Below are 72089 nucleotides of genomic sequence, written 5' to 3'. Positions count from 1 at the left end.
TAGGGACTGAATATCAACCTACTCACCAAGAAATTAAAAAAATTATCTCAGCCTTTCAAAGTTTGTTTTCTAATTATTAGTTTAAATGTAGTTCTCAATCAGAACCAAATGAAAAATGTAAGACCATTGTAGCCATGGACAGAAACGGATGATAAATTAAGGAGAATCATTGATATATTATATTATTATGACTCTCAATTATTATTATTATGTGGGCCATTTTTATTACTTTAAATTTGTAGGGTCAGGTAAAACAAATTGAAGTCTTCTCACTACTTACTTTCCACGCATCAACAAGGAGTAAAATCATCTTTTTCTTTGCACCTTTTGTGGGGCCCGGGGCATAGTCCTAGTATATTTGACTTACGCAACGCTGGTGGGGATTTAACATAATTAAAATAATTATTAGCTTCTCTCTCCTCATTCTCTCATCTCACCCTATCACCTCTTCTTTACTCTGCCTTCTTCATTTTAATGTAAATTTAGCACACTCTTATTTTTAATCTGCTCTTTTAAAAAAAATTATTTACTTTAAGTTTAATATTTTTTTAAAATATAAAATTAATCATAAATATATGTGTATATAAAAAAATTATGTACATTTTTATTATTATATATTTCAACTGCTTTTTGAATAAAATTTTTCAAGAAAATATTTTTTATTGTTTTCTAACCTTTAAAGATTTTAACAAGTATATGATGGGCAAAAAAGCGCCAAACTGAATGCAGAAGATTAGTTTAGTCTTTTTTCTTTTTTTAAAAAATAGCTTATATTTGGAAAATATCAAAAAAATTTGATGAAAATATAGACTCTTTTTTAACAAAATTATAAGTTAAAGTTCAATATTTTAAAAAAGATTAAATTTTAAAAATATTTATCAAAAAATTCAAACGCTTTTATACATTATACGTAAAAGTTTATTACTTTTCATAAAAGCATTAAATGATTAAAATATATATATATATATATATATCATAAAATTTATGTTTTTTAATCATTATACACCTAAATTGGCTTTTGAATTAAATTATATAAAAAAATTTCAATTATATTTGTATTATATTTGTAATCTACTTTTCAAAAATTGTAATTTTAAGATTACTATTTTTTAAAAAAATATAAAATTAATCACAAAAATATATAAAATAAATTTATATTTGTTTTTGTCATTATACATCTCAACAAGATTTTAAATCTAATCATTCAAATAAATTTTAGTTCATTTAAATAACTTCTGAAAAAAAATATTCAAATACATATTATGTTAAAGTTACAGATTTTTTTTCTAACTTTAGTTATAAATTTTTTTTATCTAAACACAAACTTAGTTGAGTTCAATATTTCTCATGAGTTTTATTTGTTCTTACCTCGTTGTCCTTTAGACTTTTTCCCTACCTAAGTATTGTAAACTCTTTTCTTAATGTTATTATTGATCTTTTTATATTAAAAAAACATGTTAGTTTTTTCCTTTTAAAATAAAAATAATTTAAATTTAAATTTTCCAAATTAGATAGAAAATTTTTCATTTTATCTAACATGAGATATCTTCACAAACATTTAAGATTTTAATTTTGGAAAAATAATAAAAAAAGTCCTCAAAATATGCAAATGATAATTAATGACAAAAAATATGATAAGTTGCCTGATGGTAATGACATATTTAACGTCAGTAACTATTATAAGTTGGAAAAGAAATATTTTGGTTGGACTATTCTGAAACAGAATTGAAAACAACTATTTCCTTTCCACAAATTTGTTTACAAGTAAGGAGAATTATTGACATGTAATATCACGTGGGCCACCTCGATTATTTTAAATCTGTAGGGTCAAGTAAAACAAATTAAAGTCGTCTCACTGCTTCCTTTCCACGGCGAATTTCCATTAACAAGGAGTAAAATTATTTCTTTCTATGCATCTGTTGTCAGGCCTGGGGCCTTGTCTAGTATGTTGTCCAATTATAATAAAATTTCAAAATTAGATATGAATTAACATGTTAGTTTTTACACCATCTACTTCTCATGTTTTAACAAAATACTTTTTCCTGGGTTATTATCACAACATTACTTGTTCCATCTTTTGGTGAAAGCTTAAAATCAACTCCATTCAAGTAGACATGTGTCTTTCATCTTTCTTCTTCTTTTTTTTTAGTTTCTTGCTTTTATATTCCTTTTTTTTTCTTTTAACTGTATTTAAATTATTTGTCATTATATATATATATATATATATATATAATTCTTTTGGTGCAAGACATCACCAATCTAGCTACTCTACTAGGCTTCATTGAGTTTAATATTTTTCATGACCTTTATCTTTTCTTACCTCCTTGTCCTATAGACTTTTTCCTAAACTCTTGTTTCTTAATGTTGTTGTTAATTTTTTATGCAAAAAACATGTTAGTTTTTTCCTTTTAAAAATATAAATAATTGAAATTTAAATTGTCCAATTTAGATATGAAATTTTCAATTTTATCTAACATGAGATATCTTCACTAGCATCTAAAATTTTAATTTTGGGAGAATAATAAAAAAATATCCTTGGAATATGAAAATGATAATTAATTACTGCAAATTATGATAATTAATATTTAGTTCCAGGGTTAATTTTTGATGACATGATATATTTGACCTCAGTGACCATTACACGTTGGGACATAAATACTTTGGTTGGCCTATAGACTAAAACATAATTTTACTTTGGGTTAAGTTTTGATGATGATATAGACTAGTCAACTATATTTATATCTAATTATTTTTTAAATATATAATAGTTAACTATAATTATTGAACAAATACTTTTTAACATGTTTTATCTATATTGTTCCATATTATATGTAATTTAAAAAATGATTTGTATACAGTAAAGTTATTTTATATTATTATATTTTTTTTATCTTAAAGTGATTTTATATCTAAAGGTATTCAAAGTATTATCTTTTATATATTAGATATAAAGCTTTTCTTATGCATAGTACCATAACTTTCATATCAACACTCATATATGTAATACACTGAATTAGGTTGGGCCTTAGATGAGATAGGTTTATGAGTTGGGCTAAAAAAAAATAAAAAATAAATAATTAAAGGAATTAAACTTATTAAATATGTGAAACTAACTTATGAAAAAAAAATAAAAATAATAATAAGAAATATGATTAAGTTTTAAAATATATTAAATCTTTTTAAGTTATCTTTAAACTTGTTTTATCTAAAAGAAATTTTAAATAATAAATGGAAAGAAAATTGAGTTAAAACTTTACAAATTCAACGAGCCCTACTGCCGCCAGTAAAGGAAAATTTTATCCAAAACCTAGTTTCCATCTCTTGCTTTCTCATGCAACGTTTGCTCTGCTGCTGCCGCCAGTAAGGTAAATTTAGCTCTCACATCATTGTTTTGTTTATCAGAAGTCTTGCCTTTCACGTCCTTCCCATCCTTTTTTAATTCCTTTCCCATCATTTGCTTTTTGGTTATCTTTCTCCTTCCTGTTCCTTTCATATTGTACGTTCACGACAGATAGAGGGTACTTGAATATATATATATATATATATATATATATATATATTCTAAACCATTTATAAATGACGTTCAAACTTTGGAAGACATGAATGGTGCTAGCAAAATAATTATGTTATGAAGAGGTATGAATTTAAAAGGAGATTTTAAGGGTTCCTAATGTAGCTTTAAAGTTTTAGAGTAATCTTGAGATAGTTTTAGGGTAATTTTAATACCTTTGAGTTTTATCTTAACATTTTTACATATATGTTATTTATGTAGACTCTCACTCAAAGCTTTTATTTCATGTGTGCAAGCTTTGTGTTATTGAGTGAAAGCTTAAGGAGAATAGATAACTCAGAATTTTTTCATGTGTGCAAGCTTTGTGTTGGATGACAAATGCAAATAAGTGTAAATTTAATTATGAAAAATTTATATGTTAATTAAATCTTGTCAAGCATGCTTGTATCTTGTCTATATATTATTGATAGAGTTTCTTTTCAAACATGCTTGTGAATATAGATTAATAATGTTTATTTTATAGAAATTGTATGTTATTGAGAGTAGTTTATTTCTTTCAAGCATGCTTGTAAATTGAGTTAATTGAATGAGATATTTTTATTTCTTTTCAAGCATGCTTGTATGTGATATAAATATCGTATATGTGCAGTATGTATTGGGGAATGGTTGATGAAGGGATGATGATGCTAATGTATATATGAGTCAATGACCACATGGTTTGCCTCCATTTTGTGCACAGTGGTTGGCTCTTTTTAAAGTCTCATTCCTCAATATTTACCTAGCTAAGTTTGTAAAGGGAAAACATGGGATAGTGATACCTTCTAGTTGGGTTCTTTGAGGAGGGGAGCCATAGTTTGGGCTTGAACTTTGTACTTTTGGTCAAGTACATCTTGAGCACCGAAGGAGCTTTGTTTAGTCTAGTGTGTGGGCCAGACCGTATATAAGCCTATGATTCTAGTTAACGGGATAAGGTTCGCCGAAGTGATAAGGGGGGACATTGGTATTGCGTATTAGCATGTTGTATTTAATGGTTATAAATTATGTCCTATGAAATTCTTATGCTCATGAATGAATGATTTTCATGGACTTACCTGCATATTTTTCGTATATTTGTATGGTTGTAGTTTGTATATGTATGGTTAAATTTTGAGTTACTAAAATATTAGTACTCACCTCTCTCTTTAACATTCTAGGTAAGCTTAGCAAATCAAAAGGGAAGTGTATGAAAGCTTGGGGCTTAGATTGAGTAAGCTTTAGGTCTCATTTTAGTTTGTAGAATAATCATTTTTCAGTATAGGATTCATTTGTCATTTGAGGGTTCAGTTTTAAAATTGTTTATTATTTATTGATGACTGAAAAGAGTATTGTTAGTTGAGGCCTAAGGCCAAAAAAGTTGCTTAATGGATATATTTAGAGCAAATATTTTAATATAAAATTCTAAGTATTGAGATATTTATAAAAATAAATATTTGAGTATTTATGGTGAGATGTGACACGAATGTTTGCAAGCTTTAATAAGCCTAGACTTTTGTCGAATAGAATATTTATTTATTCATTTTTTGTTCTTTTCTATCTACCATGGTATACTCTTTTCTACCATGGTAGGGTTGTATTTGTGATTTTAAATAGTAAGTGCAAACTTTTATAACCTTCGTAGCTTTTTTAACTAGTTTAATCATTTTTATCAAGGGTAGTTTTAAATAGCTTTTTAGTAGATGAAATTTTTGTAACCATGGTAGTTTTCTAAAATATAAATTAACTCTTTTCTATCATGATCATCTTTTCAAAATAAATTTAAGAATTGGCTTTAAATCTATATATCGTGGTAATTATTTTTATTAATTTAAATCTTTTTATTAGCATGGTATTTGGTTAAGTTTTTACTTTTTAGTTAGTAAAGTTGGGATGTTACAATATGCATATTAATACTTGGGTTAACTATTGTGTGCATATCATATCATTAAAGGTTGTCCAGAATAAAGATAAAAGTGAGCATGAAGAGGAAGAAAATTAAAATTATGATTAACATGTTATACCCAAGATTGAAGAATATAAAAATGAACAGAATGATAAACTAAAAAGAGCTTAAGAAGAATAAAGACATTCATACAAGTTTGAATGCACCTTGAAGCTTTGGACTTAAGAGGTTTAATATCCTAAGACTAGAAGTCTTTATATTATACTGATTGTTTTATATATTTAATATTAATTTAAGATATTCTAAATGAAAACATGCTTTTTAGTTCTTAAGAAAAATAGTAAGATATAATTTTTTATAATCATAATTTTTCATTTTTAATCATATATATCTCTCAAAATTTGAAAATGTTTTGACTATTAACTTCATAAAGTTTTCATATTTTTTCTATTTACTCAAATGGAGTTAAATTAAAAAAGTTATGAATATTTAAAATCTATACTTTGAAATGTGAATTTTTTTTAAAAAAATCATATTTGACCTTTGATCATAATTTTATTCATATCTCTACCTATACAAATCATTTTAATGTAAAACATATATTATTTGAAAATAGACTTCAATATATTTTCAATGCACCATAAAAAAAAAGTGAATTAGCAAGAAAATTTAGTAAGTAATTGTCTATTCCTCTCTAAACCAAATTAGTGAGAATGTTGATTTCATAACTAGATTTAAAATTAGAGAGAAAAATAGCGAGGAATGGTCAATCCCCTTCTAAAATAATATAATTAATTAGGAATATAATGAGGGATTGTCAATTACTCTCTAAAATAAAATAATTGATGAGAAAAATAACAACGGACGATCATCCTTATTTAAAATTAGATAATTAATAAGGGATTGTCAATTATTATTTTTACTTTGAAAAATAACTTTTAATTAATTAATTATTTATTTATTTTTATTTAAAAATAAAAATTAGTTTTACAAATTAATTAAAATATTCATAATAAAATCATTTAATATTTAATATTTGCTTTATTTTAAAGTTTATTTTCCTTAAAAATAATATTTTTATTAAAAATATAATACAAAAAGTCATATAAATATAAATATAAATATTTTTAATATATTAATAATTAAAAATATAATATAATATACATGTGTATTTTTATAATATGTTATTTAGTATATTTGTGTAGTTAAATAACGTATATTTAATTTTTTATATAATTAGGTGTATTTTAATTTAACTGACAAAAAATGAAAATATAAGATTTGAATAAGGTAAGAAATCAAAACTTTAAGTATTGATTTTAACATAAATATAATGGATATGTGATATGATAATGAATAAGTAATGTGACACAAAGATAACATGACATGAGCTGACTTATACGTGGCTGGTGGTGACGAGGCATTAGGTAAATATAAATATAAACATGTTTAGTGAGGAATTTAATGATGGATCAAATCTTAGATCAACATTGGTGGAAGTTGGGAGAAGGAGAGTTGGGAGTGCAAGCAAGGAAGGTGAAACCGAAGCTTACGGTTGAACAAGGGAGCCATGGACTCACGATCTTCATCTCCACGCAGTGGTTCTCAGCGGACGTCACAGCAGCGGCGAGCGGAGCTCCTACTCTTGTCGACGGCGAGTTAAATAGTGGAGGACAGAGGTGACTGGATTGAGAGTTTAAAGTCCCCGAATACCAATTTCTCTTATTCTCAAGTGGATCAAACACGAGCCAGAGCGGGAAGGAAGAAGAAGCAGCTTACGGTCGCTGGCATCAGTCTCAATGGAGGAGGAAGAAGGCAAAGAGGGTAGATCAAAGAAGCAGCTTACGGTCATTAGTTCAAGAGTTTTTGAAAATGAAAAAAGGAAAAGAGGAGAACTGTGCGTTTTGATCTCTTATCTGTCTGTCATTGTTTTTTAGTTACAGAGGGGTAAAATGGCAATTTCACATGGTGAAGCAAAATAAAAGCAAAAACAAAAAATATTTCTGTTACATCATAGGATCCGAACATAAAACCTGATTAATAAGGGCCAAGAAGGATTTCATTAAGCCATCAACACGTCTATAATTTTTTCCCCAATAACAATAAAATATAATAAATTTATTTTATTATTTATTCTAATCTTATAAATATAATCCAAGTTATTACAGGCGCATAATTGATAATTGAATAGATATTCTCCAAAAAAAGTCAAAGAGACCTTACATCAATCATAATTGAGCTTGCCTCGTCAAATAACGTGTATCGAGGCCACCTCATTTAGTGGCTTTATCCCTATGTTTTAGTCAAGTTTGATATTTCCATTCAAATAAATTTTTTTAAAAAAATTAACCATTCAATTTTTATAATTTTAAGTGAGCTTGTAATTTAATTTTTAAATTTTAATTCTTTATAATTCAATCTTTATAATTTTAATTTAATTATAATTTAATTTATAAATTTTGATTATTATAATTCTATCATTATAATTCAATCATTATAATTTTAATCATTTAAAAAGTTAGTTTATATATTGTAAAAATTAAAATTATAAATATTAACATTATGTTAAACAATTTAAGATTAATATTTTAAGTTACTAAACTCTTCGTCAATATTAAAATTTTAAAATATTTTTAATATTTTTAATTTTATTTTTTACAATATAAGGATTGATATTTTAAATAGTTAAAATTATAAGGATTGAATTGTAAAGGTTAACATTCATAGATTAAGTTATAATCAAGTGAAAATTATAAGAGGCAAGTTACGAGTCAAAGTTTAATGATTGAATTATAACTGAATTAAAATTGTAGAGGTTAAATGATTAATTTTTATTAAAAAATATTAGAATTGGATTAAAAAAAAAAAAGAAAACTTACTTATGTCATCCTTATATAGTAAAAAGTTTGTAATTCAATCCTATAATTTAACTTGTTGCCACCCTTTCCCTTGTGTTTACACTATTAGCTCCATCACTGTAGTTGCAAATAATAGCTAAACTCCTCCATAAAACAGTAGACGTTGCAGTGCATGGAATTAACGGCGTTAACTTTGCTCAGATTATATCCTAATCATCAAGCAAGTGGCTAATCCCATAGTTTTTAACCCATGAATCATTCCTAAAATTGATTGCCTAAACACTCACCTTAGAAAATGATCCGAGTCAATCAATGGGATTAAACAACATCTTCGATTTCTTCAGCTTCAGATCCTTCAAACCTACTTGCTTGATGATTAGGATGCCCTTTGATCAAAGTTAACGTTGTTAATCCCAACCACGTCTAATATTTTAGGAAGAATTACATATAAATCCCACATAACACATTTAATAATTATTTACTTAACTCAATAGTCAATAGATCTTATAATAATTGAATATATTGAGGAACATTTTAATGTAATTTTCCCAATATTTTACGGAGGAGTGAAGCTGTTTTTTTCTAACTACAGGGACGGAGATAGAGCAAACTGTGTAAAGCTTAGGGACTTTACTTAACAAGAAATTGAACAATTATTTCAGCCTTTCAAAACTCATTGTCTTTTGATTATTAGTTTAAATGTAATTGACAATATAAGACCAAAGCGTGTTGTGCCCACAATTTTTTTTTTTCTTTTTTCTTCTTCTTTTTTTTTTTGAAAAGTGCAATGGAACGATAGCGCAACTGTGCAAGTGCCCATCCGTGGTAGCCATGAAAAACACAGATATCGGATACGTTTGTCATGTTGATATTTTTATTTTTAAAAACATAAAATATGATACGATTTCCATTCGTGCATATATATATAGATATATATATATATATATATTTAAAAAAATTAAAAATATAATTTTAATTAAAAAATATCTAAATTGGTATATCTATATAATGCTTTATAGTAATATCAAGCAAAATCTAATTATTAATTATATTTTTATTCTATCTATACTTAATTGTCTACCTCTTAGTCAATAATAATAAGTTAAGTATCAATATATTCTTCTCCTTGACTATCACTGGAAAAAAAAAATAGCTTCTATATTTGATTTATTAAAAGTTAAGTTTGTCACCATCAAAATTCTAACATTATCAAAGTCATATCATTCATCTCACTAATGTTCCAAAAAGAAATATTAGTAATAAAAAGTTTAATATTAAAATCTTTAATAAAATTTAATTTCTTAAGAATTTCTTTGAAGTATTGACTTTAAAATATTAACTATTTAACTTGCAATTAAAAAATATAGAATACGTATCAAAAATTAAATTTTTTAAATTAAAAATAATATTTTGATATTTTATGGATATACATTAGAAAAGTATGGTGAGTATATCAAATATGATATCAATACAGATATATGAGGCAATTTAAAATGTCAACACTGCATATATGGACAGAAACGAATGATAAAGTGAGGAGAATTATTGGTATATTATATTATGACTCTCAATTATTATTATTATTATGGGGGCCATCTCTACGATTTTAATCTGCAAGGTCAAGTGAAACAAATTAAAGTCATCTCAGTACTTCCTTTCCACGTCGAATTTCCATCAACAAGCAGCAAAATTATTTCTTTATTTGCATCTTTTGTGGGGCATTTCTCGTGAGTTGTATCTCTTCTTCCCTCCTTGTCCTTTAGACTTTTTCCCTACCTTTGTATTGTAAACTCTTGTTTCTTAATCTTATTATTAATCTTTTTTTATAAAAAAATGTTAGTTTTTTCTTTTTAAATGCAAATAATTAAAATTTAAATTTTTCAAATTAGATATGAAATTTTCAATTTTATCCAACATGAGATATCTTCATGACATTTACAAGTTTTAATTTTGGGAGAATAATGAAAAAAATCCCTGAAATATGAAAATGATAATTAATTACCCCAAAATATGATAATTGTTATTTAGTTTCAAGGTTAATTGTTTTATAAAATGACATATTTGACTTAAGTGACTATTATACGTTGGGAAATAAATACTTTGGTTGGGCTATTGACTAAAACAGAACTCCAAATAAACTACTTTCCTCTTGCTAATTTGTTTGTCAATCAAGTATAAGTACTAAAATTTAGTGACTATTACAGGTGGAGAAATGACTATTTTGGTTATCATTTTCATATTTTAGGAGTATTTTTTTTATCATTTTCAATTAATTTTATCATAAGGTTTGGAAAAAAAATACAATTTATCATTATAAGGTTTAAATTCTTAATTTTGTTTAACAAAATTGCGAGTTGCAAAGTGTAAAAATGCCAGAAGGGTCCTTCTATTCCTTTTGGTTTATTCAAAATTTAAACTATAGCACTCTACTTTTTTGCCATAAGAATTATCATATATATGATCAAATTAACCCTGAAATTGTGTTATGAAAAAACCAAAAGATAATTGTGTACCAAGCTATGCCAATAAGTGTAGAGGATATCATACGGCTGAATTTTCTATATTTACCAAGTGAATACATATATTCAATAATACCTTATATTAAATAGCCTCTGATTTTGTTAATTTTATTAAGTTTCTAGCCTAATTTGATTTATGTGAATTATTTTTTCTTGTAAGATAAAATATTATTGGTTTACAGTTTCCTTTTTTTTCTTCATAAAACATTATATTTTAATTTATACATCAACTCTCAATAATATTGATAGAGTCAAGAAAAAGAAACAAGAAATGCAAATTTAACAAAAAGTAGACGACAAACAGGAACATTAACAGTAAAACGAACACAATAAATTAAAAACGCCTATTACAATTTTTTTTTTTGGAAGATTTCAATGCCGTTGATGATGTATTGGATGGAGAAATCTCGTTTATGTTTTTTTTTTCCTTTTCTTTTTTTTGGTTAATTTGCAGAAGGACAAAACATTCTAACAAGCCAAGCTAGCAACAATGGAGCATCTAAATGCGACAAATCAGGGCACACAGACTGCAAAATAAAAGGATAAACTAATTAGAAGCAAAAGTATAGGAGATTTATTTGCTAATTGATTTTGATTATAAAAGGATACTTATTACTTTTGTTTCTTTGATCAAACCTCACTTTTTCCTTTGAGAGGTGGCCGTTGATTAAAAAAGTCGATCCCTATACTGTTCTTGATAGGTTGTTACCTGTGCTTGTTTTAATTTCTGTTGAATAGCATAATTAGTTCCTCTTTAATTTTTATTAAAAAGATTGATTTTTTCCATTGAAAGCAAAATTTTATAGACAAATTAAAGTGAAAAAGATATAAGTGAGACAAAAATGAGTTTGATCGGATATTGCTCTCAAAATATTTGTCACATAATTTCATATCAATTGATTATTAACTAAGCATGCGGTTGGGAAACATAGATCTCAATACTTTCTCAATATATATGTGTGTATATATAAAAGAAAATAAAATAACTAGTCTTATACTCTTATTATTATTTTTATTTTCAAAATTTCAGGTTTTTTAAATAAATTCATAAATGAATATTCGAGACTGATAATATTAAATATCAGCTATAGTTTAGACTTTAAGTTACATATAACGAACAGAATCAACAGATTCAGCACTCATCAGATCAGTAGTACTCTAGGGACAAAATCCCTCTAGATATCAACACTGATATCCCCCACTATATTAAACAGCACTAATTGTTTAATAAACAAAACGATCTAGTATTATTATTTACAGTTCACAATAATCCAAAAATTTGAGTTTATATATATAAATAACAAGATAAGTATGAGATTTGAAGTCTCAGCTCTCTATTATTGAAGGTCATCAAGTAAATTTTCCAAGTCCTTTTCTTAATTATATTGTTTTTATCCATTGTCTAGTATATTGCATTCGTTTCACATTAGCGACAATCACTACTATTAAAATAGTCCCTCCTTCTCTTTTCTCTGTCCCCTTCTTTGAATATCTTCTTCAAAGAATCTTTTCCTCAACCAACTTGTCAAAAAAGCATTCTGCAGTATTCATAGAACAAATTATTTATATTATCTTTAATTGATTAGTTTACATGTAAATTTCAATCAAAGACACTTCTTTTCATGAAAAATTGAATGGAAACATGGCACACTCATGATAGCCATCAACAAGCGGACGCCAAGTTAGACTGGTGGTAAAGTTAGTAGAATTATTATTGGAGTATTACATTATAACTCTCAAAGTATTATGTTTGCCTTCTCTTTATTTTAAATCAGTATAATCAAATAAAACAAAAGTATAGTTAACAATCACTAAGTCTAATGGAATGGGCTAGCTTCTCATAATGTGATGAACTAAGATTTTAATCCCTATAGCTAGTGGTGCTCACATTTACGGATTGAACATAATTGTCTCTAATTAAAAGAGTAAAAGACACTTTGCACAATCATTTAAAAAAAATAAAACAAAATAAATTTTGTCCCATGAGGGGAAGTTACTACTTTCTTTTGAAACTAAAACCTCTCCCATCAGTATTGTCCTACATCTAGTTGAGAGACTCATCGGGATCTAAATTAATTAGAATTGAGCCACGTTGGGAACTTCACAAGCAGAAGTTTTACCACAAAGGTTATATTCTAAGACTCGAATTTGAGAAGCTGATACAACTCTCCTTTATGAATCAAGTTGTTTGTTGCTGGACTAGTAATTGGTTGGCTTTCTTTAATTTTTCACATTTCAAGGAAATATACGCACACACTCACTTCAAAGTAGCACCCAATTCTACATATACAACGCCTTAAAAATTGTTGTTGATGTTTGATACTGATCATTCATCAATCATATGTTCTGACTTCATGACTAAGGATGAGATTTCCTCCTGTGCTGCCAAGACACTTAGGATGGTGGAGAGAGGAAATAGCAATGTATAAAATTTCTTTGATAAAATAACTTCAATTCTTCTTTCCATCGGCATTTATATGTATAGATGTTCAAAAGAGTACTTTGAGAGAAGATACAAGTGTTTTTCTCCAAAAAAAAGAAAGAAAGAAAGAATGAATCATGAATTAACTGATTCTAGCTGTACCATGTTTCCCATTGTTAGGACGACTCTGTTTCCTTCCAACTAGATCAGCATCATTTAAATTGTTTAACTTTTGGTTAATTCTCATCAAGTTTATCCAATCGGCAAAAACATTAATCAGTTTTGTACTTACTTGCGCATGCTCAGATTGCTTTGATTATTATTTTGACTAATAAGCTTTTATTTCTACTTCTTGATTCATGTGGCTCTGCTTCAAAGTTTTATTGTTATTTTGTTCAGTGAGCTGCACATTTCTAAATGAGTGCACTCACAAACTTGTGCTTGTTAAATATTCAAGCTTGTCTTCCTTTGTAGAATATTAGAGTATAAAAGACAAGATTACCAATTTTAGACATGGATCATACAACAAACATAAGGCCACGTTTATCCATACATCAGAATCTAATAAACTCTATTGTGTTATTTGATTCAACATTATGCATGGTTCACTGTTTTTGGTCTTCTTGGAAACAGAAATGAAATGAACGATAATTTGAATATAATAAATATTACACATACATACATCAAACTTTGTGCAACAGAATGGAGTTCTCATCTCAATGAGCTAAAACTACCTGTCAGAGTCTACATTTTCTAATCTCAAAATTGATATATATATATATATATATATAGTTGAAGCAAAAAGTCTAGCCCGAATTGAATCAACCCATTCTAATCTATATAGTGTTCTTCAGTTATTGGTTTTGAATTAGACAACTTCAATTTCAATTTTCAAATATGTGAAGTTCAAAGTTTATGACATATATATGCCAACTTGTCATGAGAGATGAGATATATGATGTCCCCAACTTGTTGAATTTACTTGAATTGTTTACTGTGGCTTATGCCATTAGTTGAAGCTTTTCTTGAATTTTATCCTCATCTGTGCATGCTCTAATTGCTCTGCTTATTTTGATTATTCAGCTTCAGTGTCCTACTTCTACATCCACGTGCTTTGCTTCATACTTGTATGGCCTCTGGTTGTGTTGTATTCAATAAACTCTTCATATGACCAGATCATTGCATAACAGAATTGCAACGAATGTATGAAAGCAAGATGAAGAGGCTTAGCTATGCTCTCTCACACAAGACTTAGCCAAAGCAACAACTATTTCCTGTTGTTCATATGCATAATTGAAAATCATTGACAATAATAGATATGGCCATATGGATAATCTATCAAATATAAGGTCAAATAATTTATTAATACATCATAGTTTAACTTTATTGAATATAGGAAAAATATTGGTCTATATCATGCATATGCATTACTTTTAATCTTTCAAGACAAATGAAATAAAAAAGCACTCAAGCAAATACTCTTAAATGTCGAATGGTCTATCCTTGACACTTATTATTCCTCTAAACTCTGCTACCTTGGAAATCAATTTCTTGCGATCTTCCAAGAGACCTGACAATTGAGAATCAATTTCTACTCTTTGCTTTCGAACTTGTTCCAATGCAATGTTGCATGTCTCTAGCTCAATCTCAATCACTTGAATTTTCTCTTTTGCCGCCAAGACATCAGACTTGTCGACACCAAAAACTCTTGCCCGAACTGAATCAACCCATTCTTTGTTGAAGCCAAGAAAAGCTGCTTCCTGTAGGTTAGCCTCCAAGGTTGACTTTTCTAATTCTGTAATGCTATATGGAGTCTTGGTGGCTAGCATGATCAAAATGTCAACAAGCACTCTGTAGGAGAAAGCCATTACTCGATTGGTAAAATGTTCATGAGGTAGCATTAGTTGAGGATATTGCTTGAGTGCATGTGCAAGTAAAGCCACTTCATCATCTTTCAACTCCACATACTGGAAAATATCACAAATCCTTGATATTGGAGAAGAAGAGCCAACACCACCACTTTGTGTTTCTATTACAATTAAGGAAGTTAGCAGAGTAGTATTGAAGGAAAATGCATAAAATTATCAATGTAATCAAGAGAGACACTTATGATGATGGGGAGGAGTTATGACAGGAATGTATGTTTTTATGGGATTCTCTAATTTACGTTCCTTTTGAACGCTAGAATATCTTGCTTCTGTAGTATCCTACACAAAATAGGAAAAGAAAACAAATTATATAAACAAATCCCTTCATTTGGTTCTGTATTTCATGAATTCTAAGTTTCTAGTAGTAACATTGTCAACAATTTCTTTTACTTCTTCCTCAATTTGTACTATAAAAAACATCAATAATATGATATATCTCTTTTCAGAATACCTCAATTCTATAAATAAAAAAGGAAGATAAACTTACGTGTGCAGAATCTTTTCCTGAGAGATTGCTAATTGGTCCTGTAGATTGGTTCCTTGAATCGGAATTAGTTGAGTGAATTACTGTCATGACATCATCTTCTACATAATTCTCTTTAAGATCTTGTTCCACTCTATCTTTTGTGCTCTGAATAATTTAAAAGAAAAAACAAAAGAAAAGAAAAATGTTGGAGGTTCACTCGCCACATAAGTATGCAAGAGTACCCTTAACTATTGTAGCATTATGAAAAACACTAGAATCTTCTTGTTTAATCCATTGAATATTCATTAATCATAAAAAATCAAAAGTTGTTCTATAATGTTATAACAGATAGAGTTTGGAAAAGTTATTTTTATTACCTTTGGATTTGTTGAAGTAGCAGCTATCGGTTCCTGTGAAAAATGTACTCTAATAGCTCCTTTCCCTATTTCTAAGCTCTATATAATATCAAAAGATAAAATATGTTTAATGAACAATTTCATTGATTCATAAAATAAAGTAATTTGAGCAATTAAAAGATTAAGCCATCTAATATATTTTCTTTAGTGGGACTTCCATTAACAAATGATTTGTTACTACTAATGCATTAATTAATTTATTTGTTCAGTAATGGATGATAATCTAGTTTGCTTCCTTGACTCTGAATCAGTTGATTGAATTGCTATTACAGCTTCCTCTGGTTCGTCATTTTCTTGAGAGTCTTGTTCATATTTTTCTTTCATGCTAGAAACCTAGTAAACATGAAGAAGGTCTTTTTTTTTCACTACTTGTGCTCTTCCCAATTATACAAAAGGACATGAAAGTATTTGGTCATTAGTGCAATTGTTTTCACATCATTATCAAAATTATAATCATAAATGCCAAGTGTGAATATGTATTTACAATTGAACTAGTCTCAACCCTTCTAATCAATTTTCGCATCTTATTCAAAACCATCAAAAAAATCTGATCAAATCAACTCATTAAGTGACTGATAGATAAAAGAACTAGGAGATATCACAGAGATCACCTTCGAAGTTAATGAACCTGTTTTTAACGCTAAGGCTGTAGCTTTTCCTACAGTATTATTTCCTGTTTCTAAGCTCTGAATAACATCAAAACATAAAATTTGTTTAACAAAATAACTTCATCAATTGATTAAATTTATCTTTGCAATTATACTTTTTAAGTTATGCAACATTTTAAAATAACAAAAAAGGGTCCTTTCGTTTGATGAGGAGCTATGATATCACTTGTTGCTTCTACAGAATTGAGTACATCTACCAAATTTAGTTCTGCTCTTGACCGTCCAACAATCCATTGTCATATAAAAAGAGTTGGTTAGATACATAAACTGTTGGAATATTTATTTAATTATGGATTAACATTAATTAATAAGCCCAAACAGATTGGTCTTTATGATCTTGTGTAGACCGTGATAGGAGGACCACACAAGTGAGCCCAATGGGCAGAGGCCCAACCCACAACCCAGTAGCTGTCAGTTATTCCCTATCTCTTAACTGACTGAGTCAGAGATAATAAGATATATAATTATTTATTATTTAATAAGGCGGTTACCGATCTGATCTATATAAGACGATTAGTCGATAACCGTAAACACACAACTCATTTCTTCTACTTCCATTATCTCTGAACTCTCTGAAGGCTTTGAGGATCTGTGGGTTGTGTACCTGCCAATACTCGAGGTAATCGAGATTTTTCTAGCATTCATGGATTCTTCAGGTACGCATGAATTACTTTATTCTATCATATTTTATTATACATATGAATTGAGATATTCAGATTTATCATAAACAAGTTAGATTTTACATTTTAATTACCTCAAAATCAGATGCAGTTGTTGCTAGTAATTTTGACATAGGAACAATTACTTTGCCAACTTCCATCTTTGTTTCTTCATGACTCTGAATCACACCACAAGATATAAATAGTAGTTCACTAAGGTCACTTTATTAGTTCATAGATCTTTTCTGCAAACATTTAAATATATAAATAACAAAACTAAATTTGAGACTAGATATATGAGCTTACCAATGTAGATGGACCATATTGCGGGCCTCCTGGTTGCGAACAAACTAATACGGCAGCCATTCTAGTTTTCAAATCTGAAGTGTTTTCTGGAAAGCTTTCAGCAACATTCTATGAAAGTAACAAAAGATATGTAAGCATCAATTTGTTTAATTAGAATTTTTAGATCCTTTGATGTTTTGTGAAGAGTTCAAGTATACAACAATCATCTTTTCCCCAACTGTTTTTCTTCTTGATTCCAACAGCATCAAATAAATCTTAAAGGAAGCAATGGGTAGAGAAAAAGGTACATGTTTAGTTGAAGATGGGAACCCTTTTTGGAGAGAAGTGATTAATTCTGAAGATGAGTTTCTTGCTGCTAAATCAGCTGCCATAGTTGCTACCATAGTAATGAATAAGATATCATATTTTGTATTGATGAAACTTAAAAATAAATAGTCTTCTATTCTGTAACATACATCATCATCAAATGGTATACTAGTTTTATGAGAAGCTTTAATGGTGGATTTTGTTTCTGCAAGATCCTCATGTTGGAGCTGCGTAGTTGAATTGCTTGTTTCACGTTCATCATCAAACTCCTGTAGGAAATATTAAATAATTAGCAGAAAATCATTTTGACCAATTTGAGATGGAACTTTTTATCATGTTGAAATTACTTAAAATAATCCATAAACTTACATGTACAGATGTCCTTCTCAATTTTGATTCAGCTGCTAAAGTTTTTCATACATGTTTCTCTAAAGAAGGAGTAGGATCTTTAGCTTGAACTTCCATTAATGTTTCTTCCTTAATCTACAATATCAAAAAGATACATTTTATTCATGAAGTAATTTTGCTACATTTTTTATGTGCACATATGTCACACCCCAAAAATAGAGGGTGACCGGCACAGGTGCAAACTATATCTCGCATTTCCGTAAGCCCTAACATGAAAAATTCAATTCATTTTTTTAATAATCAGATTATATAAAATTTATAACACTGTTAATATTACTTATCATAAGAAGATTTCAACGTTTTTGTTCAAGTTTTGGCAGAACCTTCCCTATAACTAGGATCTCTCGAAAATTTTACAACAGAAAATTTTACAGATAACAGTATAAATCAGGAGCGTAGCTCCTTCCAGCCAGCAACCAATATACAAACCAAAATAAAGTTTATCAACAATCTATGTGGAGCATCTAATCTTTCTTTTAAATCAAAAAGACATACGAATTATATATTTACATTAAAAGTAATAGTGCCAATCAAAAATTTCCACTCACTGTAGCTATTTTGCCCTTTTGAGGTCGATAGTGGGATTAGCGTCAGCTAACAAATTTGAGGCCAAAATAAATTTTTCAGTGAATAGCATTCTCATGGTAAAATTCTTAAAATTTAAATCAACAAACTCTAATAATGGTGTCAACTAATTAAAAATAATTCCATTAAAAAATTTATAAGCCTATAAGTCATAACCATAATTGTAAAATAAGAGTAAATTGAAAACAATTTCTGTTATCATGCTTAAAGAAAACAATTTACTCACATATAACTCAAAGTGGTACAATTGCTAGTCAAAATCATGTAAATTTCAAAAAACACATATTAATCAACATTTAAAATTTTGAGAACTCAACAGAACAGGTTACAAACGTGGACACACAGTCCATGAGGGTAAATAACTAAATGCGGCTTATGCCATGAAAACAAACGTGGATACACCAGTCCACGAGGGTAAGTAATCAAACGCAGCCGAAGCTACGAAACAAACATAGACACACAGTCCACGAGAGTAAATAACCAAATACAGGTACAAAGCTCACGAATACCAGACGTGAGAATAAAACTCACAAAACAAACTAGCTAGCGTTTAACTACTGTTAGCAGCAGTGTTCTGTTTAAAGTTCTCTCAAAAATCACGTATCAGCCATGCGAGAAGAATAATTATTTCTGAAATACAATCTGTATTTTTAATATCAAACTCGCATGAATTATTTTAAATTTTAATTTAAGACTTGTTGAAAATAGCATTTCATAAATAATGTACAAGCTTGCGTTATTTGAATAACTAAGGCTTTCAAAAGTTTACTAAACCAAATAATTTTATAAATCTTTAAAATATATTCCTTGAGGAAATAAATGCATAAATCATCCTCCAACTATCTAGTATCGATATTTCAAAGTTTCAAAACTAATGTAATTCATAAGTGTAAAATATTTCAATGAAAGTCTATTAAAAATAAAAATACAAATAAAAATAAATTAAAGGGGATGCTATTCACTTACTTGTTGAAGTTTCAAATTCTCAAAATATTCCTTGCCTTTAATTCTGGCTAGGGTCCCGTTCTTCCTTGCACCCTATCAGGATATAAATAAATGAATTTTTTAACATAATTCCAAATCAACCACCATCATATTTAGAGTTGATCCAAGTGTTATCATTAGCATCACTAATCCCCACCAATTTGTGTTAGTCAAAACCATCCATTCATAATTCCATAGCTTCCATACTAACATACTTCTCCCACCAAACATTATCCTTCATACTTACAACCTTCCCCATTCTTGAGGTAAAAAATTTTTCATAGGTTTTGCACCAATTACTTTAGGTGCATAAATTCTAATTATTTAAGTTATATATCCAAACTACTCTCTTCCCATCCTTCCTTAATAGTTTCTTTAACCATATTCAATTCAAATTAGATTTATTTAGCTCCAAAGATTATGACCCACACACACACACACACACACACACACACACACACACATTTATCAAATTTTAGAATAAACTTCCAACTTAAATTTGAATCTTCTCCCTCCTATATCAGCACGGGACAACAGTAACAAAAGGCATGCATAATATATATATATATATATATTTTCTTTCTCAGCCACGTACAGTCATAGACAGCCATAGGGGAGCCAATTTTTTGCTACTGTCATCACTAGTTCACATGCATACAGAGCAAGAGAAGCCTAAACGTGAAGCTTTCTCACCTTGACTCACCACGACAGAAAACAAGGATGAAGAAATTGAAACAAACGGCTGAACAGGGGAGATATAATCTAAACGATGTCACCATGCACAGCAATGGAAGAAGCCTGACTCCACAGCACCGATACAAGCTTACAGCAACAACTCCACTATAGTTTTGATGCTTTGTGTTTTTCTCAGCCCAGAACAACACGGACAAAACAACACATAGAGAAGATGCAGAAATAAGGAGCACAGACCAGTAAAGCAGAGCACAAAGCTCACGATTGAGCTGGGAAAGGAAAGACTCGTGAGAAAAACCTTCTAGCCTCAATGAACTAGTCCTTTATTCCATCCACAACTCAAACGTGAATGATGTAGGAAAAGCAACAGATTGAGAAGGAGAGAAAAAAAAATAGAGTCCACACGCATGAAGGAGCGTTTGAACGTCACTGAGCAGTGGGAGCCTTCTCCGTCGCCAGTGATAGCCAGGAGTAAAGAGGGGACGGATGGTCGATTATGGTAGAAGGTTGGAGAGAAATATTGAACACACACACACACTCTCTCTCTCTCTGTGTGTGTGTGCGCGTGCACACGCGCACCAACTGGATGAGGAAGAAGTAATAGAGAATTTATCAAATGAAGAAGAGGGATTATAGTAATTTCATATAGGCTAAAACCAACAGAAATAAAATTCCTCCTTGTGCTCTAGAGATTTCAAACTTAAGACCTTTTATATATGGGCTTATATAATAACCACTACACCAAGTCGTCTTCTTGCTGCACATGTTCTCAAAAATAATATTATTACTATTAAAACACCAACTTATATATCCTTATTAGTATTATATTTATTTATTTATTTATCTATATATATATATATATATATGGGCTATAACAACATAAGTCTAGAACATTCAACTCAACAACATTCTTACATGTTACAAGTATTTTTTTTTTCAAATCTTCAATAATTAACTTTGGATCTCAATATCAGTTGATGTAAGTTATTATATCCCAGCTTCATCAAATATTGCAGCTTGTTCATTAAGCATTTTGGTTAAAACCTTTTATAGTACATATTAATGAAAAAAAAATTAGTCTAAGTCATGTGGCATATTCCTTTGTTCTGTTTGGTACCTTCAACAGAATGCCTCCGTTCTTTTATAGGTTCCATAATTAATAAGCACTACTAAAATCATTGTTCTATTCCACATCTTCTATTAAAATTGGCTTCCTTTTCTTGCTTCGAATAATATATATGAACTATTGGATTTGATCTCTATCTGCAAGTATGTATGTAATAGAAATGAAAGCTTTTTCAATAATTTTTTTTTCATTTCTTCCAAAGAAAGTTTACAACCATCACAAGAAATAAACAAATTAGATGTATAAAATATGTTTTTGAAAGAGTTTGATTCATTACTCTCTCCATCCCTATACATATGTCATGATATATTTGAGTAATTTGGATATAATTTTGCCCTAATTATTATTTTGAAGAGGAGAAGAGATATTAATTATGTGCTTTACTGCTACCATGATATTAATTGTAACATTATTAAGGGAAAAAATGAAAAATTGTTATGGTTTTGTATTTCCAATTAAATAACAAATTTTTATTTGTATGTAAGATTCATAAGTTAAAAAATACCTTTAATATACAAGAATGGAAAGAGTAGCAAAAGAGAAGACAAAAAATTGTTAGTCTATTAAAATTGGAATTTAAGCTCACTAATTCCAACACATTTTGATTCAAGCAATCAAAAGTAAAAATTTGCTTTGTTCATATAATTGTCTGTCTAATGTACCTCTGCTAAATTTGATGATGAACCACTTGTTTCTCCCATATGTGGCACAACCTGAGCATTATCTGAATTTACAAACAGTTGCTCCTCTGTTTTTGCTTTATTTTTTGAATCCAAATTTGAAGGTCCTTCTTGCAGTTGAGAAGTAATTTCTGCAATAGATTTTTTGATATTATATTAATTTTAATAGAATATTAATAGTCTTAAACTAACAATTATGAGAAGTGACATTTTTTTTTTTCAAATTCATACCTTGATATTTGGGACAATCAATTACTTCGAGAAATCACACAGTTTGGAAATTGATCCCACTGCAAATAGTAGCAAGCATTGGCAAACTTTTGAGTGTTATTGCCCATATATGTGGGAACACATCTTTCGGGACCATGTTTTCTGTATCATTCTGTTTGCACTTAAATATTTACTCCAACTTTGAGGCTTCTTTTATTTTCAATCTCCTTAACTTTGGAAACATGGAAGATGTTGAGATGGAGAAAAGGCATTTCAATCTATTGTAATGCTTGATGTTAACATTGGGAAGCAAAGTTGATGCAAATGATCCTCAGCACTCTCTTCAATGATGTCAACTAATTCATTACAATCACTTATCATTAAAAAGGACAATTGTGAGAGGCTTTTTGATATTGAGACAGAGAAGATTGCTCTTAGCTTCTCACATGCTTTGATACATAGTTGGCAAAGATTATGGAGGATCAAAATATATTTGGGACCCTTGCATATATGCCACAACTCACGTTGATTTTCGAAAATCATTTTGTCTAAGCTTAATGTCACCGGATTTCAATTTCCACTTCCAAATTAAGAACATCTTCTATGCTGGAATTGCTTACTCGAAGATATGTCAACTTCTGCATATCCTTTATAATTTTCATCACGTCCTAACAAAAATACATCAATTCAAAATTTCAGTATGAATTAAAATTATCGCATTCATAAATTATGCAAATTTTCAATATATACTATTATTAATGAATGTCTCAATAGGGATTATTAAAAGAGAGAGTTTATCTATTGACGCCTGGAACGCTGACGGAGACATTTTGACATGGATTATGCTTAATTATATCTACCTAATGTTATATAATGTCTATGTACTTTAGAAGTTGATCCGTGTTTACTTGCTCTTATTGGTAAACATATGGTGCATCTTTATTTTAAAGTATTTAGTGGAAATAATTAGATTCAATTTAAGGTTCTTAATTACTTTCTTAATTAACGACATCTACTTTAAGAATTTGACTAAAGGCATATATATATATATATACATACATACACGAATTTTAAATGAAAACTAAATTATAAATATCTATGCATGAAAATTTAGTAATTTCATGTCTTGACATGACAAATTTTTATGTAAGAACATATGTTCTTGATGTCCAAGTTTAAATGCTAAGCAATCCGTTGTAACAAAAGGAAAAATTCCAAGAAAAAGAATCAAATAAACATAGGAAATGCATATTATAATACATTTCCCAAAAATGTATTTAAACTCAGCAGCTTCCATGATGTCCAAATATTTTAATTTTTGAAAACCACCAACCAGAGAGAAAGGAAATATAGACTCCAGCTTGTTGCACAACCAGATTTCTAGATGCTCCAGTTTCGGGAAAATGGAGCTATATATAGTTCATTTGATGATGACCATTAAAATCTTCTTCAACAACATTAACTAATTCCTCACAGTGACTTATGTCCAACATAGACAACTGTGATAGGCTTCTACATGTAGAGAGAGAGAACATAGTTTTCAACTTTTTGTTTCCAGCAATTTTTATTTCTTTCACATTGCAGAAGTTGAGAAAATATTGGGTGCCCACACTTGGGTAGAGTGGTTTGTCAACATTAACAATCTCTTGTACTTCAGATTCCTTTGCTGCTTCACTTGTGACATCTTCCATATGCTCCTTAATTTCCTACAAGTTTTCCGATTGATAGAAATGTAAATTTAACATTCTACCTTAGTGAAATTCAATAACAATGCAAATTCAATATCATCATATTTTAACCCAAAAAAAAAGGATTAATATTCAAAATACACTCATTTACAAATATCAAGTATTATTAACATCAACAAAATTATCTAATGATATAACAATATCCAAATAAGTTTCCAATATTTAGTCAGATGAGTTTTTTGTCACGAAAAGCATTCTTAATTTAGCAATGAAAAATTGCATGATATTGTATCTGTTGATATTAATTAATAAACACACACACACACACACACAAACACACAGACACCATAGTCAAATAATTTTAAATTTAAATATCAAAATGATTTTTTGACATAAATTAATCTATTGACTTGTATATATACAAAGAAGTTTTTTTAACAAATTTTATATATTTAATGTTGTTATATTTTGTGAGTGTGCGATATACGCACTCACCCTGTCACATACAAAACTACAGAAAACAGGCTCTACTTTTGCGAAGTATTTTAAATTTGAAATCCATGTAAATATAAAGCTAGATCACTTTAACATAAATTTTTTGTTTTGAAAATGTTGAATAGTTTGTTAACAACCGTTCATTATATAACAATATTAGTGAAAATTCAACATCTCACCTTAGTGAAATTCAATAATAGTGCAAATTCAATAATGCCATATTTTAACAAAAAAGATAAATAAACACAATACGTTTACAAATATCAAAATAATATTAATATTGTTAAAATTATCTAATGATATAACAATATTCAAAAACTAACTTTTCAATATCTGGTGTAGAGATTTTGACCTGACGTATGATGGTTTGTCATGAAAGGTACATTCTCATATATATTATCTATGAAAAAAGAAAATCTCATGATGATATTGCATGTGTTGGCATGAGTTAATAATTATAGAGAACCCATATATATATATATATATATATATTATATCATATCATAGTCAAATAATTATAAAAAATTAAATCGAACCCATATATATATATATATATATTATATCATATCATAGTCACATAATTATAAAAAATTAAATCAATTTAAATATAAAAAATAATTATTTTGACATGAATTTATTCACATGCATATATAGGAAATTTTTTTTAACTAATTACATATATTTTGAGGCAAAAAATTTAGCATGTTGTTCTTTGCATCTCTATTTTTTTGTGCTTGAGAGATATACACTCACCCACTAAACACAAACACACACATACTACTTTTGTAAAATATTTTATTTAAATTTAAACTTGAAATCTGTATAAAGATAAAGCTGGATCGCTTAGAAAGCATTCACTATTTTGAGAATGTTTAAATATTTTGTTAACAATCATTCATTGTACAAAATCATCAGAATCATCTCCAACAACATTCAGCTGGTTGCAATTCCAGATTTTTATTTGATGTTTCAGTTTTTGGGAAATGGGGCTATTTGGTTCACTTGATGATGATCATTAGAATCATCTTCAACCACATTCACTATCTCCACAGTGATCTGCTGTATACTAGTAGAATAACTATGGTAGGTTTCTGCCTGTAGAGAAAAGAGAACACAGTTCTCAACTTTTTGTTTTCCTTTGCTCCTTTTTAGTTTTAAAAAAGGCCATTCAACATGACACTGTAGTGAAATCTTGTCCTCATATGTTCATATTTTAACCAAAAAAAAGGCACATCAACAAATATCCAAATTAACTTTTCAATATAATCTAGTGCAGGGATTTTAACCTGACAGATGATTTTTTGTCTGGAAAAATATATTCTCATATTTTTTATGAAAAAATAACTATGATATTGAATGTTTTGACATAGACTGCATTGTGCTTAACTCAAATCAATTATATGTAAAAGTTCAAAGATTGAAATTGTAAGAGAGAATAAATAGAATATACATTTTCGCAACAGAAAATAGAACAAGATTGACATGCTAAAATGACAAGTTAAAAAGTGTCATTACCTTTGGTGCTTCCATAATCTGTTGAGATGTGCGTTCCAGTTGATAATTCTTGACACAAATGCTCATCATATTTGGTACATCTACAAGGGATAGTGTTTCCAATGCAGGAAGATCAATGTGGAGCTCCTTGTTTTCATTCTCATTTGATAGACACTCGTCATGGCATTTTCCAATAACATATTTCAGTTCATGAGCTTTGTAGATACCTATAGATTTTAATTTTTGAAGACCTCCAAAAAAAAGTGCATCGAAATATAAATTCTAACTTACTGTACCTCCAAATTTTGGGCCTCTATAGTTTTGAGAAAATGGACGTGCAATTGAGACGGCCATCATCCTCTACTTCATTTGTTATTAGCTGCTTCAATTCTTCACAATCTTCAATGTCCAAGTCCTCCAATGTAATGACCCATATTATAATCATAAAGCTAGACCAAATAATAAGATAAATTTATTATATTTTTATTAATTGTTGGGAAAAGAATAATCACATGCATTGGTGGTTCAATGAAATTTCTATTAGTGTTCATTATAAGGTCTTGTGTTCGAGTCCTCATTATGTACTGATGGACAATTTTTTTCATTTTTGCCAGTGTTACGAAATTACCATTCTGTCCCTGAAAAAAATAATAATAAAATAAAATTAAAATACAGAAATGTAAAGAAAAGAGAGATCAGAAATGCCACACGTGTTCTGCAGATATTTCTCACCTTTTTCGGTCATTTTGAGCTCCAGATTGAGTTAGAGAGAGAGCACCGCCTAAAACTCTCACCCTCAATCCATTAATCTCTGCCTTCATCCTCCTTGGCGTCGCTGGTGACTGTGAGAATTTACTGTCGTTGTCTTCCTTATCTCCATCTTCTCCAACTTCTCCAGAAATTGTCAAGACAGAGAGGTTTAACTGATTCTTCAATCTACCTCCGTTTTTTCCCCCGTCTTGTCGCCATTTTCTTCTCCGTTCACAGAGATCACCAGCGCCAGTATCTGTAGCTATTTAGTCCACCACTACTCTGTCAAGTTGGTGCCTTCTTCGTCTTCCCTTCACGCTTGCCGAGGACTTGCTGCTGTTAGGTTCCAAGTCGTGAGTTTGTTTTCCATTTTTGCTATTGATTCTTTCCCGATTTGGCTTCAGATTAATGATGTTTCTTTTCCATTCTCTGTTTGTGTTACAGCGTTGGTGTTAGACATTTCTCTTCTTCTCCTTCTCTGCCCCTGTCGTTGCTGTTTGAGGTGTGAAGCTTTAAGCTCTTCTTCTTGATAATCCTGTGCGCATGAGTGTCTGATTTATGAGTTTAAGTTGTAAGTTTTTCTCTTCTACTGCTGCTGTCTGTAGCTGTGTAGGCAAGGAGAAGTTGAATTAAAGCTGAAAATTTGTATTGAAAACAGAATGATGTGAATGGGACTGAGTTTTTGACTTAAATTGTCTTCTTCTAAATTGGTTAATGTTAGAGAGAACGGCTGGAATGTTTGTTTTGTTTGTTTCTTTTTTATCAAAGAGAGAGAGAATGGCTGGAATGAGATTTGGATAAAAGAGACTAGACCTGATTTAAAGATTTGTGCCTGTAACATGTTTGAGGAAATGTTTGCAGAGGGAGTTGCTTGATTTTGAATTTTCATAAATTCAGTAAATATCTTGGGAGACATAATTGACTTTGATGCTGTTATTTTGTGAATTGAACTTGTCATTGTGTTGAAATTGGCTTGTGAAACTTGTGAACTATTTGAATTCTTGAAAATTGTATAATTATTGATAAATTGTTAGGTAGAGATGGAGGTTAGAAAATTCACATCGAATGGTTGGAAATAATGCACTTAAGGTGTTCGACTCAAAGCCCAAGAGGGAATTATATCTCAAGTGAATAGATTGGCATGTCTAAAGAAATATGGAGGAAATTAGTGATATAAATCATAATACTTGGACAAATTCTAAAGCATGAATTTTGGTCTTGGCATTTTAAATGATGGTGGTAGATTGGAATTGTGTTGGGAATGGAAAGAAATCTTCATAATTTATAGAAAATTTATTAAAATTTCATTTATTCATATCTTTATAGGATGTATGAAAGAAAAGAACCTTGACATGATTTGAAGGAATAAATATTTGAAAGCTTGGAATTTGACAGGTAAGTGAATAGCATTCCATTTAATTTATTTTAATAGTATTTTACTCATACATTTTACTCTTGTAAATTATATTAGTTTTGGAAATTATAGAATATTGATGTAGGACAATTAAATTATGATATGTGCATCTATTTTTCCTCAAGAAATATATTTCCAAGAATGACGAAATCATTTTTGTTTATTAAACTCTGGAATTCTTGGTTACTCAATTAATGCAAGCCTGTACATTAGCTATGAATTATTATTTTGGCAGATTTTGAGATTTGAAACAATGCATGCGAGTTTGGCATTAAGAATGGAAATTTTATTGCAAAAATAATTACTTTTCTCGCATGTTTGAAATGTGATTTTCAAGAGGACTCTAAACAAAACACTGCTGCTAACGGCAGTTTCGTTAGCTCGTAGCGCGCTGTGGTTAATAATTAGCTAGTTTGTTTCGTAGGCTTTGTTCTCACGTTTGTTATTTGTAGGTTTTGTACCCACGTTTGATTTCGTGGCTTCAAGCCTCGTTTGGTTAGCATCACTCTCGTGAACTGTGTGTCCACGTTTATTTTGTGGCTTCGGCTGCGTTTGGTTACTTACCCTCGTGGATTGTGTGTCCACGTTTGTTATCTGTTCTGTTAAGTCCTCAAAATTTTTAAATTTTGATAAACTCGTTCATTTGAAATTTCAATGGTTTCAATTATCAAATGTACTATTTTGATTTATGTGTGAGTAATTTAATTTTTTTAAGTATGATAGAATAAAATGCTTCCAAATTCACTTTCATTTCATGGTTATGACTATGATTTATAGATTTTTAAAGTTATTATGTTGAATTATCATCTTTTCAATTATTTTACATGATTATTTGAGTTTAGTATTTGAATTCTTTTAAATTCTATTTTGAGGATGCTATTCACTGGAAAATATTTTGGTCTTAGATTCATTAGCTTATGTTGAATCTCCTACGAATCATTGAAGAGTTTATCATTGACTGGGAAGTGGAGGAATTGTAGATTAAGCTACCTTTTAATGTAAATTTTGAATTGTAAAATTGTATTTTGTAAATTAAATTCTAAAAGCTCTACATTGGCTATAGCTAGGATCCTTATTTTGATATATATTCCGTTTGCTGGTTAGAATGAGCCAAGCTCTTGGTTGTTATGATATTTGTTTGAGAATTTGTGTTATAAAACTTCAAGAGATCTTATGTGTACGGGAGATTTTTCCAGAATTTTCATAAAAATATTAAGGTTTTATTTTAAATGGAAAAAAAATAATATTTAAAAAGAAGAAGAAGAAGAAGAAGAAAATTTCTTGAATTACACATAAGGGAGGTGTGTTTAGAGATATATCCCATGCCGGTCATCTTCATATTTTGAGGCGTGACATCCAACATGATGGTTGTGGCAATGGATATACTGAACAAGGACTTTAGTTTTGAACATCTTCAAAGTGTCATCTGCCTTATATTTTGTAAATTTAATGGTTGTCTAATAAGACACTCAACTGTATGAAATGTTTCGATCCTTTTGCTTGATGCACATGATTCATATACAACCAATCACTTGGTAAAAGCATGATTCTTATATTCAACTTATGTAATTATTTTCTTTCTATCATTAAGTCCTACATCTGAATAAAAAATTTGATTAAAAGCATCAATGAACCAAAAGATATATTGGATCGTAAAATACATGAAATACAAAATAAATGTGCCAAGAATAATGTATTATATATTTTCATTTATAAGATTGGGGGCAGTTATGATGTAATTTACAAGGTGTTAAATTAATGAGATACCTGTTGGACTTAAACATTTTCACCCATGCTTGTAGTCAAATAATAAAAAAAATGAAAAACGTCAGATATAATTAAGCAGTTATTAACTAAAATCCTTATCCAAGTTAATGATTCGCCCATTATTACTATATTTAAATTTGAAATTTTTTAAACTATCCAAACAAAAAAAATTTTAAATTTTTAAATTTTAAATGTGAAATTTGTCATATGAAATTTTAAATTTTAAATATAAATTTAAATTCACCAATCCCAACACTATCTATTTGTAGCATACTACTTCAGTCACTAGCAAACCTAGAGGTTAAAAAAAATTCCTGGATAGATGTTCAATTTCAACTAAAAAATAACGGTATCTAAATATGAGTAAACTTATTTAAATATTTAAAATAATTAATATAAAATTGAGATTTGAACCAATTACAGATCAAATTAAGGATTTTAATGTAAACGAGATGTTTTAGTTCAACTTTTGTAGGGTATCAATTAAAATAATTTAAAAGAAAACTAATATTCAAAAAGAGCATAATTTATGTTTTTTAACTTATTATATATATATATATATATATATATATAACAACTCAAGACGGAATAAAATGAGATGCAGGGTATCAACTAAAATATTTAACAGTAGAGTCAAAAAATTACATGGTGGGGCGAAATCTACACGTAAATACTAAATTTAAAAAACATATTATTTAAAATATTAATTAAATTACTATAAAGCAATAAATGTATTGAAACTAAATACACGGGAAACAATACATAAAATGTTAATAACAAAAAAAACAAGAATTAAGATCCATTTTTGCCTCTTAAATATTTTGATAGGAACACCCAATATTTTAAACCATTTATTGTAGCAATGTTGACCTTAAAATAATTAAATCATATAACAATGTTACCCCCAACGTTAAATAGGCAAGTGTCAATAGTTAACTTTGTTGACTCAGACTTAACATTGGGGCAACATTGTTGCACTTTAGAGCAATATTGTTATGAATTAAGTTAAATTTACCCTATTTTTGAGTTAGGAAAGTTAACCCTCAACGTTTGGCCATTTAACATCAAGATACAATTTAATAACTTCAAGGATGACATTACTACGATAAAGAATTTAGAACATTAGGTGCTCTTAGGAAAATAATTCATGGACAAAAATGGACCTTAATCCATGATAAACATTAAAGAATGTATCACTTAGGAAAAACTTTATAAACTTAAAGTGCTTATTTTCAATTAAGTCAAGACATGTGTAGCTTTTATAGATAAATTATTCAATAACAAATTATTATTATTAATATTATTAACACATTAAAGTTTACATGTCTTGATTTAATTAGATAAAAGTATATTATTATTGAATTATTTTTTTAAAATATCAATAATGAGTGTTATAAAAAAATTAAAATGTTTTCTTTAAATACCTTGATTATTTATTAAAAAAAAGTTTGCCCCCTACTGTTATGATTCTGGATCTGCCACTCCATGACACAATAGTCTCATGTAATTCGTGTAGTTTTCACCAACAGTTTGTGCTAGTTCACCAAGCTAAAATTTAATGACGCCAAAGACAGACAATGAATGATATTGATAACAACTTTTTCGATGAAAAGTGCACAAATCATTATTTTTATTTTAGTAATAATTTAAAATAAAATGAATGTCCATCTTAGGAATAACACAACGGAATTATTTTTTAGGTAAATGTGTATTTTTTTCTTAAAGTATTCTTCAAGGGGCACCCAATAATTTAAAATATTGGTTAAAATAATTTGGCCTTTAAATTAATTAAAACATAACATTTTTTTCCTTTTCATTCAATTTACTAACAAGGACAAAATGCTTCATTTGAATTACTTTAAGTGGTAAAATTATTCTAACCAATAGTTTAAGGTATTGGGTACTTATCAAAGAATACTTCAAGAGCAAAAATGCACATTTACCTTCCTTTTTTTTTTCCCCATTGAAAAGATGAAGGAATTCCACAACTTACGTATTCAACCATCAGAGTAGGTAGAGATCTAATGAATTTTCAATGACCCACTACTTAATATCGTTCATCCAAATGTTAAAGAGAATCAATTTTTATTTTAACTGTTATTTCATTTAGTATAATTAGCTAGTGCGTGTTTTTTATGTAATTAAGGAAAAACTAAATTCCTAAACAAAATGCATTCCAAAAGTTTTATTTCAACTAACAAATTAAACTAATTCCTTCTAAATTATGGTAGTAGTTTATTTAACAAGGGCAATAAAATTTTAACTAACTCATTCCTAACATTTTGCTTAACTATTAGCTACACAAATCTGACAATAAAAAAAGCGACTATAGATAAAAACAAATATGACCTATCATTCTTGTCTCCCCATTTCTCTAAAACCTTCTAAAACTTCTTTGTAACTTTAAAAATATTAATTCATTTCAATAAAATCAATCGATTGAGAATAGTTCTATCATTACATCTCCCCTCTAGATCTACATGCCTTAAAAGAGAAAAATATATCATTCAAGTAGGATAATCTAAAATGAAATTTTAATTAATCAAATATCACTTTTGCCAAAAAAAAAATTAAAATGATAAAGCATAAACATATAGTATGGGGGTCCTTAATTGTCATTTTCCCCCAATCAACGATTATAATATTATTTTTAGAAGATATTTGTTTTCAACACAATCTCATAGATAATAATTATCCCGCCTCATTGATAAACCTTGTGCCATGGTGTAGAAGATGTGATTATAAGGCCAAAAAAAAAAAAAGAAAAGAAAAAAAGAAAAGAAAACTCCTATTTCTTTATACCCCATATAACTAGTCCATAAACAACACTTGAAGTCATCGTTATCATATTATAGAATAATAATAAGCCTCTTTTAACAACTGGACATCAAGGCATTTCTACAATTAGCCAGATAACTAGCAATATTAATATCCAAAAGCGAGCTTAGCTCTCAAATCATATAAAATTGATATTTAACAATTTCAAATGTTCAAGTAATTTGAAGGATACCAAATTTAAATTTCATTAACTAGTATAGATGGCTTAAAAGAGCACTTTCAGACAAGATAAATGATCCTAATGATTTTACTCTGTTTCCCTTCATTTTTTAGAAGACTCGTCAGCTTTGGGGGCAATTGATAAATCATTGCCAATAATAGAGATGGCTCGTTCATTAATCATACAAGGGCGAATTTTAATCCATGCATCAGAGTTCAAGCTCGGTCCTCTTATTTTATTGAACATAGAGAAATGTTGGTCCATATCATATGCATTATGGTTCACTGTTTTTTAGTCTTTTTAAAAACGTAAATGAAATAACAAAAGAACTTAACCAAACCCACACTTAAATGCCAAAGGGTGTATCCTTGGCACTTATTATTTCTCTAAACTCAGCTATCCTCGTCAGCAATTTCTTGTGATTTTCGAGGAGACTTGACAATTGAGAATCAATGGCTTCAATCTCAGTTTGTGCAATCTCCAACTGTCTTCTTACCACTGCAAGCCTCTGTTTGGCTTCTATTCTTTGCTTTCGAACTTGCTCTAAGGCAATGTCACATGTCTCAAGCTCGGCCTCCATGACTTGAATCTCCTCTTCAGCCGCCAAGACATCAGACAAGTCAACATTAAGAACTCTAGCCCGCACTGAATCAACCCAGTCGTTGTCAAACCCAAGCAAGGTTGCATCACATAAGTTAGCCTCGAAGGTTGACTTTTCTGAAATTGTGATGGTACAAGGAGTCTTGGTATTTAGCACAACCAAAATATCAACCAAAACTCGGTAGGACCAAGCTATCATACGATGTGAGCGATGTTCATGAGGTAACAATAGTTGAGGGTATTGTTCAAGTGCTTGTGCAAGTAAAGCTGTTTCACTATGTTTCAGCTCCACAAGTTGGAAAATCTCACAAACCCCCAATTTAGGAGAAGTGCCAGCATTAGCAACTTGTGATTCTGTTATAGCCTAGAAAGTTAGTGGATGGTTGAGAGAAGAAAGAGCATAAAATCACCGCATAGAAAAAGACACTTACGTTGATCGACAGAAGGAATAACTTCAGGAGGGTTTGTCTTTTCAAGCTTCTCTGATTCAGATTCCACTTGAACAATTGAACCTCTCACTTCTTTAATAGTCTGCTGAGAACAAAAAGAAAATGCACATAGTTGTCATTATTTGGTTCTGTCTTTTACAAATAAATTGATGTTTACAACTATGTTAGAGCTCAAAAGATGTACATGTGTTTTGATGAATTCTGACTCAATTGGAGTTGCCGTTGGTGATGTCTCCGTAGCAGCAATTGTTGTATCAGTTCCTGCTGCTGTTTCTTTAGCACTCTAACAGACATCAACATTTGAGCGTATGCAATTTGTTAATAATTAGTTGTTAGAGTCATTGTGAAGCTTATTTAAGTTTGAGAGTGATTGTCTCCCATAATGATGAATAATGAAAAATTAAATCATATAGAATACTTTAATTTCTATAATTAGATCAGGGTCATGAACTTACGTGTGCAAAATATTTTCTAAAGAGGTTACAAATTGGTTCTGTAGATTGCTTCCTTGAATCTGACTTAGTTGATTGAACTGCTAACGTGGCATCAGCTTCAACATAATTCTCTTCACGACATTGTTCTACTGTATCTTTGGTGGTTTGAGTAATCTAAAAGTAAGAAGAAATAAGTTGCAATTTTACTGCCACTAGCATTTGCAACTTTAAGAAGGACACTAAAGAATGTATACTGTAGTTCTGTTTTTCCATGTTCAAGAATCAAGAATCTAAAGGCTTGTTGTTTAGTCATCAAATGTGCATTAACCATATTTAAAAAACAAATACAAGTAAGTCCTATTTTTTATAATCTTTAAAGAAATTTCATTTTAACCAACTCAGACTTTGTTTAATCTGCAGCAGTTAAAAGATTAAGCTGCCCGTCCAATTCTGATTTCACTTTTTCCTTCTATAAGCGTCAATTGATGTGTCAAATTTGACATAGTCCTTGGTTGTTCATCCTCTTCCTATCATACCAAGTAAAAATGTATAGAAAATAGTTATTTAAATCAATTTAAAACATCATCACAACATGCTTTTGCAAGTTTATGAGATTCCATTTTGATCATCTCTAAATTTGTCAAGATATAACATGTGGCACTATTGTAACTCCCTTCCACAGAAGGCTTTTAGTTGCAACTTATTCGAATCTAACTAGCTGTATGCCCACGTGTTTAGTTACTGTAACTAATATAACCAAGTGATGTATGCTTCTGGTTATAAATAGATACACTCGCACTCTCATTAATGATCGCTGTTGCATTCATTCAATATCTTTTATCCACCTCCTCAATTTCTTTATAAATCTGAGAGATATCAAGGGATATGATTGAATGGTTCACTAGGGTAACTTCATTAATTCATAGATCTTGGTTTAAGTCGTGGAAGTTGGATAAAATTAGGTAAGAATTAGAGTCCAAACTCTACTTACGTTTTACAAAAAAAAAAAAAAAAACAAAAGAAAACGGGAAATAACCTTTTGTTTTCTTGTTATCACTTAGCAACTAGCAGGATGCATAATTTTCTGTTTTATTGGACGCATAATTATTGGTAGTTGAATATATTAATTTACGGCTAAAGTAACTTTAAGAGGAGAGGCCTTTTTTAATCTATAGGCAGTGAATGATAAGTGATTGGTTAAGGTTTTTTTTTTTGGTCAGAATTGGTTAAGTTCTAAGTTGTATTTTTAGGAGTCTCGTGAATCATGATTTATTTAATGGCTATATGAACCGGGGTAGCTAATCATCTATTTTTTTTATTAAGGCTTTGCCTTCCTTGTTATTAAAAAAAAAAATTGTTATATTGTGTTCTAGTTTCATTTTATTATTGTTTTCAATAAAAAAAAAGGTCAGTATATGTCGAATTTTAGTTAAATAAACCTAACCTATTTATATAAAGGTATAGATTTAAATATTTGGCTATATGCTTGAGTGTAATCTTTTTATTAAATAGACTATACTAATATTAAATCAAGTCAAGTCATAGGCCCTTGATAGGCCTTTCGGCCTATTTTAAATATACTTTGATAAAATTTATTTAAAGTATAGTATTGTAGTATGTTTAAAATATTTTATATATATATATATATATATACGAAATTAAAATTAATAAAAAACATAATAAAGTCTTTCCATTTGCTCAATATATTATGTTTTAGATATATTTTAGTAAAAACATATAGTAATATTAATTTAAATTATAGTTTTAGAATACTAGACTTGTAGGATGTCAAGAAGATAATGGATGGTGAAATATACAAAGCAACAAGAGTCCAAAATAATATGAAACACTTATTACAAAATATGTAGATGTTACCGTTGTAAGATACAAACTTATCGTAGTTGTGACATCTAGCTAAGATATTGGAATTGTCTACTAAGATTTGAGCGATTCTCTAGGGTGTGATGATCCATGAGATAGATCAGCTGTAATATAGTCTGAGTGAGTGCCAATGAAGTGGATGATGCTGAGTATGGAATCCTAGTGGTATAAGAAAATAATACACTTGAATACCATGTGACAAATGAAATATTAAGGTGAGTCATATTAATGTTAACACCATCTAGGAAGAGATTATAAACACCAGCTAGGATTCAGAATAGAAGTTTGTAATTTATAATGAACCTTATAATATATATATATATATATATATGATGGAAAAAGCATGATGTTAGGGTACACAGTTCACATGTATAACTACTAAAAATCATTATCAATAATAGAAATAGATCATCCATCAAACAAAATGTCAAATTTATCCGTACAATAATTAGAGTTTAATAAACTTTGTCTTGTTATTTAGTTGAATATAGGGAAATATTATTGGTCCATATCATATGCATTATGGTTCAGTACTCATTTTAGTCTTTGAAGAGGCAAATGAAATAACAAACACTAGTGCAAAAAACATATTTGGCGATAGTTGAAAACTATATATATATATATGATGGAAAAAGCATGATGTTAGGGTACACAGTTCACATGTATAACTACTAAAAATCATTATCAATAATAGAAATAGATCATCCATCAAACAAAATGTCAAATTTATCCGTACAATAATTAGAGTTTAATAAACTTTGTCTTGTTATTTAGTTGAATATAGGGAAATATTATTGGTCCATATCATATGCATTATGGTTCAGTACTCATTTTAGTCTTTGAAGAGGCAAATGAAATAACAAACACTAGTGCAAAAAACATATTTGGCGATAGTTGAAAACTAACTTTCGCAACATAAAAAGCGGTGTAGTGAAAACAAGTATAGTTGTAAGTTGACACCTTTCACGACAGTCTTATAAGGACTATGGAAAAAAGCATTAACTTACCATGACAGTTATTAATACAACTGTCATTGTATTTGTAATTTTTTACGACACTTATAATAACATCTGTCACGAAAAATAGTCTGGAAATAGGCTATTGTGGGAATTTTTCGCAACAGTTATCACCAAAACTATATCAAAAAGTAAATTTTTTGTGACAGTTTGTTGTGAAAAGTGTTTCTTTTCGCGACAGTTCTAGTGAAAACTGTTGTGAAATGTTATATTTTACCATCGTTCAATACACAACTGTCGCGGTATGTGTAATTTTTTTTTAAAGAGTGCGTATTTGGTATTTTTTCAATCCCTTACTTACAAAAGCCTGTATTTATACATAAACAGCAGCCCTAGAGACAATTACAAGCATATCCATTGAAATTTCTACATATTCAATACAAACATCTATCTAATTATCTATTCTAACTTATCAATTCTAAAAAGTAAGTAGACCACATATTCTGTATATGTCTCAGCTCTTGTTTGGAAAATGACTCTAAACTATTAAAATGCTGCATATGAATAAAAATATGTGCATGCATATTAATTCAAGTATAGGATAAAGTGTAAAATATAAATTATTTTTAACAAATTATTACCTTCTCAAATGAGTGGGTAATGCCTTGAGTGATGATTTTATACATAAAAATCATCATATAATAACCACACTCTACACTTCTTAGTTGTCGAGCACACTGTTAAAGAAATTAAAACTAATTCAATTCATCAGATCAATATTATAATCTTTATTCTAATTTGGAAAAGAATTTAAAATGCTTATTTGTGTGGGCACCCACTTGATTTCATTTTTTTTCTTATCAACTATATCCCCCAACTTCCAATAATAATGTAAAGATCTATTTTTCAAATATACACACTTAAAATATGTTAAAAAGATGCTAATAATATCACAAAATAATTATTCAAGATACTTACGATTCAAACAATGACTTCATTTCATTGCTTACTTCCCATTGTAATAAACAAAACCAATATATAGTATTTTCATGGGGACAAATGATGGGAAGCATCCAATGATTGCTACAAAATATTAGTTTATATTAATATCATATAATTATGAAAATATTTTATAAATAGAGAGATGAATAGGATGTTTGATACCTTCCAACAATTGGTGCAAAAAAAACACTTCTTCTTTAACTTATTCATCGCACTTCCAATATAAGATGCTTTTTGATTTGGTTTCTCAATTGATGTTAAGAGTGGAGATAAGAATCTATAATAATGACTAACATCAAGTTGGATGCACAATTTGTAGGGGAACCTTTGATCATAACAAAAATATTAACAATAAAAAAATATTAAATATTAAATTAGAAATAAAAAAAACACTTACATGATAAAAACTTGTATTATTGATACGTCCAATCACTCCATAATAATGAGAGCATTAATATCATTTCTGGCGACTTGAAAAGTAATATCCTTCCCAACAATTTTCTCATTTACTTGTATTTCATCAGTAAATTCATTCATGTCAACAATCATGAAAGCTAACTGTTTCAAGTCATCTCAAACTGGTTGGGGATTGGAACCCAATGATTCTTTTGATTGTTGAAGTTTCTAATTAATATATAATCAAAATTAGAAACATCTACCATATTAATTAAGAAATATTTAAAATTATAAAATTTTCATACCTCTTTAGTAACTTGTTGAACAAGCCTTCTCAAGTTGACATAAGGTAATAACAACATCATTTTGCAAGTCATTTAATTTCTCAAGATCAATGACTTTGCCACAAATTGCATTGAAGAAGATAGATAATCTGATAATTGCCTTACTCACCTTTTCCTCCAATATATCTCGAATTGCTACTAGTAATAATTGTTACATTAATACATGGCAATCGTGAGACTTCAAACCAACTAATTTCAAATCTTTCATGGAGACAATATTCTTGACATTCGAAAAATATCCTTATGGCACCTTAATACCACAGACACACACAAAAACTTTTTTTCTCTTTTCTTGACAAAGTGTGTGGAGCTGGACTCATGCAAGTTCTCTTTCCTTCTACTCTTGGACCCAAGTTTATTTGTATTCCCAGGTCAAGCAAGTCCCTTCTTGCTTTGACTCCATCCTTAGTCTTTCCCTTTATGTCTAACAATGTTCCAATTAGACTATCACAAACACTTTTTTCCACATGCATTACATTAAGATTGTGCCTCACCTCAAGGCTACTCCAATAGGGGAGATCAAAGAAGATAGACCTCTTCTTCCATAAATTATTTTGAGTTTTTTTTCTTCTGTCTCTTACCAAATACCATATTGATATCTTTCACTCGTTGATACACCAAGCTTGTAGTTAATGGCACTGGAGGTTCATTATACTCTTGAGAGCCATTGAATTTCTTCGTCTATATATATCTATGATAAGGGTAGTCTCGTCTTAAGAATCTTCGGTGACCAAGATAGACTCTGTTCTTCCCATGTTTTAGTTATTGATAGGATGTGTTCTCTTCACAAATAGGGCATGTGTTATGCCCCTTAACACTATATCTAGACAAATTGTCATATGCAGGGAAATCATTTATCGTGCAAAAAATTATAGCTCGTAATTTGAAGGACTCATTCTTGTATGAATCTAAGACATCTACACCTACCTCCCACATCATCTTTAACTCTTCAATCAATGGAGCTAAGTAAACATCTATGTTATTTCCTAGTTGTTTTGAGCCAGAAATCATCAAAGACAGCATGATATATTTGCATTTCATGCATGACCAAGGAGGGAGATTATAAATCACTAGTAGAACAGGCCATGAGCTATATTGACTACTAAGATTTCTATAAGAATTCATCCCGTCTATATAAAGTATAAGCCTAAGATTTCTAGGCTCATTACCAAATTCAGGAAATAATCGATCAAGTTCTTTTCATTGTGGAGAATCTGCTGGATGCCGAAGCATGCCATTAACTTTCCGCTCATCAGCATGCCATCTCAAGTTCTTGGTTTTGAATTCATTAGAAAATAACTGTTTAAATCTTGGTATTATTGGAAGATACCACAACACCTTTGCTGGAGGCCTTTTAGTAATCAAATCATCACCACCATTCATTTCTTTTACTTCGTAGCGTGATGCCCCACAAACTTGACACACATCCAACCCTTCAAAATCATTTTTGTATAATATACAGGCATTGGGGCAAGCATATATCTTTTGATACCCCAAATTCATTGGACACAATATTTTTTTTGCCTCATAGTAACTACTTGGAAGTTCATTATCCTCTAGAAGCATCTCTTTTAATAGTTTAAGCAACTTTGTGAAACTCTTGTTGCTCCACCCATATTTTGCTTTAGGTTGAACAATTTCAACACAACTGTTAATTGTGTATATTTTATGCACCCTGGATACAAAGGCTTTTTCGAATCATTGCACAAGCTATCATATTTGTGTACTTTCTCAACACTTTCAACACCAATATCACTTAGCATATCCTCTATTCGATCAAACAAATCCATATCATCATGATTCTCATCCTGTGGCACTACACTACGTTTTCTAGATTCTCTATGCAATACCCATTATGTATACGCTTTGTACAAACCAAAACAAATTAGGTGATCCTTTATCTCTACAAGACTTCATCACAACCCATTCAAGTACTTAACACATGGATAATAGAATAATCCTTTATTATTAGGAATATCATTCTTTGCAAACTCTAAAAATTGGTCTACCCCCTCTCATATTCATCACTAGTCCGTAAAGAATCTATCCAACTACGATTCATAATTACCTAATTAAAATATAAACAACTATTTTATTTTTTGAAATTTAAAAAAAAAATTCGGCAGCATAACAATTTATAAATTGACATTTCTTGGGTACTAAACCCCCATTTGACCAATTTCAACAAATGTGAATAGATAATGAACAATTATAAATTCTAATGAACAACCAATTCAAGGTTTTTCACCCATTCAAACTAAAAAATAATTACCTAATTAAAATATGCAAATCTCAAAGAATGAAATAGTTAATTTAAGGTTTAATTTTTAGGTAATTATTTGACAATTACCTATTTGACCAATTTTAACAAACATGAATAAATAATCAACAATTATAAATTTTAAGAATAAACAATCCAAGGTCTTTCACCCATTCATGCTAAAAAATAATTATTTAATTAAAATATGCAAATCACAAAGAATGAAATAATTAATTCAAGGTTTGATTTTTAGGTAATTACTTGATAATTACCTATTTCACCAATTTTAACAAATGTCAATAAATAATCAAGACTTATAAATTCTAAAAAAAAACAATTCAAGGTCTTTCACCCATTCAAGCTAAAAAATAATTACCTAATTAAAATATAAAAATCTCAAAGAATGAAATAATTAATTCAAGGTTTAATTTTTAGGTAATTACTTGACAATTACCTATTTAACCAATTTTAACAAATGTGAAAAAATAATCAACAATTATAAATTCTAAGAACAAACAATCTAAGGTTTTTCACCCATTCAAGCTAAAAAATGATTATTTAATTAAAATATGCAAATCTCAAAGAATGAAATAATTAATTCAAGGTTTGATTTTTAGGTAATTACTTGATAATTACCTATTTCACCAATTTTAACAAATGTCAATAAATAATCAAGATTTATAAATTCTAAATAAAAAAAATTCAAGGTCTTTCACCCATTCAAGCTAAAAAATAATTACCCAATTAAAATATAAAAATCTCAAAGAATGAAATAATTAATTTAAGGTTTAATTTTTAGGTAATTACTTGACAATTACCTATTTAACCAATTTTAACAAACGTGAAAAAATAATCAACAATTATAAATTCTAAGAACAAACAATCTAAGGTTTTTCACCCATTCAAACTAAAAAATGATTATTTAATTAAAATATGCAAATCTCAAAGAATGAAATAATTAATTCAAGGTTTGATTTTTAGGTAATTACTTGACAATTACCTATTTGACCAATTTTCACAAACGTGAATAAATAATTAATAATTATAAATTCTAAAAACAAACAATCTAAGGCATTTCACCCATTCAAGCTAAAAAATAATTATTTAATTAAAATATACAAATCACAAAGAATGAAATAATTAATTCAAGGTCTAATTTTTAGGTAATTACTTAACAATTACTTATTTGACCAATTTTAACAAACGTGAATAAGTAATCAATATTTATAAATTCTAAAATTAAAAATTCAAGGTCTTTCACCCATTCAAGCTAAAAATTAATTATTTAATTAAAATATAAAAATCTCAAAGAATGAAATAATTAATTCAAGATTTAATTTTTAGGTAATTATTTGACAATTACCTATTTGATCAATTTTAACAAACGTGAATAAATAATCAATAATTATAAATTTAAAAAAAAACAATCCAAGGTCTTTCACCCATTCAAACTAAAAAATAATTATTTAATTAAAATATGCAAATATTAAATAATGAAATAATTAATTCAAGGTTTAATTTTTAGGTAATTATTTGACAATTACCTATTTGAACAATTTTAACAAACGTGAATAAATAAACAACAATTATAAATTCTAAGAACAACTAATTCAATGTCTTTCACCCATTCAAGCTAAAAAATAATTACCTAATTGAAATATGTAAATCTCAAGGAATGAAATACTTAATTCAAGGTTTAATTTTTAAGTAATTATTTGATAATTAAAATATCAAAAAATACAATTTTTCCATAATTTATATAAAATAAATTAACAAAACTGTGTTGGATATTGATAATACCCTAATGTCTAATCCATAGAAGCTTTAAAAATTTAAAGAAGCTTAAAAAAATTAAAGCGCGCTGGACATGTAAAGAAAGTAAAAGGCAAAAAATATTTAAAAAATAAATATTAACCTGGAGAGGTGAGCTGGATGAACGGAAGTTGGTGGTTGAGCTAAGGGAAAGACACTGTGCACAGAGGAGCTAAAGGCGAGCTGCGTGGCGAGCTATGGGGTGAGTTGAGTTGCAGACGGACGAGAGCTTAAGGGTGAGCTAAAGGTGCCTCAAGGCTAAGCAAGAGAGAGCTAAGAGGAATGCGTTGAGGGACCGAGCTGAGGGGTAAGAGAGCTAATGGGTGTTGGGGGCGTGAGCTGAGGGATGCAAGCTTGGGAGCAAAGGAGGCGGTGAGCTGGAGGTCAGTAGGGGCGGTGGAGCTGTGGGGAAATAATGACTGCGAAAGACGAGGCTAGGTAAAAGTAATTACAATATAATAGTTCCCTTGGGAATTGTCACTATATTGTATTATTCACGATAGGCCATTTATGGCTTGTTGTGAATGTAATTAATAATTAACGACAGGTCCACTTGGACTTAGCGTTAATAAATATATCATGACAAGCATATTAATGCTTGTCGTGATATCCACTAAATGAGGTGGGAGTTTATTTTTTTTTTTTGTTAGTTAATAATATCACGACAGGCTCATTAATGCCTGTCGTGAAATAAATAACCCAAGGCTACAACGGCTTTTTAATTTTTTTTTAAATTATTACTTAATAATATCACGATAGGCACATTAATACTTGTCGTGATATCCATCACGGGCAAGTTCTTATAATTTTTTTTAATTATGACTTAATGATATCACGACAAGCACATTAATGCCTGTCATGATATCCATCACCATTTTTAAAAATAATTTTTTTAATTATGTATTAATGATATCACGACAGGCACATTTATGCCTGTCATGATTACCCAATCATATGTTATGATAGCAGGACAAGCCATTTATGGCTTGTCATGGTATCCAATAATTTTTTTAAAAAAAATCTATTTTTTAATTTGCTTGGTAGATTACAGCAGGCCATTAAATGGCCTGTCGTGATATCCTTTATTTTTTTTAAATATTTTTTTAATTGTATCAATGTCATTTAATTCATTTAAAATTTTTTTTAACTTATTTATATATATAACTTAAATTTGAAATAATTATTAATTAAATTTTTTATAGTTATAACGTCATTTGTTTCTTTTAACTGTGGTTTTAGTTGTGTAGTTTCTAGCTTTAATTACTACAATTGCCATTGAGTATGTTATAACCACAGTTACTTCTATAACTGTGGTTAAAAGTGTGTCATTAAAACTCTCTTTTGCACTAGTGAAAGCACAAAGTAAGCACACCAAAATGCCAAAGGGTCTATCCATTGAACTTATTATATCTCCTAATTCCTTCATCTTCATTATCAATTTCTTGCGATCTTTTAAGAGACCCAACTATCGAGAATCAATTGCTTCAAACTCACTTTATGCCATCTCCAATTGTCTTCTTACCACTGTAAGCCCCTCTTCAGCTTCCACTCTTTGCTTTTGAACTTGTTCTAAGGCAATGTCACATGTCTCAAGCTCCACCTTTATGATCTGAATTTTGTCTTTAGCTGCTAAGACATCAGATACGTCCACACCAAAAACTCTTGCCCAAACTGAATCAACCCATTTGTTGTTAAAGCCAAGAAATGTTGCTTCACGTAAGTTAGCCTCTAAGGTTGACTTTTCCAAATGCTGTAATACTACATGGAGTCTTAGTAGCTAGCATGACCAAAATGTCAACTAGTACTAATGTAGAACAGGGAAGGAGAAGGGGGAGAGAATATAGAAAAGAAAGAAAGGGATCAATAGAGATAATAGAGAGAAGAGAAAACTCAAAAGGAAAGGCGAGATAATAGATATTCTTCTTCAATCAAATATGCGTACAAATCAAATGAGTTGAGTGCTACTTATAGGCCTCAACCCAACCCTAGAAATAAGTGTATGAAAATCCTAAAAATTTTAAAATTAAATAAAAAGATAACAATAATTGAAAAGATAATGATAGATGCTGAAAGATAATAATAATTCAAATCAATTCAAAATAAAACAAAATATACGTAATTAATATGAGAGCAAAATATCTTCAATCTTCAAATTGGCAACATCCTTGTAATATATTCATTTATTTCTTTTTAACTTTTTTCCCATCATTTCCCCCCAACTCAAAAGAACTCTCCTCTAGAGAGGTATGGATTTGGTAAGACTTGAGCAAGGTGGGATCAATCTGGTGAAACTCCTCTTCAACAATCCAAGTAGCATATGAGTCTGAGAAGTCTTTCCAATGAATAAGGTAGTGATGAATAGGATCATTGGTTGTTAATACAGTTTGTTTATCCATGACCATATCAATCTTGTTCCTAGCGGGTAGAACATTTGGCAATAAAGGGATTGGGGCATTGTGAGGTTGTATACCCACAGAATCATCACTAAACAGTAAGGGAGGCTCAAAAGCACCTCGATAAGAAACAAGATCCTCAACATTAAAAACTAGACTAATAGACATATCAGGAGCTAATTCAAGTAAGTAAGCATTAGGACTAAGTTTCTTGAGGATGTGAAATGGTCCAGAGGCCCGAGCATACAACTTTTTGAAAGAATGTTTAGGATAATGCTCAAGGCGAATACGAGCTATAACATAGTCACTTTCATTAAAATTTTGAGCGTGAGCATCAGCTAATAATTTATATTGATCACTACTAAGTGTTAACTTGCTCTTAATTTTAGCATGTAACTCATGAAGGCATTATGCTAAAGATTCTATAGATTTAGAAGTACAGGTTGTTTCAGGAAGGGGTACCAGGTCAATAGATTGTTTCGAGTTAAAACCTTAGACTATTTCAAAAGGGCTTTTTCCTGTGGATCGATTGGCTGAACTATTATATGCAAACTCGGCTGTAAGTAAGATTAAATCCCAATTCCCTAGCTTATCTCTGACTATACTTCAAAGTAAGTTACCCAGACTATGATTAGTTACCTCAGTTTGGCCATCAGTTTGAGGATGGAAGGCAAAAGAGAATTTTAATTAGGTTCTAAAGAGTTTCCAAAGTGTCTTCTAAAGAATAGCTAATAAATTTGACATTTCTATGAGAGACAATGGAAGTAGGTAACCCATTTAAGCATACAACTTCTTTAAAGAAGAGCTTGGCTAAGTGGGAAGCATTAGTGGTTTTATTGCAAGGTATGAGGTGGGCCATCTTTGAAAACCTATCCACGACAACTAGAACATAGTCATGTTGTCGAGTAGTACGGGGTAATCCTAAGAAAAAGTCCATGCTAAGATCTTTCTAGGGTGCATCAGGGAGAGGTAAAGAAGTGTACCAACTAGTATTTTGTTTCCTAGCCTTAGAAGTGTGACAAGTATGACATTGTGACAAAATTTGAGCAATGTCACATCTAAGAGACGGCCAATAAAATCTATCCTTGACTAAAGTGAAAGTTTTATCTCTACCAAAGTAACCAACTAATCCTCCCGCATAGAGTTCCCAAATGAGGAAGTCTCTCATAGATGTTTGAGGAATACATAACTTAGTGCCACGGAAGAGGAAATCATCCTTAATAAGGAAATATGTGTGGTTATGATGAGCTCTATTACCAACTTCTTGATAAATAACTTTAAAGTCAGGGATGAGGTATAGTCATCCTTTAACCTTTCAAAGCCTATAACATTGACACTCATAGTATGCAAAAGGTTAACCCTATGACTTAGAGCATCTGCAACTTTGTTCTCAATTCTTGCACGGTGCTTAACAACAAAAGTAAACTCTTAAAGGAATTCAACCCGTTTGGCATGTTTGGGGTTTAGATGGCATTGAGAGTTTATGAACTTAAGAGCTTGATGGTCAGAATACACAACAAATTGTTAAAGGAGAAGATAGTATTTTCAATACTCAAAGGATTTAACTATGGCATAAAATTCCTTATCATATGTGAAATACTTCTGCTTAGCTTCATTAAGCTTTTCATTAAAAAAAGCTATAAGGTGACCATCTTGAAGAGGACACCTCCAATTCCTACTCTAGAAGCGTCACAAGCCACTTTAAAGCACTTGGAGAAATTAGGGAGGGCTAAAATAGGGTCTTTAGATAATTTATCTTTAATGTTCATAAAGGCTCATGATATGGTAGCGGTCCAATCAAATTCATCCTTTTTAAGGCAATCGGTGATAGGGCTCATGATAGTCTTAAAATCCCTAATAAAGTGCCTATAGAAAGATGTTAATCCATGAAAACTATACACTTCTTGAAGAGATCTAGGTTCAAGCCACTCATAGATAGCCTTGACTTTTTCAAGATCGGCAGCTAATCCTTTTTCAGAAACAATGAACCTTAAGAAAATAACTTGCTTCTATAGAAAAGAGTGCTTGGGAAAATTAACATAAAACTTTTTTTTCCTAAGGGTAAAGAATACTTGGCGGAGATGAGATCAGTGCTCATCCTTGGACTTGCTAAAGATTAAAACATCATCAAAGTAGACAACTAGAAATTGGCCCAAGTAAGGTCGAAAGATGTGGGTCATAACCCTCATCAATGTACTAGGGGCATTGGTTAGACCAAAAGGCATGACTAGCCATTCATATAATCCATCTTGTGTCTTAAATGCAGTCTTCCATTCATCTCCTGGCATAATCCTAACTTGGTGGTATTCGCTATGAAGATCAATTTTGGAAAACCAACTAGAACTTGAAACTAGATCAAGCATATCCTCAAGTTTAGGAATGGGGAACCTATACTTAATGGTGATCTTATTAATGGCTCTACTATTCACACATTCTCCAAGTTCCATCTTTCTTAGGTGTGAGCAAGGCAGGCACAGCACATAGGCTAAGACTATGTTGGATATAACCCTTCTCTAACGAACCATTTACTTGCCCATTAAGTTCTTCCCTATCTTTAGGGTTCATCTTATAGTATGACAAGTTAGGAAGTTGTGACCTTAGAACTAAGTCAATAGCATGTTAGATTTCTCTCATAGGTGGTAAATTAGAAGGAAGCTCATCTGGGGTGATGTCCTTAAATTCTTCTAAGAGACGGACTATTTCCTTTGGTAGCTCAATATTTGCTAGGATAGCAATCTTACTAGAAAACTTAGAGACTATAATAAGGATAACATTGGCCTCTTTAGACTCTTGAGTAAATTGTTGCTTTGTCAAGAGATTTAAGCCTTAGAGCTTTAATTTAGAGTTCTGTAGATTCTTAGGACTCTTATCTTTTGATTCAGGTTTAGCAAGACGTAGTAGGACAGTTTTGCCTTTATGCTTAAACACATAAGTGTTTGCTCGACCATGACTAGTGACATCATGATTAAGCCAAGGGTGTCCTAATAAGATGTGAGAAACATCTATAGGAATGACATTACAAAGGATCTCTTCTTCATAATCTACTAAGCAAAGAGACAATCGACACTATTGAGTAACAGATAAGGAAGTATTATTAACCCAAGCTACACAAAAAGGTTTTAGGTAGGGCTCAATCTTAAGGCCAAGTCGAGCTACTCCCTGACCAGAAATCACATTCCTCTCACTTCCACTATCAATGACTAGTTTACACTATTTATCTCTCCATTTCACAAAGGTGTGAAAAATATTATTCCTCTTCCAAGAGTCCTTAGGTATAGGGATAGATAGGAGATATTGCATTACCCCAAGGTTTCTTAACTCATACTCTTTCATAATAATCTCTTTATCCACATTAGAGGGGCACTCAGTGGGATCTACTACTATATCAGAAATATCCTTAGTAACCACATCATCCTCTTGTGATTCAAGAAGTCATGCACATTATGGGTATTTTAATGCTATATGACACTTAGAATGGCACTTGAAACACTCAATAGTTGACCTGTTAGGATGGGAACTAGGACCTATAGATTCATTAGGCTTCCTTATGTTGCTCCTAAAATCAAAGGTTTGACCAGAAGGAAGTTGAGAGCTTGACTTAAGGGAAAAACCTATAGTTTGGTTAGCAGGAGGAAGGTTGTGAGTTTGTCGAAACTCTGTGCCTTGCATGGTAGGTCGCCTAACAGAGGGGTGCCTAGATAAATATTCTATCTTATGAGCTTTATGGTAAGCTTCCTCAAGGGTTTTAGGAAAGTTGATCTTGAGCTCTCTTTGAATTTCTGATCCAGGCCCATTAATAAATCTAGTGAGTGTTGTCACAAGGTCTTCTTTTAGGTCACATCAAATTGTGAGGCCATCAAAACGGGATATGTAGTCAGAAACCATAGAGGTTTATCTTAAATTAAGGAGTTGACCTAATAGTTAACTCCTATAATGAGCCGGCACATACTTTTCCTTCAACTTCATCTTCATTTCAGCCCATGTAGTTATTGACGGTTGATGTTGGTGAACCAAGTTTCTTTGAATAGTCTACCAGTATTTTTGTGTGGATCCAATGAGTTTTATTTTAGTAAAACATATTTGTTGGATGTCATTCATATTGTACCACTCAAAGTAATCCTCCATGTTGGCTAACCAATCTAAGAAAGTAGTCAGATTTAATATACCATCAAATTCAGGAGCATCTACGTACCTTGACTTTCTTAGTGATGTCCTCTACATGACCATGGCTAGGGACATCTCGACCATATCTAGGGATTAACTCGTCATTCCTAAAAAGGTCTCCTATGACTTCATCTCCATCCCAAAGATAATCTATATCTTCAAATTGGTGGGTATTAGGTATACATGGGGATGTTCTATGGTGGCTATTACTAGCATTTATGGAGAAATGGTGCAAACCTACGTAAGGTACTCTCTGTTGATCAGGTGTAAGGATAGGTTGGTTTGATATTTTACTACTAGGTATTAGGTATACATGGGGATGTTCTATGGTGGCTATTATTAGCATTTATGGAGAAATGGTGCAAACTTACATAAGGTACTCTCTGTTGATCAGGTGTAAGGATAGGTTGGTTTGATATTTTACTACTATTAAGGTTTGGTAGTAAACCTTCCCTGGGGTTTAGATGTAGGTCCTCTTTATCTTTGCTTGTGTTGTAATGGCCTAAAAGGTGAACTGTATCTAGGGTTTCTCCAACCAAGGCTCTTAAGTCATCAATCTTAGCATCATTTCTAAGAGTTGACTCCCTAATTGAATGGCCTACATACTCTTTAATAGCCCTTTCAAGGTTATGAAAGTTAGCAAGGGTGCTTTCATTGTTTAAGTCATAGTGGATTTTATGGTTGTAAGTTCTTGATCAAACAGGTCATATTTTCAAGAATGTCTCGAATGTTCATGCAAAGTCAATAGGTGTTATACTATCGTGCAGGGTTTAGGGTACGTCTAATATCCTATTGGATAAAAGGTCCCCAAGTTATCTCCACTAAAAGGTAAAGATCCTATTTAACAAATTTAACCCTCCAAGAACTTAAAAGCTCCTCAAGGATTATACTTGCTAAATAAGTAACAACTTGAGTGATGTATTCACAGTGACCTCCGGGGGCCTAGAAACCCCTTAGAAAAACCGATAGAAACTTCCACTAATCTAGGGTAAAATTTGACCTAGGTGTAGGGCCGAACTGTGTGTGAGGTGGTTGTGTCCTAAGGTTATAAATATGAATAATGCTGAATAATAAAGCAACAAATTAAAATAGATAATAATCAATATAAGTTAAAAGAGCTTACTAGTAAAGGAATTAAAACTCAAAATTTTATGAAAAGTAACTTTTTTGCCCTTTTTCGTTTTTGTTTCTTTTGTTCTTTTTTTTGGCCTCTTTTTTTTTAGCGTGGGTCAAAGGAAGAATCAAAGGAGCAAAGGAAAGCAAGGAAAATATGGAAAATAATAAAATAAGAAAAGGGAGGGAACAAAACAAAATAAGAGCAAAAGAAAGAAATATGGTAAATGGAATGAGATGAAGGAAAATTAAAATAGTCAAGAATAATTAGGAAATGAAACAAGTAGCAAATGAACAAAGTAAATACCTCCGTAATAATATCTAAAAGACCTAGAGATTAAAATTTAGGATTAAAGAACCTTACTGAGTAACTTAAGGAGCCTTAAATTATAAACTTATCTCCCAAAGCGTTTCTGTATGATGATTCATGGTACTGAGAAGGTATTTTAGAGTGGGTTTGGTAATAGAAGCGATGTGGGAACATTGGCTTTGATGCCAATTATGTAGAACGAGGAAGGAGAAGGGGGAGAGAATATATAAAAGAAAGAAAGGGATCAATAGAGATAATAGAGAGAAGAGAAAACTCAGAGGAGATGCGAGATAATAGTAATTCTTATTCAATCAAATGTACGTACAAATCAAATGAGTTGAGGTACTATTTAAAGGCCTCAACCCAACCCTAGAAATAAGTGCATGAAAATGTAAGAAATTCTAAAATTAAATAAAAAAATAACAATAACTGAAAAGATAATGATAGATGTTAAAAGATAACAATAATTCAAATCAATTCAAATTAAAACAAAATATATGTAATTAATATGAGAGCAAAATATCTTCGATATTCAAATCTACAATATCTTTGTAATATCTTCATTTATTTCTTTTTAATTTTCTTCCTATCAAGCACTCTATAGTATAGTGATGTTATTCGATTGGTAAGGTGCTCATGAGGTAGCACTAGGTGAGGATATTGTTTGAGTGCTTGTGCAAGTAAAGCCATGTCACAAATCCTTTATATAGGAGCAGAAGGGCTAGAATCTTCATTTTGTGTTTCTGTCACAGTCAAGAAAGTTGGCAAAGTAATGTTTAAAGAAAAAGTGTAAAGTTATCACGTAAAGAGAGACACTTACGATGATGGAGAGAAGGAATAGCATTAGGGATGATTGTTTTTGTGGAATTCTCTTATTTATGTTCCTCTTGAACACTAGAATCTTTTGCTTCTTCAGTATCCTGCACAAAATGAAAAAAAAAAAATTTCAGGTTCCTTCATTTGATTTTGTATTTTAAAATGAATTATTGTTTACAACTATGTTAAGAAAGTTCAAAAGACATACAAGTGCTCCAATGAATTCTGAGTCAAATGGAGTTGTCTCTGGTGATGTGTTTATAGCACTAACATTATCAACAATGTCTTTCACTGCTTCCTTATTTCTCTACATCAATAATATGTTACAATCATTTTTTCAGAATACTTCAACTTCTATGGATAAAAAAGGGCAACAAACTTACTTGTACAGAATCTTTTCCTAAGAGATTACTAATTAAGTGAACTGCTGTCATGACATCATCTTTTGCATAATTCTTTTCAAGACCTTGTTTCATTGTATCTTTGGTGCCCTAGGTAACATAAAAGTAGGAAGAAATAAGTTGCAGTTTTACATGCCGCATTAGTGCAAGAATACTACCATTAGATTTTGCAACTTTATGAAAGACACTAAAAACAATGTATATTGTGTAGTTCTATTTTTCCATGCATGTTCAAAAACCAAGAATCTAAAGGTATGTTGTTTAGTCATTGAATGTTCATGAACCATTAAAAAAACAAATACAAGGGAGTAATGCCATTTTATTCACCTCAGAATTTGTTGAAATTATAGCCATTGATAACAGTGAAGCATATAATCTAATAGGCCCTTTCTCTTTATCTAAGCTCTAAATAACATAAAAAATCATAAAATTTATTTGATGAAAAACTTCAATGATTCATAGAATATAATTTATCTGCTTATTCATTAATGAATTCTCCTCTACCTCTTTACGTGATACAAGTCTTTTAGTCTAATAAAAGAAATAATTTCAGCAATTCAAAGATTAAGCCATCTAATATATTTTCTTTGGTGAGACTTCTATCACAAATGTGTGTGTGTGTGTGTGTGTGTGTGACTACTGCTAATGTGAAAGTTCATAAACATGAGTAAATTGGAAATCTTGTGGCAATTTTATGCTATTTTCTTACTATTTTAAAGTTACTGATAAGCTCTGTAAAATTTTTTATGCAATTGTTTTAGCATTATAATTCCCATAATTATAATAAGCACAAGTGAAAACCATGTAGCTACATCAGATTCTATATTAATTTTTATTTTTTACTAGAAAGATTCTATATTAAGAAGAATAATGCATTTACTTGTGCAATCATGAATGATGCTCTAAATTGCTTCAATGACTCTAGATCACTTGATTGAATTGCCATTATAGCTTCATTTGTTGCAACATTCCTTTTAGAGCCGTGTTCATGTGTTTCTTTTGCACTAGAAACCTAAAAATCAAGAAAAAAGTTTCTCTTTCACTGATTGTTCTCTTCCAATAATATTATAAAGTTCTACGTACATTTGGATCATAAAGTATACCTTTGTTTGATGAGGAAGATGAATTCTGATTTCACTTTTTCCTTCTCTACAAGTAAATTGATCTGTCAAATTTGGCTTAGTCCTTGGTTGTTTATCCTCTTCCTATCATACCAAGTAAAAATGTATATCAAAGTTACACAAATCCATTTAAAACTTCATAACAACATACTCTTTCAAGTTTTTCATATGGTTAGATTCCATTCTGAACGCCTCTAAATATGTGAAGATACAACACATGGTATTATTGTAACTCAACTTCACTTAGTTTGATAAAATATTGATGGTAACCATGTAAATTAATGAAAAGAATTATAATTATTTAGGTCTAAAAACCATACTCAAAAATTTAAAAAAAAAACATAACAAAATATAATGTAAAGGACTAGAATAATAAAAAAAATAAAATAAAATTTGAGTGTAAAGTCATTCTTATTTAGTTACATATGCATGCCAAATTATCAAAATACTTTATACGTTAAATTAATGTAAGAGTAAATTTGTATTTTAAAATTTAAAGGACTTACAGTATGATAATTTAAAAAACACAAGGGACAAAGTTGATAAAGACCAAACTTGAGGGACAAATTGATAATTGAAACAAACTTGAAGATTAAAAATTTTACCAAGAAAAAAGCTTCTCTTTCACTGATTGTTCTCTTCCAATAATATTATAAAGTTCTACGTACATTTGGATCATAAAGTATACCTTTGTTTGATGAGGAAGATGAATTCTGATTTCACTTTTTCCTTCTCTACAAGTAAATTGATCTGTCAAATTTGGCTTAGTCCTTGGTTGTTCATCCTCTTCCTATCAAACCAAGTAAAAATGTATATCAAAGTTACACAAATCCATTTAAAACTTCATAAACATACTCTTTCAAGTTTTTCATATGGTCAGATTCCATTCTGAACGCCTCTAAATATGTGAAGATACAACACATGGCATTATTGTAACTCAACTTCAATTAGGCATCGTTTGGGTAACTACCATTTCACATTTCAAAAGTAACTTTTTACTTTGGAAATATAAAATGTTGTTTGGGATAATTTTGTGAGGGCAAAAGTACTTTTTAAAATAACTTTTCAATCCAGCTAAAACGGAGAATTTTGAAAGTTCCATTAGGTAGCTTTTGAAACAAAAACGTGAATATGAAGCATTAAGAATGGCACCTAACTTTACATTTGACTATGATACCCTCAATTACTTTTTCATTCTTGTCGTGCAACGGACTCATGTCTTCACAAATTCATTCCCATCTCTGCTTGAGCTCCTCATTTTTTGTCTTCACTAATTCATTCCCATCTCTGCTCGAGCTCCTCATTTTTTGTCAGACTTGGGTTACTTCAAAGGTTTGACTTTTCCACCTACACACCCAAAATATTAATATCTAATGGAAAGAAAAATAAAAGCACTGGGGAACAGTTTAAAAACACAAAGGTTTCATAGATTGAAAATAAATAATGAATAAAATGCATAAATAGTAAATAATAAATAGTAAAATAAATAAATAAAATACATAAATAGTAAAATGATTACATAATTTATTCCAATATTAAATTGTATATTTTTATCCTTGCATTTTTTTTAACATTTTTAATATATTACATTTGTATAATAAAAATTATTAATTATCATAAATCAATATCCTTTTTAGTCATTGCATATTCAAAAGCATATTTCAAAAGCATAAATTTTTATTAATCCAAACAACTTTTAGTTTGCTAAACTGACTTTTAAGAAAATGTATTTAAATATAAATTTTATTATAACAACTGACTTTTTCTAAACTGACTTTTACCAAATGAACTTTCATCAAACTTGCTTTTGACAAATTGAAAACCAAATATACAGTTAGTTTAATAAAATATTAATGGTAACCATGTAAATTAATGAAAAGAATTATAATTATTTAGGTCTAAAAACCATACTCAAAAATTTAAAAAAAATAATAACAAAATGTAATGTAAAGGACCAGATTAATAAAAAAATAAAATAAAATTTGAGTGTAATGTCATTCTTATTTAGTTACATATGCATGCCAAATTATCAAAATACTTTGTACGTTAGATTAATGTAAGAGTAAATTTGTATTTTAAAATTTAAAGGACTTACAGTATGATAATTTAAAAAACATAAGGGACAAAGTTGATAAAGACTAAACTTGAGGGACCAAATTAATAATTGAGACAAACTTGAAGATTAAAAATTTTATCATCCCCAATGTCTTTTATCAAATCTTCACTTAATTAAATTATGTGGTTTTTGTTGGTAATTTTGAAGTAATTACAACTATACTTTGCCAGCCTCCTTCACAATTTCTTATGAATTGGATTGATACCTAAGGATATAATAAATAATTGAATGGTTTACTAGAGCAACAATTCACTAATTCATTGATCTTACTTATCCAATATTCAATTATTTTCCAAGAAACAATTTAAATGTATAAATAACAAAAATATAGATGTAATTAATGGTTTTAACATGAACACTACAAATAAAATTACATTTACCGATGGACTTGATGGGGATCCTTCTGCTTGTGAACTAATTGAAGAAGCATCTATTTTATCTTCCATAGGTGTAGTGTCTTCACGAATACTTTCAATTCTACTCTGTACGAATACAACAAGGACATGTAAGTATTTGGTTATTTAATTAAAACCCTTTTCTCCTTAAATATTTTTTTTTAAAAGAGAGTATATAACAGTTGTCATTTCTTCCAATATTTAGGCAAGTGCTTGTGGTTTAGCCAATGGATGTTATAAAAAAAATTTGTCAGTTTTAACTTTTACAACCTCTAAATTTGATGAAGTTGTAGCCACTGATAACCCTAAAGTAAGGACCATGCGAACAGCTTCTTTTCCTGTTTCTCAGCTCTGGATAACATAAACATGATAAAATTTGTTCAATCAAACAAGTTCATGAATTCATGCAATGCAATTTATCTCTATATACTCTATTTGACTAATTATTCTTCCAACAATGTTTGCATTTAGAAATGGTCCCTTCAAAACAAATTAAAGAATAAACACAAAAATTTCACCTCATAATCAGATGGGGTTGTTGATGGTAACTTTGAGGTAGGAACTACTTTTCCGACTTCCTTCTCTGTTTCCTTTTAACTCTGAATTACACTAAAAGTAGCCATTCCTCCTAGTTCCTCTGGGTTTGCCATGATTGTTTCTCTTCCTGATTTTGTCTTCAACAAATCCTAAAACATGTAATGAATATAAAAAATGGTACAAGTTTAGCACATTTAATTAGTATAATCCTAATCCTTCATTTAGAAAAGGGCACAAGATACACTAGCCAATATATAACCAATGGAAGCTCTTCTATAAATAAAAACAAGAGTTAGTACACTGCAACAAAATAGCACATTTCTCTCAAAATTATTATGAGAGAAAACATAGAAAAACCATGAAAAAAGAAATTTCTCTTGGATTTTCTCTCAAAAAATTTCAGTGAGTTAAAATTTGTAGAAATTTTTATTTTCTCTCAAATTATTCTGAAAGAAACAATTTCTCTCAGATTAATTCTAGAGAAAAATGTTTCTCATGGAATAATCTGAAAGAACTTCTCTTGATAAAATCTGAGAGAAACTTCTCTCGAATTTATTCGAGAGATATATTCTCTCAAAATTTTTCATGAGAAGTTTCTCTTGAAAATGTTCCGTGAGAAATTCTATGAGAAATTTAGATAACATTAAAAATTAAATTTTATCCCCTCCCACATGTTTAGTGCCTACCTTGAGGCTTGTATTTATTTTGCCAGTTGAGCTACAATGAATTTGATGTCTTAAATTAACAAAATTAAATATATATTACTAAACTATATAATTTTATAAATTTTATATTATTTTATTTTAAAAAATTAATTTATAATATAGCATATTTTTAAATTATTTTAATTTATTTGACCTCAAAAAATAATTTCAATTTTTTTAATAATATAATCGGTAATTTTATAATATATTATTTAATTTAACTTGATTTAAAATTAAATTATTTATATCAATTTTTAAATTTTTTTAATTTATATAATTTATTTTAAATTTTAAATTTTTCAATTTAATTTTTAAGTATTTTAAAAATATTTTTATAAAATTATTTAATATGCTTGCATGTTATTCTTGCAATCAATAAGACTACAACTTAATATTGTTTATTAGAGTAACTTCATTTTTTATATTTTTAAACTAAATAAGTTATATTATATATATAAATAATTTTTCTCAATTGGAAAAGTGAAATATAATACAATTTAATTCTATTGATAAATTTTTCAGCAAACTTATATATTATAGATGTCAGTGAATGTATGATAAATTAATATTGATATTATTATATAAATCATAATCATATATATTATATAATACTTTAACATAGATTCTCTCTCTATATATAAATAATTATTAGTTTATTAATACTATTTCATGTTTTCTATGTCTACTCCCTGTTGTTTTTTTATTGCATATAAGTATTTAATATAGGTTTGAGTAGTGATTCAAACTTTAACTTCTCACATTGTAATATTAGACCTAATCCCTATTAGTTTCTTCCCCCTCTTGTTTTACAATTACTTTTGTCGCATTTTTTACCATCTCATTCAATAATATACATAATATGTATTGAATAGGTAATAATATATATAATATCTATTTTATAGTTTCTCTTAGAAAAATCTGAGAGAAATTTAAAATTTTCTCATGATAAATTTTGAGAAAAAGTTTCTCTTAGAAAGATTTGAGAGAAATTTTAAAATTTCTCTTAAGTTGTTTTAAGAGAAAATTTTAAATAATTTGAGAAATATTTTTGTTTGTTTGTTTCAAGAGAAACATTTCTCTTGACTTAACCTGAGAGAAATTCTCTTTGATTGGTTTAAGAGAAATTTTCTCTTAGACAAAGTTGAGAGAATATTTTTCTCACCTTAATTTGAGAGAAATTTCTCTCGACTTTTTTCAAGAGAACATTTCTCTCAATATTGTTGGAGAGAACTCATTAAATTTCTCTAGGATCTTTTTGAAAGAAATCTTCTCTCAAGCAAATTTGAGAGAAACTTAATGAGTTTTTATATTTATTATTTCTGTTATTAATTTTTTATTTTTATCAAACATTTCTCACGGATTAAACTGAGAGAAAATTTTCCCGCCATGAAGTAGGTTTTTTCTCTCTAATTTTCTCACATCATTCTCTCATAATTTCTCTCTATTTGGGTTTTTATGAGAAATTTCATAATTAATTTTTTGAAGAGGCTTTCTGAAAGAAATTTTGTGAAAACTTCTCTCTAATATTTATTCTAAGAGAAAATTATTGCTTTCTTGTAGCCACCTTGGGGAAAGCTGGGCCCACTGCGCGAGTGGTTAATCAATCCAAAAGACTCCCGGTGGGGTGGGATGAGAACTATTACATAAAAGGTGACTCAACGGTACCAGACTTAGCCTCAACTTCCTTAAGATGGTAGAGGTTGGAGGTTCAAGTATGGGAAGGCTCCAAAAGCTCTCTTTGGTGGGATGAGGAATAACTTAAGTACCACCTTGAAAAAAGCCAACTTGGGCTTCTTGAGGAGTGTTGGAGCCCAGTCCAAAAGACCTCTGGTGAGATAGGGTGAGGACTATTACATATAAGTTTTCATGTATTTACATGCTTTAAGTTTAAATTGTGAGCCCTCACTTTTGAATTGATATTTCCAAGACGTAATGATTTTACAAATATCATATATTATTACTCATTATAATTTTTATTAATATTTTTTAAAAAAAATTATTCGATTAACTTTGTTCAATATCATATGGCTAAACAAAATGAAAGCCAGTTTTCTGGGCGAGAGGTTTAAAGCGCAAGAAGAATCAGGACATGAATTATACACATACATAAAAAAAAAAAAAGGCTTTTTATCCTCAAATTTAAAGTTTGAGCTATTTTTTAAGCTACTTGTTTGGTTGTCTCCTTCTCTGTTTCTTCATAGTTCCAAGTCACACTGAATGATATAACTAAGTAGTTCACTAAGATAACATCGTCAAGTCGTACATATTTTCTAAATCCACTATTCAAGTCCTTTCCAAATAACAATGTGACCTATAAATAACAAAAAATAACGTTCCAACAGGATATATTGTCTAGAATATTTGTTGTTATTAAAACAAAGGATGCAGAGAAAGAAAAAGAAAACAAAATAGTTTATTGAAATTGAACTTTAAGTTCACACAAATTCCACCACATTCAAATTCAAGTGACAAGAAGTAAATTTGTTTTTCTTATTGAAATTGGATAACTCTGAAGCAGGGAGTAAACATCAAAGGGGATATATAAGCTACCCCCTATGATCAAGTCATTAACAAGTATTGTCAAATAATATGTGCAACTATTTTTGCATCGTTCTCAAATAAGAGACAAAGGAGCTTGGAGATGTCATTTTGATCACTTTTGACTCTGAAGCCATAGCTATTCCTACAACTTCTTTCATTGTTTCTAAGCTCTGAATAAATCATTAATGATAGCACTTTTTTAATAAAGCAACTTCATCAATTGATTTAACTAGATTTTGTTCAGTCCTTGGCTGTTAATGGATCAACTGTTACATACCAAATATAAATATGTATAGAAGAGTTCGTCTAACGCACCTTATAGTTTGAACGAATCCATTTAAAAAATAAACTTGCAAGTTTTTCACATGATGGGATATATATATATATATATATATATATAAAGAGGTCAGAGATTCCATTTTGATCACCTGAAAAGAAGATGAAGTTGCTGCCAATAACTTTGAAGTGGGATCAGGATCAACTAGTCTGCTAATTTCCTTCTTTGTTCCTTCAATAGGAACTGAGGTAGCAACCATTCTAGTTTTCTTAATTGAAGTGTCTTTTGGCAAGCTTTCAGGAACATTCTAGGAAAGTACCAAAAGATATGTAAGCATCAAGTTGTTTAACGAGAATTCTTAGATCCTTTAATATATGGTGAAGAGTTCAAATATACAACAATCATCTTTTATATGATTGTTTTCCTTCTTGATTCCAATAGCATCAAATCCTAAAGAAGCAATGAATAGAGAAAAAGGTACATGTTTCGTAGAAAATGTGATATCTTGTTGGAGAGGAGTGATTAATTCTGAAGATGAGTTTTTTGTTGCCAACTTAGATACCATAGTTGCTACCACTACATCCTCTGAGATAGGACCTTCTTGAACTTTTTCTTGTATCATGGGATCCATACTCAGAACAACACATCATAATAATTAATAAGATATCATATTTTGTATTGATGAAACTTAAGAATAAATAGTCTTCTATGATATAACATACATCATCATCGAATGGTATATTGGTTTTATGAGAAGTGATAATGGTGGATTTTGTTTCTGCAAGATCCTTATGTTGGATCTGCATAGTCAAATTGCTTGTTTCATGTTCATCGTCAAACTCCTATTGGGAATATTAAATAATTAGCAGAAAATCATTTTGACTAACTTGAGATGGAACTTCTTATCATGTTGAAATTACTTAAATAATTTATAAACTTACATCTACATATGTCCTTCTCAATTCTGATTCAGTTGCTGAAGTTTCTGATGCATGTTTCTCTAAAGATGGAGTGGATATTTAGTTTGAACTTCCATTAATGTTTCTTTCTTAATCTACAATATCAAAAAGATACATTTTATCCATGGATTAATTTTGCTAGATTTTTTATGTGCACATAAGTTTAGAACATTCAACTCAATGACATTCTTACATATTACAAGTATTTTTTTTTTTCAAATTTTCAATAATTAACGTTAGATCTCAGAATGAGTTGAGGTAAGTTATTATATGCTAGCTTCATCAAATATAGCAGCTTGTTAATTAAATATTTTGGTTAAAACCTTTCATAGTACATATTAATGATATAAGAAAATAGTCCAAGTCATGTGGCATATGCCTTTATTTGTTCTATTTGGTACCTTCAACAGAATGCCCCTATTCTTTTATATGTTCCAATTAATAAGTACCACTAAAATCATTGTTCTATTCCACATCTTCTAATAAAATTAGCTTCCTTTTCTTGCTTTGAATAATATATATGAATTATTGAATTAAATCTCTATCTGCAAATACGAAGGTAAAAGGAATGAAAGCTTTTTCAATAATTTTTAATTTTCATTTCTTCCAAAGATTTTTTTCAACCATCACAAGAAATAAACAAATTAGATGTGTAAAATATGTTTTTGAAATAGTATGATTCATTATTCTCTCTGTCCCTATAAATAGGGTATTTTCAAAAAGCTTGTTTTGTTTTTAAATATGAGGGGTATCGTGATATTTTGAATAATTACATAATTTTGCCCTTATTATATGCTTTACCACCATTGTGACATTAATTGTAACATTATTAGGGTAAAATTGAACAATTATTATGGGTTTGTGTTTTCAATTAAATAACAAATTTTTATTAGCATGCAAGATTCATCAATTAAAAATATCTCATATATAAAGATGGAAGAAGTAGCAAAAGAGAAGATAAAACAGTATCAGTTTATTAAAATTGGAATTTAAGCTCACTAATTCTAGCAAATTTAGATATGAGTGATCAAAAGTAAAAATTTGCTTTATTCATATAATTATTAGTCAAGCATACCTTTGCTAAATTTGATGATGAACCACTTGTTTCTCTCATATATGGCATAACCTGAGCATTATCAGAATTTACAAAGAGTTGCTCCTCTGTTTGTGCTTAAGTTTTTGAATTCAAATTTGAAGGTCCTTCTTGTAGTTGAGTAGTAATTCCTGCAATAGATTTTTTGATATTATATTAATTTTAATAGAACATTAATAGTCTTAAACTAACAATTATGAGAAGTGGCTTTTTTCGAATTCATACTTCGATATTTGGGACAACGAACTAGTCTAAGACATCACATGGTGTGGAAATTGATCCCACTACAAATAGCAGCAAGCATTGGTGAAACGGACTGAAATGGACGCACATGAGAGTTACAGAAATGAAGCAAAAGCATTGTTTTTCGTTTACACTTTCATTAAGCCAAAAAACGTCTAGCATTTATGTTTGTAACTTCTTCTCTGCTTGCCTGTTTTGTTCAAAGTCCTAGCACTATAAATAGGACTATCTTTGTTGTATGAGTCAATTTAGTCTTGAAATAAAATCAAAGTTTCTCTTTTCGTTTGGTTTCTGAGTCATTTAGGCATTAGAGCTGGTCCAGAGAGTGAGAGAGTAAGTTATAGTTGAGAAAGTACGCTAGAGAGGAGAAAAGCTCAAAGGAGGAGTCCCTCACGTTCTTGTGTTTTGCAATCCAGGCATTTTTTTTTTAAAAACTAACATCACCATCATGCTCAAGAGGTCCCAAAATGTGGAATAGGAGGTTCCCTGTTGCGAAAACTGCGTCATGCGACTCCACGCACTGTCGCCTGAAGTCCACGTGCCGTCGCAATCTTACACGAGCCCCACATACCTGCTGGAGGTTGAAGACAATGACATCAGCTGCTAGGTCAACACTCTGACTATATTAGCCCAGTCAGATTTTGATACGTGTCAATACCGCCACGTCACCTACCCAATCAGCCATATTTTATGAAATTACATTTTTTACCCCACACCTTTTCATATTTCCATATTGACCCCTAATCTTTCTGAACTTCCACTTTGACCACTGAATTTTTTGAAATTCCATTTGGCCCCAGGACTTTTCAAAAGTTACACTTTGACCCCTTAACTTTACCTAAATTCTATTTTAACCCCCATATTTTCCTAAAATTACACTTTGACTCCTATACTTTTTAGAATTTTCATTTTTACCCTTAAATTTTTTGAAATCCCCATTTTTCCTCTAAAAATTTCTAACAATATTATCTTGCCCTATACCCTTCCAACATTTCTTATTTGCCTTCAAATTCACCCAAAATTTTCACTTACCCTAATTTTTTCTTAGAAATTCCTTATCCCTAGCCTTGACACCCTTCAAAATGCCTCTAAGATGCAGGCATGTGCATGAGGTTGAGATGGAAGAGATGAGACATAGGATACGAGAGTTCGAAGCCACTGTGGAAATACAACAAACTCTGTTAAACAATAACAGAGAAAACCTAGAAGGAGATTTTGGGAGTAGCAGTTCGTCATCCACTGACAACCGCCACCATCCACGACAACAACAATTCCATTTTAATGACATCAAAGTAGACATTCCTAAATTCAAGGGAAGACTCCAGCTAGATGAGTTCATAGACTGGCTTTAAACTGTTGAACGAGTATTTAAACATAAAGAGATTCCAAATGCGTAGAAAGTCAAGGTTGTCACCCTCAAACTCAAGAAACATGCTTCCATTTGGTGGGAAAACCTCAGATCGAAGTGAGAACTTGAGGGAAAGTGCAAGATTGAGACTTAGAAAAAAATGAGATGCTAGCTCACCAGGAAATTTTTGCCAAATCATTACCACCAGGATAACTTTCTCTAGCTACAAAATCTTTGACAGAGGTCTTTATCTATAGAAAAATATACGGTAGAATTTGAACAACTCATGATAAAGTATGACATTCCGGAGAAGGAGGAGCAAACGATAGCCCGATACCTTATAGGCTTAAACACCGATATTAGCCATTCAGTCCAGCTTCAGCAGTATTGGACTTTAGATGATGTAATTCGTCTAACCATGTGTGTTGAGAAGCAAACGCCCAAGAGATCCTCTTTCCAGCCTTCTTCTTTAAGGGGTTATCTAGAAGCCCATAAGGCAAAATTTTGGCAGACCAACTCCTCAAGCAAGCTGCAATCTAGTGATGTGCGTGAATCATTACAAAATGTCACCAAGGAATCTGGCTCTAAAGCAATCAAATGCTTTAAATGCCAAGGATTTGGCTACATTGTTGCGAATTGTCCTACTCGGAGGGTTGTCACCATTAGGGAAGGACAAAAGTATGAAGCACCTGAAGAAGATGAGGAGGAGATTGAGTTTTATGGCACTAATCTCGTATATGACAAAGAGGTCACGCTTGCTGATTAGGGAGAAGCATTGGTGCTTAGACAAAGTCTGCATACAATTGTAGTTAAGGAAAAACCTTGGCTACGACACAACATTTTTCACACTCATTGCATGGCCTAAGGAAAAGTTTGTAATGCCATCATTAATGTTGGAAGCTATAAAAACATAGTATCTAACTACATAGTGGAGAAATTGAAGTTGCCAACATAAGAACATCCACAACTTTACAAGTTTCACTGGCTTAACAAAGAGAATGAGGTAAAAGTTTCTAAACAATGCCTTGTGACCTTTTCTATTAGGAACCGATATCGTGATGAAGTTTTGTGTGATGCTGTTCCCATGGATACATGCCACCTTGTCTTGGGGAGGCCACGAAAATATAATGGACATGCTATGCACAACGGGCATGCGAACACCTACTCTTTTAGGTGTCAAGTTCACACTAGCACCTCAGTAAGATTAGCCAATCTTTAAGGGAATCTAGCACCTCTAAGTTGTTAGTGTCTTTGATAATTAAGGATGAATTCAAGGTGTCAAAGTCCTTAGCCCAAATGATAAGCTTTATTCTAGTGCTTGAGGTGAACGTTAAGTCTGCCAATCTACCAGGAGTCATTCCGTTACTTTTTGAATTTCTAGATGTAATATCTAATCAGATACCACCAGGGTTGCCTCCCATGCGAGACATACAGTATGCCATTGACTTTATTCTAGGAGTAGTCATTCCTAACAAGCCTGCTTATAGGATGAGTACCTAGGAACATGTTGAAGTCCAATGGCAAGTTGAAAAGTTGTTAAAGAAAGTGTTGGTTCGAGAAAGTGTTAGCCTTTGTGCTGTACCTATTCTTCTAATACCTAAGAAGGATGGGAGTTAGAAAATGTGCATTGACTGCTAAGCTGTCAACAAGATCACAATTAAGTATCGGTTTCTGATGCCTCCGCTCGATGATATACTAGACCAATTGCATGGTGCCACTACCTTCTCCAAAATTGACCTTCATAGTGGGTACCACCAAATCAAAATTCAGCCAATCTGCTGATGAAGGCTTACCTCCTTATTCTCACCATGAGACTAGTTCGAAGAATGTGAGGCTCCACTCTGACCAACAGACATCCACGATCACAAAGATTTTGAGTACTTTTCGTAAGTTTAATCCTCCTACTTTCGATGGAAATCTTAAGCCAGCGGTGGTTGAAGAATGGATAGATCAATTGGAAAGTATTTTTCATATGGTTGTGTGCACTTCTAATCAAAAGGTGCAGCTGGCAATATTCCTACTACAGAAGAGTGCTAAGAAATGGTGGGAAACATCAGGACCGAAGGATGATTCCTCTCTTACTTGGGAAGATTTTAAAGCCATATTGTTCGAGAATTATTTTCCTACTGCACTGAGAGCAGAAAAGGAGGCTGAGTTTCATGCATTTCGTCAGGGTGATCTAGATGAGGATGAATTTATTGAAAAATTCTCAGAATTATCTAAATACTCCACTTACCTCCAAAAACATGAAGACACGGAGTGGATGGCTGAATGATTGTTAGAGAAGGCGAGGCCTGATCTAAGGGAATAGTTAGCCCCTTTTGAGATCAAGACATTCAGTGAGATGTGCAATAAGCTTCGAATAGTTTCTCGGAGGAAGAGAGAGGCTAGATTAGAAGCTGATAGAGAGAGGAGGAAAGAACCTCATGGGAAACCCCCTATCCACACCAGACCCATTGGTGGAGTAGAGAAGAGGAGCAGTCAAATCTTTGGAGGCCTTAGAAATTAGAAGAAGAAGGGCTACTACCATAAGGGCCAAAGCTACAGAGGGAATCAGAGTGGGAGTCAGGGGTCCTACAGGAGCCCAGCAACCTCTACTCCTACTTCCGGTGCTGCTAGTAATCAAGCATGCAGTAAGTGTGGGAAGTTTCATTCTGATGATTGTTGGGTTTGTTACATCTGCCAGAAGCCTGGTCATATTGCCCGATTCTGCTATCAAAATCAGAATAGGGGTAATGATCAGAGACCTACAGTACTAGCACGAGTGTATGCCCTCTCTGGGCCAGAGGCTGCTAACAACCCTAATGCTATCCGAGGTATAATCTGAATCCTTGATAATGATGTTTGTGCTTTGTTTGATTCGGGTGCTACACACTCTTTTGTGTCTGATGAATGTATGAAAAGATGTAAATTGCCTGTGTGTACCTTACCTTTTGATGTGAAGATTTCTACTCCTGCTGGTTTGACTGTAAGGACTGCTAAGGCATGTCTAAATGTAGAGGTTGAGTATGAGGGTCGAAAGACCACCATAGACCTCATTTGTTTGTCTTTGTCTGGGATTGATGTTATTGTGGGGATGGATTGGTTGTCTGCAAATGGAGCTGTACTTAATTGTCAGAAAAAGAGTGTGTCACTCTCAGTTCTTACTGTAACCCCTGTAGAATCCCAAAGTCCTATGTTGTTGTCTACAGCTCAAGTAGAACAGTGTATAAGAAAGGGCTGTCAAGCTTTTATGATTTTCTTCTCAATCAAGGCAGAGATTGAAGAAGGTGTAGATCGGATTCCAGTAGTGAGAGAATTCCCTGACGTCTTTCCTACTGAAGTGATCGATTTGCCTCCAGAACGAGAGGTTGAGTTCTCGATTGAACTTGTACCTGGTACGGGGCCTATTTCTAAGGCACCGTATAGGATGTCTCCATCGGAGTTAGCTGAATTGAAGAGACAAATTGAAGAGTTGTTAGAGAAGGGGTTTATCAGACCGAGTGTATCACCATGGGGGTCACCGGTACTGTTTGTGAAAAAGAAAGATGGAAGCCTTAGATTGTGTATTGATTATAGACAATTGAATAAGGTAACCATCAAGAACAAGTACCCCTTACCTCGAATTGATGATTTGTTAGACCAATTAGTCAATTCAGCGGTGTTTTCTAAGATTGATCTAAGATCAGGGTATCATCAATTGAGGGTTAGAGCAGAAGATATCCCTAAAACTGCTTTTAGGACTAGATATGGGCACTATGAGTTCCTGGTGATGCCATTTAGGTTAACAAATGCCCCAGCTGTCTTCATGGATTATATGAATCGAATCTTCAAGCCTTATCTCGATGAATTTGTTGTAGTCTTTATTGATGACATACTTATTTATTCTCGGGATGAGGTGGACCATGCTAGACATCTTAAAATTGTTTTGGAGATATTAAGAGAGCACAAGCTCTATGCCAAGTTGAGCAAATGTGATTTTTGGCTTAAAGAAGTTAAATTCTTAGGCCATGTTGTTTCAGAAGAAGGGTAAGCAGTGGACCCTAGTAAGATAGATGCAGTGATGAAATGGGAGCAACCTCGAAGTGTGACAGAGATTAGGAGTTTCTTGGGTCTTGCAGGCTACTATCGTCGTTTCATTAAGGGTTTTTCACAAATTGCAATGCCCTTGACTAAGTTGACCAGGAAAGATGCTCCATTTTGGACGAACGAGTGTGAAGTTGCCTTCCAGGAGCTAAAAAAGAGGTTGACCACCATACCGGTGCTCACCTTACCTGTTCCAACTTCTCCTTATACCTTGTATACTGATGCTTCTAAGAAAGGTTTAGGTTGTGTATTGATGCAGGAGGATCGAGTAGTGGCTTATGCCTCTCGACAGTTGAGACCTCATGAGGAAAATTACCCTACTCATGACTTGGAGCTTGCTGCTGTGGTATTTGCCTTGAAGATTTGGAGGCACTATCTTTATGGTTCTTCTTTTGAGGTCTTCAGTGATCATAAAAGTTTAAAATATTTGTTTGATCAAAAGGAACTCAACATGAGACAGCGCAGATGGATTGAGTTTTTGAAGGATTATGACTTTGAGTTGAAGTATCATCCAGGGAAAGCTAACGTAGTCGCCGACGCTCTGAGCAGGAAGCTTGTACATACTGCTCACATGATGGTCAGAGAACATGAATTATGGAGTAGTTTTCATGCAGTAAATGTAGAAGTAGTTGAAAATCGTTTGGCTGCTCTACACATTACTGAATTTGAGAATAATTTTTGGGAAGAAATTAGAATTGCGCAACAGAAGGATGATTATTTGAATAAGATTAAGGTAGAGATTGGGGCTGGAAAGGCTGAACATTTTGATGTGACCGATGATGATGTCGTAAGATATAAAGGTAGAGTGTGTGTGCCTAATGATACTCGATTGAAAAATATCTTACTTGAGGAGGCTCATCAGAGTAGATATACCATTCATCCAGGAGCAACTAAGATGTATCATGACTTAAGACGTGGTTGGTGGTGGCCAAGAATGAAGAGAGATGTAACTGAACATGTAACTCATTGTTTGACTTGCCAGAAAGTCAAAATTGAGCATCAGAAACCAGCCGGGATGCTACAGTCTCTTGATATTCCAGAGTGGAAATGGGACAGCATTTCTATGGACTTCATTACAGGATTGCCTAGAACATCTTCTGGTCATGACACTATATGGGTAATCGTAGATCGACTCACCAAATCAGCTCATTTTCTTGCTACTAATATCAAGTATTCTCTTGAAAAATTAACTGAAATCTACATAAGAGAAGTGGTAAGATTGCATGGAGTGCCGACAAATATTGTATCTGATCGTGATCCGAGATTCACATCAAACTTTTGGAAGTCATTACAGGAAGCCATGGGTACTCGTCTGAGTTTTAGCACCGTTTACCACCCCCAGACCGATGGGCAAACGGAACGAACCATACAAACTCTTGAAGATATGTTAAGAGCTTGTGCCATTGAGCTTAGAGGTAATTGGGATAGTCACTTACCATTAGCTGAATTTGCCTACAATGATAGTTTTCATTCTAGCATTCAGATGGCACCTTATGAGGCATTGTATGGAAGAAAATGTAGATCGCCACTGTGTTGGACAGAATTAAGTGAGAGAACTGTTTTGGGGCCGGACATTGTTGATGAGACTACCCAAAAGATTGCTTTAATCAAGCAAAAATTACTCACAGCTCAAAGTAGACAAAAGAGTTATGCGGATAAGAGGAGAAGACCGCTTGAGTTTGAAGTAGGTGACCATATATTTTTGAAAATCTCTCCGGTAACAGGTGTTGGAAGAGCTATTAAGGCTAAGAAGTTGACACCAAGGTTTATGGGGCCTTTTGAGATCTTAAAACGAGTTGGACCAGTAGCGTACCAAGTAGCATTACCACCCCAAATTGCTGGTATACACAATGTATTTCATGTGTCACAACTGAAAAAGTATCAACCAGATCCTTCCCATATAATTGAACCCGAGGAAATTGAACTCAGGGAGAATTTGACATTCAGAGCTGAACCAGAAAGGATTATGGATTATAAGGACAAGCAATTAAGAAATAAGACCATTAGATTGGTTAAAGTAATCTGGAAGAGCACAACTCCAGGTGATGCTACGTGGGAGACCGAGGACAGTATGCGACGTGATTATCCTCGTCTTTTTGATTAAGTAAGTAGTTAATAGTTACTAACTTTAAATTTTGAGGACAAAATTTCTTAAAGGAGGGGAGAATTGTAACATCCCAATTTAAATTTTAATAGTTAATTTGGGTTAATAGAAATAAAAAAAATAATATTTAGAGGTAAGAAAATTAGTAAGAGATGATTATTAAATCTAACTTAGGATATAATTCTAAAAAAAATTAAAATTAATTAAATAAAAAAAATTTTAAAAAAATAATTAAAAAAAAAAAAAAAATATATATTATTAAATTATTATTATAATAAAAAAAGGAAAAGGTTTGCAAAAAAAAAGGAAGAAAACGTGCCGCCGCCTCAATAGTAACAATAGTAAAATAAAATAAAAAAAAAGAAGAAGAAAGAAGAGAGAGAAAAGAATAAAAAAAATGTGTGGGACCCACTGAATTTTTATAAAAAACTCACCCGTTTCCTTTCGTTTCTTCATTCTTCGTGTGCGTAAGCTGAGACTAAAAGAGCGTCTAGTTTCACCGGTGCGGGAGATCTGAGTTTTTAAGGTAAGAGTTTTTAATAGGATATTTAGGATGTGATTTTAAGCTTTTTAAGACTAAGTAAGTGTTCTAAAATTTTTTTCTTAGTCATCCTTCTTCTTTGGTTTCTGATTTTATAGTGGTAGAAAATTTAAGATCTGGAAGAGGGATGAATTTATGTTGAATAAATATGGTTTTTGAGGTTGTTAGTTGTATAATAAATATTCTAGAGTATAAATTTATTGGTGATCTTTGAATTTGTGGCTTATGGATCAAATTCTAGACTAGATCTGAAAATATATGTTGACTTATTGAGGTTTAGATGATTATTTGGGATGAGAAATGAATTATTATGGTTATAGGATTATGATTCTAAGCTAGAGACTTAATTTTTAATTTTTGGGTATTTTAGGTACGAATTTATGAAATAAAAAGAAAATTTTGATAATAAAAATTAGTTTAGAAGTTGATTTTTAGATTATTAATGTTTATTGATAATTAAAAGAGGAGTTAAAAATTTTACTTAATAGTATTGACTTTAGATTTGTATTAAGATTGAGATTAGGAATTATGTTATATTTTTAATTCTATTATTAGAATTATTTTATTAATTTCAAAAATTGAAACTAATATTTATAAATAATATGTTATTTGTAGATTGTATTACTGGTGAAGATTGTGGTGAGAGAGAAATTTTAAGGAATAATTTATTGAAAAAGCCACAAGGTAACCATGCTTTTAATTTGTGATTAGTGTTACTTCTTGTTAATTGGGTGATTATTGAGAAAATTATGAATTTTGTAATATTGTATAATTGTGCAATATTATTATGAATTTGTTTAATCATTATGGGAGGTGTTGGGAGACTTGCTATTATTGTTCTATTTATGTGCCACGTGGTACGCCCCTATTGGAGCTCAATAGGTGGCTTGTAAGGGCTCGGGCTAATCTACCTTTGGCCGGGTAATTTAGCACCTACGGCTCGAGGTTAATGGAGGGATATAAGGATGGTTGTTTGTGTGTATTGTAATATTTCTTATATTTGTTGGAATTATATTATTTTTAATTTTCACTTAATAAGTACACACTTAACTGTTTGTATACACTATCATAAATTGGCTTTGATTACTGGGACTTTTGAGTCTCATTATGTGGTTAACAATTTTCAGGAGAAGAGCCACGAGTGACACGTGGAGGAGTCCCAGAGGCTTAGTGGTATAGATCCACTGTCTCTTTTGGGTATTTAATTTATGATTTATAATGTGTTATATTGCCAATATTAGGGCTTTTTGTTTATTGTCAATTATATGAATATATAAATGTAATCATGCCTTTCAAACTATTTCTATTTTTGGTACAATTTGGATGACTGTAATTTTAATATTTGGTTTACTTTGGATTGGTTAAAATGGCATGATTATAAGGCCAAATAACTGACTTGTATTGAAAATTTATTAAATTGCTTATTTTACTTGTTGGGAGTATAA

General features: G+C 30.7%; 3 protein-coding genes and 1 long non-coding RNA gene across 15 annotated transcripts; 1 reads left to right on the top strand and 3 right to left on the bottom strand.

The window, feature by feature from the left end:
- Positions 1-23863: 23863 nt before the first annotated feature.
- Positions 23864-27203, bottom strand: LOC129318417 (uncharacterized). 4 transcript variants are annotated; one of them, XM_054963165.1, is made up of 4 exons: positions 27073-27158; positions 26637-26755; positions 26362-26567; positions 23864-24369 (listed from the first exon to the last, which is right to left on the bottom strand). In XM_054963165.1, exons 2-4 carry the CDS (start codon positions 26695-26697, stop codon positions 24073-24075), a joined length of 564 nt encoding a protein of 187 aa, XP_054819140.1. In that variant the 5' UTR covers positions 26698-26755; positions 27073-27158; the 3' UTR covers positions 23864-24072. The 4 variants fall into 4 exon arrangements, 3 of the variants coding, with proteins under 3 accessions (XP_054819140.1, XP_054819141.1, XP_054819142.1); XM_054963166.1 differs by having other exon boundaries at positions 23866-24369; positions 26362-26441; XM_054963167.1 differs by lacking the exon at positions 23864-24369 and adding an exon at positions 25765-25941.
- Positions 27106-29632, top strand: LOC129318418 (uncharacterized). Of its 2 annotated transcripts, none has more exons than XR_008595237.1 (3): positions 27106-27443; positions 27535-27661; positions 28417-29632. It is a non-coding gene; the product is annotated as an uncharacterized LOC129318418 (long non-coding RNA). The 2 variants fall into 2 exon arrangements; XR_008595238.1 differs by having other exon boundaries at positions 27107-27443; positions 27535-27592.
- Positions 29633-33477: 3845 nt separating this feature from the next.
- On the bottom strand, positions 33478-44389 carry LOC129318414 (uncharacterized). Of its 8 annotated transcripts, none has more exons than XM_054963160.1 (6): positions 43507-44389; positions 38231-38326; positions 34774-34926; positions 34503-34601; positions 34301-34403; positions 33478-34223 (listed from the first exon to the last, which is right to left on the bottom strand). In XM_054963160.1, the coding sequence occupies exons 2-6, from the start codon at positions 38285-38287 to the stop codon at positions 33616-33618; spliced, it is 1020 nt and encodes a 339-aa protein (XP_054819135.1). In that variant the 5' UTR covers positions 38288-38326; positions 43507-44389; the 3' UTR covers positions 33478-33615. The 8 variants fall into 8 exon arrangements, with proteins under 8 accessions (XP_054819135.1, XP_054819137.1, XP_054819138.1 ...); XM_054963162.1 differs by lacking the exon at positions 43507-44389 and adding an exon at positions 39293-41645 and having other exon boundaries at positions 33478-33986; XM_054963163.1 differs by lacking the exon at positions 43507-44389 and adding an exon at positions 39293-41640 and having other exon boundaries at positions 33478-33986; positions 34301-34400.
- A 7471-nt stretch (positions 44390-51860) lies between these two features.
- On the bottom strand, positions 51861-55086 carry LOC129318415 (uncharacterized). The gene is made up of 7 exons (XM_054963164.1): positions 54879-55086; positions 54410-54511; positions 53704-53805; positions 53481-53612; positions 52583-52690; positions 52408-52506; positions 51861-52303 (listed from the first exon to the last, which is right to left on the bottom strand). Exons 1-7 carry the CDS (start codon positions 54936-54938, stop codon positions 52256-52258), a joined length of 651 nt encoding a protein of 216 aa, XP_054819139.1. The 5' UTR covers positions 54939-55086; the 3' UTR covers positions 51861-52255.
- Between the last annotated feature and the right edge of the window lie 17003 nt (positions 55087-72089).

This window comes from Prosopis cineraria, unplaced genomic scaffold, assembly GCF_029017545.1.
Source record: "Prosopis cineraria cultivar Desert tree isolate PC_DT_omini unplaced genomic scaffold, ASM2901754v1 PC8, whole genome shotgun sequence".
NCBI classification, from domain to species: Eukaryota; Viridiplantae; Streptophyta; class Magnoliopsida; order Fabales; family Fabaceae; genus Prosopis; species Prosopis cineraria.
Note: the sequence above shows the minus strand (reverse complement) of the source record. Positions and strands in the feature narration are given on the sequence as shown.

Bases quoted from the DNA above. Each gene is read 5' to 3' on its own strand.
- LOC129318417 (XM_054963165.1), bottom strand. From the start codon at position 26,697: ATGATGGCCGTCTCAATTGCACGTCCATTTTCTCAAAACTATAGAGGC. The intron at 26,568-26,636 runs GTACAGTAAGTT...TAAAATCTATAG, and splicing joins TAGAGGCCCAAAATTTGGAG to GTATCTACAAAGCTCATGAA. The intron at 24,370-26,361 runs GTAATGACACTT...GAAAACTTGTAG, and splicing joins AGATTATGGAAGCACCAAAG to GAAATTAAGGAGCATATGGA.
- LOC129318414 (XM_054963156.1), bottom strand. From the start codon at position 39,364: ATGACTTGCAAAATGATGTTGTTATTACCTTATGTCAACTTGAGAAGG. The intron at 34,927-38,230 runs GTAATAATTTGT...TCTTACTTTTAG, and splicing joins TTACCCACTCATTTGAGAAG to ATTACTCAAACCACCAAAGA. The intron at 34,602-34,773 runs GTAAGTTCATGA...GATGTCTGTTAG, and splicing joins TTAGAAAATATTTTGCACAC to AGTGCTAAAGAAACAGCAGC.
- LOC129318415 (XM_054963164.1), bottom strand. From the start codon at position 54,938: ATGAGTCCGTTGCACGACAAGAATGAAAAAGTAATTGAGGGTATCATA. The intron at 52,507-52,582 runs GTAAGTTTGTTG...TTATTGATGTAG, and splicing joins TAGGAAAAGATTCTGTACAA to AGAAATAAGGAAGCAGTGAA. The intron at 52,304-52,407 runs GTATGTCTTTTG...CATTTTGTGCAG, and splicing joins CAGAATTCATTGGAGCACTT to GATACTGAAGAAGCAAAAGA.